The sequence below is a fragment of the Corvus hawaiiensis genome, chromosome 5 (assembly GCF_020740725.1).
Source record: "Corvus hawaiiensis isolate bCorHaw1 chromosome 5, bCorHaw1.pri.cur, whole genome shotgun sequence".
Lineage (NCBI taxonomy): Eukaryota > Metazoa > Chordata > Aves > Passeriformes > Corvidae > Corvus > Corvus hawaiiensis.
This window is the reverse complement of record NC_063217.1, coordinates 10,709,902-10,781,990: the sequence shown is the minus strand read 5'-3', so window position 1 is coordinate 10,781,990 and position 72,089 is coordinate 10,709,902.

The following is a 72,089-nucleotide window of genomic DNA, read 5'->3' as shown; positions in this document are numbered from 1 at the left end:
TGGAGTTGAATATACTTATTATAAATCATTTTAATGATGCATTAACTTTTAATTAGATCTGCACTTCAAAGTAAATATACAGTGTGGTGAATATAACTGGAATGAGAAGGGAAACTTGGGCAAGGTTTCCCCACATTCATTTTATCTCTTCTGAACTGTGACATTAACATGCATTTTACTGAACACCTTCCTTATTATGTTATACCCTGGGAGTTGCAATGAAAAATATCAGGGAGGAATATGGCTTTCAAGTGCTACCAGGATTATGGTTTTCAAAGTTTTCCCTGTGTAGGTCTCCAGGCAAGTAAAGTGAGTTCTGCAAATTTTGTAAAATATGACTTGAAGAATTCATTGCCATAAGATTTAAGATATGGCCACTATATCTTCTCTCTAATTCTTAATACTAAAGGAAGATATTTATTAGCAGTACAAAGTGAAGAAAAAAATAATCTTAACTTGCTTCACTGAATTAAGAAGTGTGTCTGTGAGTGAAATGCTATTCTCTGTGAGCAAAGATGGTTGGACTGCGAGGACTGTGAGGACTGTAACAACTCTTATCCTCCAACGAAGAAGCTAATGAATAAAATACTACCTTCCACTACAAAGTCAGAAAATGTGACTGCCCTTAAACTGTTTTCTTGTAAGACACAAGTGAAACATTGTCCTTTCGTCTCGTTTCTGCATATTCTGGTGTCTGCAAATGAACTATTAAAAACAAAATAAATGACACGTCAATAAGCCAGAATTACTTTTATGACTGAATAATAGTAGAGAACATTGTATAAGTATTTTTTTCACTATTTATAATGAGTTGGATAATGCCCTGCCAGGCATGACACTGAAATTTTTCCATTATATGTCCTTAATACTCTACTCTTTCATTATTCAGTATGTCTGAATATTCTAATCTGCTCTTAAAGGGGAAAAAAAAGTACAACAATATCAGAGCCAGGACAATTATGTCACATTTTTATTAAATTAACTATGGGTTGTAAGTTTACCTTAACAACCACAAACATTTCTAAATAAAACCAAGATTACTCCTTGCTTGATTTTTTCCAGATGAAAGGTTTGTGGATTTTTTTTCAAAGGAAATTATTACTTTCATGCTGCTATATACTAGCGAAGTGGTGAGAAATGCTTCCTTTTATTGAGATGGCAATGGTGTAGCAGCTGTGATACAAACACCACGCTGGATGAGCAGCAAATCTTGCAGTGTAGAATTGTTCCAGTAAACCTTAAGTGATTTGAAAAGACCTGACAGGCGAGAACAGCAAGCCCTGGAGTCATGTAAAATGCAAGAGAAATACCACTTTATGGATGCTTTATGATGGCTTCAGAAACAGAAACAACAAACTAGCTATTAAAATATAATTTAGCAATAGTATTGCTCCCAGTTTGAAAACTATCTATGAGAAATAAATTCTTTTACATTCAAGAACAATCTAAAGTCTTAAGAGATGATCTTATTTCTTGTAGATGGCTACATTTGGCTGGACTGTATGGAAATAGCATTCAATTATATGCTACATTGGTACCAGTCAGAATAGCTTATAGCTGGGGAGGATCTCTTCCCTCCCTCTCTCCTTGGTGGCATATTTTTGAGTGTATTTTAATAAAAACCTTGGAAACAAACAAGGGAGATTACTCAACATCCACCAGAAAGTGTGAAGAATACGAACATACAGTAATAAGCCAAATAATCAATTAATTCAGCAATGCCTGCTAGCTGTACAAGGCAGTTAACCCAGAAGGCTCTGCAAAGCCTGGAGCCACAGAGGAGGAGACGTTTCTGGTGTAGCCATTTTGAAACAGCAATTCTAAATCTCATTCTGAGCTGAGAAGCGAGGAGTGTCTAACAGAAATACTAGGGGGATTTAAGGTAGACTAGGTAGAATTTATATCCTTTCTTGGTCTTCAGCCAGGGTACTAAAGTTGTCGCTCTGCTAGCAAAGAGCACCTGGGGATTCTTAATGACCAGACATGGTCATGACCTCTGTTTTGCAAGTAATCTGAAAAACAACACATCCTACAGAACACTGATCCTTACCACTAAGCAGAAACACTGAGGGAGGAAGGACTGACACGAGGAAAGCACTGCTAGCATGCAGCTTACGGGGGAAAAAATTCTTGTGCCTCAACCTTTCTGCATCACTGCCACAAGGTTCAGTGTTGCAAATTGTCAGTGCCATTGACCCCACTTCTGTGAAGCACTTAAGCGTGTGCTTAACTTGGAATTAATAAAGCGGTCAGGAAATGTCATAGCACTTGGCAAGCCTTCCATTCCTGCCATTTTATTATTCACCTAAGCAGCCACCAATTCAAGTTGAAGCTTTTGTTTTAAGGGGATGCAAAAAAAAAAAAGGTTTTGTGGTTGTGCTGTGTGTATTCCTGAAAAACAGCGCTTCCACCCAGTCAGGTCCATTCAGTAGAACAATCCACACACCACCAAGTAGGATATGAATGGATACTGGCCTACCTGTGCTGGTCAGGTAAATGACTGACATTTACCAGAGGCTTAACTCAACGGTTCTGGGCACCTGCAAATCTCTGGGCACCTGCATCTGATCCTTGATTGCAGTGTTCCTCTCCCATTTGTTGCACACATTTCCAATGTGAGGCTTTTGTAAGAAACACAGTAGCACCTGGTGTCCAGAGAACAAGGGCCCGAGGAGCCCTTTCTTCCCTTTCTACTTGGACACAAGAAGTTGCTGTGTTGGCCTCTGGAAATCTACTTGGTGATTGTCTGTCCCTGTTGCTTGAAGTCTGCATTTAATGAGTTTTTCTCCTAGGACTGTACTCGGATAGCAAAATTCAAAGAGCAAATGAGGCAATAGTGTATTTGATTCATAATACCTAACTCAAAAATCACCTGACATTTTTATGGTCTGCTCCAGTTTATATTCTTAGGGGGCTGATCACCTGAAAGTCCCTAGTAATTGAATCACAGGAGTATATTTTCATTCTTGTCTAGAAGACATACATTTTCTGAGTTAGAATAAATGGGTCTGTAGCTAGAGCAGCAGCAAGAAGAGCATTTAACTAAAGGATTTTCTTCTCTTCTTCCTGTAGCAGAGCCTAATCTGTTGCCTGTCAAGGCAGGGTGATCACTGACAGCCGTGATGGATGAACTGGGAAAGAAATATTTATGGATATTCATATTGTTTTTATTTCCATCTCTCCATTCATTGCTATCCTTCCTTCATCCATCCCACATAACATGCCTGTTGTCTTTTATACATTAATTCTGAATTCAAATTCTTCCTTCTTCTTTTTTTTCCTAGAATTTTATGGTCTTTGAAGATGACGACCACATCTGTTCTTTAGTTATCAAATATGTTTCTTATTTTAATGATTTCCTTTGTCTTTCTAAGTATCACCTTCAGCAGATCTAAAGTTTGGTTGCACTGATACTTTTCTCATCTCCCATTTACTCTATCCTGGAGAGCATTTTGCTCCTCCTGCTCTCAGGGGCTTTCACCTCTTTCTGTCAGTTGTCATAGCTGCAATTTGGGCAAAGCATTGTGCCTCTAAGCTTATCTGTTTCTGCTACCTTTGTCTTTTTTATTAGCTGAGAAGACAAATGGAATAAAAGTTCACTCTACCGTCACTCTACTGTCTGGATTTTAGTTTGGGATTTCATTTCTTTTTTTAAGCAACTGAGAAGTTGAAGATACTTAGAGACTGGTTTTGTCTTTAATAAAAAAAGATTGAATACACAAGAAATTTCAAGTAGTCTCATACCGCCTCAGGATCTCCTCAGAACAGAGGGGGTCACAGTCCATCTGGTATTTGAAATTTCTCCCTATTTCTTTTCTACTACATCACTGGTTTCTGAACAAAGCAAAGCTGTGAGATTTCCTATTATTTCATTTAAGCACTTCTTCTCTTCCCCTTCTCGCCTATGGCTACTCTCCTGTGTGATGCCAGGGCAAGTCACAATAGAAAACACCTCTCTTCTGCTTATACTGAGCTGGCTCCTGCCAAGTCAGCCCAGCCTGTGAGAAGGTGCCAGGCCAGGTTCTGCTCTGTGAGGGACCTGCATGCATAACGATCTAACTAGAGCTGAACAACTACTTCCAAGCATTGAAATCCCAAAGCTGCCCCTTTGGATCTCACTTTTCACATATGTATAACTGATCTAATCTAAAGTTCCTTGTGTGCACAGAAAGGGAACACATGACTTTTTTGAGATGCAGATCATACCCTACATTATGCTGGTGTGTGTTTTTATAGCTCTTAAAATAGAAACCACCAAATGCAATCATACAGACCTTGCATTTCCAGGATGTTATATAAACTCATCATGCTGCCTGGGCTGTTCTGCATGCATCTGTCAATTATAAGCAGAAACTAAGAAAATCCGTCAGCTTGTTTCTGAAACTCGAACCTAAATGTGTGCACTGCTCAGAGGACAATTGCTTGTCATCTGTTTTTTAAGGGTTCTTTTAACAGAGATTCAGTCAGCCAACACATTGTTCTGCCATGCAGAAGCTGATCTCCAGAAAAAATATTTGTGCATGTAAAAAAATTAGAATAAAGGGCTATACGTCCCTTCATTACTGTTTCATTTTGTATTCTCTGTAATAGCCCATATCATTATAAATTCATGAGGTAGTCCTGTGAATGTCATTGTTATTTAGCATTAGTTAAGCACTGGTTAATAGACTCTCCCCACATTGCTGTGCCACATGTAATGTACACAGTCATTGAATAGAGACTTACTCTGAGAATTTTGCTGATCTCTCAAAGGCCAGTTAACACTCAAAATGCTGTTAGCACTTTTATCATGTTGGTCAAATTTGACTAGTTCCAACTATTTTATCCTAAAATGAATGACAGTGGGATTTGCTCTTATTTTTTAAGCTAATAAGGATATGTATTGTTATTTTTTTTTTCCCTTCATTATTGCCCAAGTACCACCTTCCAAGACTTCTCCACATCAAACAACAAACTGCCAACCACAAGCCGAAGGAATAGAGTCCTCATGGGACTGCCAGAATAAGCGTCAGTTGTGTAATGCCACAGTTACGCCACCTTGTAGGAACTCTACTTGTCTCCTTTCGACAACAGTGATCAATCATTTCCCCCAGTTTTCTTTTCTACATCACTGGCACTGGTAAGATATTTTCCAGCAGTTTGTTCCCTGGTCTCTCCCAGCTGCCACTCTCCCCCGGGCAGAAGTGGGAGACAATCAGGAGTGACTGACTGAGGCTCTCAGACAAGCTCTTAATATTCCAAGGTTTCTGCCCAAACACTGAAGTTCAGGAACCTCTGTTTCTGTCCACACAGCAGAAAGACATATTTCTTTTCAAAGAAAGCCAAGATGTTTCATCATCAAGAGGTACAAGCAATTATCGAACCCATGGTTCCATCCAGCATATTACTTGCCAGGAAAATAGCTCACTTGACATTGCTTGTAGACAGTTCTTAGTATAACACAGTGAAAAATTCCTAAGAAAACACATTTGGCATTATTTTAGCCTGTTTCTGCTTAGTTCAGGAAATCCCTCATTCTTTTTCATCATGACTCCATTTAATTTCATTTCTATGTCAGTATTTGGTATATGGAAGTTTTTAGCTAACAGAAAAGTAAAATTACAAAAAAAAGAGCACATACATGGCCCTATTGAAATAACACTATTGTCTAAAATTAAAGCTTTTTTTCCTGATCATGGCTACATCCATGACTTTGTTACTATTCAGAGTATGTGACTTTTTGAAAAATTCTCCAGCCCAGCTCAGCAGAAGCCAAGGGTCCTGGTTCAACATCGTGGCTGCTGGGTGGGATTTTGGGGCCAGTGATTTCTGGGTAGTCAAGTTTTTATCACTGCAAATCTTTCCAGCTCTCCCAGCTGTGAAAATGCCCTTTGGAGGCATGCCTAAGGTGTGCCAGGTGCCTCCAATACATACCTTTTTTCTGCATTTGAAGGCCATGTTTGAACTGCTGTACACTGTTCTGCTCTGACCCACTTCTGAGCAGGTTTTTTTGATACCTTCTTCACCATTCAGCTAAGAATTCTGCTAGGAATTGGTTTTACTGACGCCTAGAGAAGCAGCGAAATTTGCTTTACTTTGGCAGCAGTGGGGCACATCTCTGCTGAACCCTTATGAACCTCACTAAAACACATCTTTGGTGTTCTGTCTTGATAGTGACCCCCAGCACAGCAGACAATGCAGCAAAAGTATATGACAGTCAAGATGGCATAGAAAAAGTTTCCTTGAGACCTATGTGCTTGGGTTCTGGAGGCCCTCTTTGCTACCACATAAAAGATATTTCGTATTTCTGTCACCCGTCCTCCCCACAGAGCTCAGCGGGTTCACAGTGCCACGGTGGCAGAAGCTGGCAGTGGAGAGCACAGGCTGAGAGCAAAAGGGAACATGCAGGACAAAACTACACTGTCCTTTACAAAGCAATGGCCCTATTTTCTGTTTTCTGATATGAAAACAAATGTCCCCTTTTTTATGTTGAATGTTAATGGCCTACACTGTCTTTACTTCATACGGTATCATTCTCTTACATCTCTGTTGTGTTATATGATGTTCTCACTCATTTGTACATCAGTCTATTACTACGTTTTCCTTTCAGGTCCACACCATCTTAAAAAATATTTGACTTACTAATGATCCTTCCTATTCATCAAGGCTTTATATTGTAGGAAGGAAATACGAGTCTTCTGCTCAGTAGTTCTGTTTTTCCTCCATGCCTTCTGCTGACTAGCATAAAAGTAGTCGAATTTTCAATTTTTACAGTCTTTACCTGTGAATGTTTCAAGTGACAGATCTAAAACTCACTGTGTTCTCCTCCATGCTACTCACAAAAGACCCATTTTTGTACCCATCCATACCTAACCATGTGTCCAGTCATTCCCCAAAATATTTCCCCAGTCTAATCTCATCTAACTGCCACAGAAAAGACATTTCTCCTTGGGGCAGAAACGTGGATTCTTTTGGTTCCTGGACCCAGGAAGAAGGTCAATTGCTTCAGAGCCTTCAGCCTAAAGAAATATTACTCCTATCTGCACTCAAAAATTATTAAAAAACAAATATATAATTAAAATTTAATAAATAAAATTTTGAATAAGAATATCAATTTTTAATTATTCGACTACTAAGCAACACAATAAAAAGTTAATATGATCATAACGTGTTATTAATGAGCAATTAATTGCTATAATTAGGAGGTAAAGCTGATAAGATGAGGAAGTGGTTTAGGGCAAATTATTAGGGCAAATTATTAAGGCAGAGTTTTGATCTTCCATATATAATGTCCAGTGGGTTTAAAACTGAATATGGACCAAACTGCATTTTCAAAGCTACACAGATATAAATCCACAGGAGACAACTGATTATATACTTCCCTGTAGTTAATATTTGATTATGCACTTTCTGGTAGCTAATGTTTGTGTATTTTTAGAGTGCTGTCTGGTGGTGGAAATGATTGTTAAATAATTTTATCAGAAGATATATAGTAGCCTTTATGTTATTTCCTCAGTGCAGCTGTGAAGGGATACAAAAGTCAAAATCCTAGAATAATTTAATTTTGACTTCTCATGATTTACTTTTTCAGCTCTTCAGTTTATATTTTTATTTATTGCAAGTAGTTTTTACTAGTTCATTCTGAGAATATGCAAATAGAGAACTTCAGATGAAGGAGCTCGCAGCTTTCTAACATTCAGCAGTGGAAACGTGAAGCCAGAAGGAAAGTCTGTGATAATCCTGTCCAGTCCTTTCCACAACACAAACTATGGCATCCTATCTACTGATCCATGCACTGAACCCAGGAACTCCTCAGAAAAGCATTGCCTCATTTTAAAAAAGACATTCAGTTTTGATGTAGAAATCTCTGTTAGTGAGGACTTCACTATGAGCCTGATAAAATTGTGCCAGTGATTATCAAAATGCGCCTTCAAAAAGCACAGCTTCATTTCCAATTGAATTCCAGAAGTACAAATCCACTGAGATCCCAGTACAAGAGAGAAGAATCTGAGTCCATTCAAATGGTGCCAGCCTCCTTCTCCTCTCCTTCTCACTACATAAGCCTTCACAAACCCATCCACAACATTGCCATCATTTCTGTAGAGACTTTCCTCTCATTTCCCACATTTCCCACTCATGCAACTTTCTGCATCTCCTCTCTGCTCAGCCTTGTCATTAAATTTCAAACAACCTGTAGAGATTCCAAAGACAACTCTCACAACAAGGATTTGTATGCTAATTTTCTTTCGCGGTTGCTGAGAAATAAGGAGCTTATTCAAAAATAGCTACATTTTCACTCCTTTCACCCCTAGAACTTCCCAAATAAAGAAAAAAAAGTCTTTTTATAAGCCACTTAAGAGGAAAGATGTTTCTTTTCTTACATACATTACCTTTTTTCTTTGCACTAAAACTGGTAAAGAGCTGCTAAAAGTTTTTGGTACTTTTGGAAACATACCATTCACCTCTTCAGATCCATTTTTTTATTGTGCCTGCCTAACTGCCTGTGTTAGCATTACACTATAACAGGTTATGGACACATTATTTGTTTTATATTCAGGACCATTTAGCACCCTTGAATCCCAGGAATCATCCTCCATCTCTAAGTGTGTAAATAACACAATTTCCTTCACCCAAGGCTTCACAGGGAGTTGAATTCCAATCACAAGCTGAGTGTTCAAGTACCAGAGCTGTGAGTATGACAACTATTTATATTAACCACAGTTTTAGGTCTCTGAATGTCACAAAATAAAAGCCTCCTTGCAAAAAATTCCAAGAAACTGAATGTCAATCTCAGTTTTCAATCCTTTCATTGAAACCTTTTCCAGAGCACGTTGCCCTTATATTTCTTATTAAGTTAGCCTTTAAATAATTATAAATTCTGGGTTTATAATTACTAAAATAACAGCTTTGTGTTATTGCTTTCATCTGTCCACTGTGGACATAAACATGGTATAATCATAGCCACATTTCTTTTTCTTTCTCCAACACTTCATTTTTATTCATGATCAGTCCCATGTAAAGGGAGAAATTTGTACTCAGTGTGAAAGCATGTGGCCCTTGGAAGAGAAAGAGAAGAGAAAGAAAACAGTGCAATGTGCATCCAATTCAGCTAGAAAAAATTATTCCATTATGATCAAGACTTGATAAAAAAACCCCCAACACTTCACATCTTAAGCAATGGTACATCATGTAAAACTTGTGGGATGCTTCAGCCTAGTTCCAATTTAAAGCCTGTATTAATAGTGCAGCTAGCCCTTTAAAAGCACAATAGTTTCCACAAACCTCCAAATCCTACGTAATTAGGTTTTTCAATCATGACAGTGTTCTTATTATAATGGCAGTTTTGGCAAATAGCAGGTACTCATAGCTCACTGAGGAGCTATACTCTCACTTGAGACCTGCCATCACCAGCCTAATTGCTTCCTAGTGAAACAATAGCATTTTTGTGCAACTATCATCTTTTGTTATTCTGCAGTTGGAACTGAATATTGTGAAATTTAACTTCTCTGCTCTAAGCTACAAAAGAGCTTTTCATGGCATGTTTATAAAATACTGGCATGTGCAGTTCTCTCTTGTGTTTACAAGAGAGAATGAGCATTTATTTATCACAAGAATATGAGCCTGGGCTTCCTTAAGTTGAAACCTTGTGAAAGTTTAAAAATACAACACATAAAGGTTGCTGGAGCCCTTACAGAGTAGATGAGAGGACTAATGAAAGAGCCACAGGACCTATTCTTGTATCAGTTACCAGCCAAGAGCTTTTATATCCACAGCTGGTTCCACCAGATCTTCTGTGCTTGCAGGCAGCCACGTCCATGTCCTAAAGAAATCAGGATTCTGTTACTCAGCTATAAGTTTTCATGTATTATTAGTATTTAGCAATCCCAGGTAAGATTGGCAATTTCAGGGCAGAAGTGTAAATCAAGTCTGAGAATCCCCGTTCTGCACAGAGCAGATGGGGCAGCAGCAGCCCTGCAAGAGGCCACTGGTAGCCACCCCAAGGTGGAGACACTGGTGCTCTGCTCTGTATCCTTAGTCTGCTGACATTTGTCACAAATTCCAAACATACAACCTGTGATTTACCTGTCATTGTGCAGCAACCCCACAATGGCCATCACAGTGGTGCAGACTCTATATGAAGCAAATAAAGCCAGTACTCACATTGCTTGGTGCTGGATGGTACATAAACACTTCTATGAAGCCAAGGCAGTTTCTTTATTTTCCCTTACGTGTTCTTTTTGTCTCTTTCCAAAAGCACCTATTTAGGAAGATTTATTCTAGTGTTTTTAATTCTGAGGAGACTCTTACAAAGTACCTTTGGCTGAATATACAAGTATTTTTGGTTTCTAGGCTGATTGACTTCTATTACTTTAGCAGAAAAGAAACTCTTCTATAAGTAAAAATGTCCCAAACTGCCTATGCATACTACTATGGAGACAAAATTTTGGTCAGGAGGGATTCTTGAAGTCATGAATCCTTCTGAGTTAGCACAACTTCACATGGGGATTTCTTAATCTGTCTGAACAGTGCTTTTCCCAAAGATCTTTCTAGTGCTGCAGTAGCCAAGCTTGAGATCAAAAATGCATAAATTACTGTGCTCAGGTCTGCACCTTGCTGAAGGGACCATGAGTGTTCCATGAAAACTGCAGATGGAAGAAGGCTTTTCCAGCACCTGTGGCAATGTGAATCTTGGGTGGCACAGAGCACTCTGGCTGGGTTTGATCCATCTGTTATTTTAACTATTTTCCCCCTGTACTTTTTGTTATCAGCTGACACAAGCATGCTCTATGTAAAGGAACCTAACACTGGGAATTGTTGTGACTCTCTCTGAGCTAAAAGAAAAGACACAAAGATTCATTTACAGTAATTGTTAAATTGCTTATTTCATCTTTCTGAAGGGCATAAAGATTATAATTTCTCCTAAATTTAGTTCTTTGAGGACATAGCCAGCCTCTTCTATTGTCTAAATGGATAGGTATTTAGCATATACTAATTCCCAAATGATCCCAAATGATGATTAGAAACAGCTTTGCAGACACATTCTGGTCAAATCCAGGATAATACACCACCACTGACTGTGTCTCACTGGTGTCGAGGGGACACCAGGTCACTCCTTCCTCGCTGTCAGGGGGATGCCCTTCCTCCATCTTCACCAAGGAAATCTTCTGTTTCCCAGGGGAGCTGATAAAAAATGGGGCCTCAGAGCCCTCTAAGGAAGTTTTTCCCATCTCAAGAGGGAGCAGGTTCAGCTGAGAAATTTCTGCCCATAGGAAGGATGAGAAGTTGATCCCAGGAGCTGTCTGAGGGGATTCTCTCTGTCTAAGTGGAGTAGCAATAGAACAAAAGACATGTTCCTGGAGCCAGCTGGGGTCCAGAGCTCCTCTGGTTCCTGCTACATGGGCCCCTGGAGTAGACATGCTCAGTTGATGTGGTCAGCCACTGCACACCGGCCGCCTATATGTCAGGATCGGGCCAAGTGTGAAGTTCAGGCTGCCCAACAATCCCCCTCTGTATGTCCAGGGTGTTTTTCTAATAAGAACAGACTTCAGGGAAGCCAAGGGCCCTGGCAGGCAGTCCAGCAGAGGTCCATGTGCCAGGGAATGTGGCAGCACTTCAGGATACAGGCGACTTGGGACAGCTTCCCCAGAGCAAGTGGAGAGAAAAACTGCATGGGGAGAAGGCAAATAGTGTAAGGACAGGTACCATGGGTGCCTCCATCAGGTGACAAGGAGGAAATGGTTCTGGGAAGGGGAACAGAAGCAGTAGGACATCAGCCATGGCTCTTTCTCTCCAGAGTATTTTCTTTTCACCAATTACTTGGGGATCCCAAAGGAAACTCCTGAGCCCACTATAGGACAGGAAAGTCTCCCCACCTAAATTTGGATAAACATTATTTAACTCATCTAATTCACTGTAAAGAATTGTCTCTTGTTGCACCAATATCAGAAGAATTAATTATTTGCCAACCATTCCATTTGCAATGATAGGGAGTGAAAAGGAAATAAGTTTGAAATGGATTATGCATTTTAAATTCACAAATGCTGCTCTTCTCTAGCCAGGCCAGATAAACTTTTTTAACTGATACTGCTGGAATGAAACCTGGCCCCTGCATTTTATGGAGTTGTTCATAAGTTACACCTTGCTTGGCTCATTTGGATAAAATGGCCTAGGACTCCAGCTCTGTAACAGCATCATACTCTCTGGATTTAATTTAACTTCAAAAAGTAAATAGCCTGTTTTGTTTTGACGTCAAAATAGTTCTGATGCTAGAGAGCTTGATATCCGAGGGACTCGGCCATCAAAGCCCAGTTGCTGTCAACATGCCTGTTATTAAAGCCAAGTTTTTAAACTATTTTCCAGAAATATATGACAAACTATCCTCCTTCACATACGCATAATTTTTAACATTCACACTGCTGGTACAGAGCCAGAGCTGCTGTGTTAGATGTACTCATTAGGATCCCAAATGGCTCTGTTAAAACTAATGGGAGCTGTTTTGTTCTGCCTGTTGTAGCAACAGAAAGCTGGGGTGAAGTGGCTGCACTAAGCTGTACAGTGAACATACCTTTACCTGGACATATGTTCCAAAGATTGCTCTGGGGACCAATACAAAACAAGAGTATGTGACTGTGGTGCTCTAGCAAGCTGTCCTGTGTTCTTCTGTTACAGCTTCTCTACACTGAGAATAAAAACCTACCCTTCCAGCCAGCAATGTTAATGGCTCAACTGAAGCCATAAAGGAGGACAGATAGGTGTGGAACCACCCCGGTCCTGTGTTGATGACAGTGGCACATTGCACATATCTAAGAAAGGACTCACAACTGCTGAAGTCTCACTCCAAAGCATTGCTCCATGCTGCCTAATCTCTCCCTTCCATGGAGGTGTTTCTCTCACACAACTTCCTTCAGAACTGTCTCCTTCCAGTGAAGCAGGCTGTCATGGAAGTGCTGATAGTTCAGCTGGTTGTACAGCACTGTTTTCAGTGAAAACTCTGATAAAATAGGAATTTTCAGGCCTTGAATGTGATGTGGAGAATCTCCATTGGTTAGATTTGATTAGATTGATTCTAATTTTTATTAGATTGGAAATTGTCTGCAACTGATTTTTAAGTATAAAAAGAGTTTTGCTTAAAAAAATGTGATGAAAAGGACAAAACTTATGAAACATATTTTCTTTTATTTTCTTCCTCATTCTGCCCGCAATGGCTGACAATCCAGTTTTACAAAAATGATTTAATTATGGTGATAATTTCTTCTCTTTTTGTTATGTAACCATAAGCAGGAGAAAGTGAGACTTCTTCTTCCTTCTTAGCCATACTTATCTGAGTTCTCCTTTTCAAAGAAGAGTTAGATGCTCCACAGAGATATGGAAACAGGACAGAGCTCAGTGAGGCTGCCCAAACATCTTATGCCCCTAAATGCCCCAAGAGTATCTGGGACACGCAACGTGCCAGCAGATGGGATGCAGACCTACAGGGTCCTGGACTCTGTTGGACTGGCAGCTGGAGGGGATGAAAAATACCTGAAGGCACTTCATCAGTAGCAGATGCCTTTGCTTTAGCAACTGAAGGAAGCCCCAGAGCCCTGTGATCAGCCTCTGCATTGTGCTGTTTGCCTCACCTTTCACCATCACTACAGCTGAGCTTATAAAATTTTGGCTTTAATATAGTTCCAGAAATCTGAATTTGCTCCTGGCCAATGGTTCAGTGCATAGCAAAGAGCAAATGTAAATATTTTTAATATCTTGATATATCTTTTCTTTAAAGAGGAAACAGAAAATGACATGCCAGCTATTTTACTGGGTCATTGCAAAATCCATATCTCCCCCATGCAGCAATCATTAATGCAATGGGAGCCATAAGGTAACATTCAGTTCAAGATCTTTAGCATGATATCATATGCTGTGAGATTTACTTTGTCAGGGAGGAGGAGACTTGACAAACTCAATGAGCTGAAAACACAAGCAGGGCAGAGAGAGGGAAACTGAGATGAGTAAAACAAAACCTTTCTTTTCAAGCACCTTTACCTCCTGGAGCATAAAGGTAGACATGTAAATAAAGGAGGTGTGTGAATTGTCCCAAAGAGCCCATTTAAGTGTTTTTTGTCTTGATCATCAGAGGAATGAGGAAGCAGTGGGACTTGGGTCAGGATCAAGAGTGTGTTTTAAGTGCTTTTTCCCCCTCAGGAATCATTCTGGGAAAGGCAGATGAGAGAGGAGAAAAACTAGACTGAGCCTCGACAGGGCATTTGTAAGTGCTCCTTTTTCCTTTTGCTTTTAAATTTCATATTTAACTTGTTTCATATGGAGGGAGAAGAGACTGAGGTTGTGGAATTCACAGAAAAGCACTCATGGAGAGCTCTTTGACATTTCTGTCTTTTTCCTTGTCATTGCAAGAGATGGTGTGAGACTGAACAAGGAATTGGTGTGAGACTGAAAGAAAAAGCCCAGACTTATGAAAACACTCTATGTGTAGTCCCTGAGCAGATTCCAGGCCAAACCCTGATATCATTACAAAATGAACTATATTTTTCCACACCAGCTACTCCCAGGAATTTAAATAGGGATGAACTGTTTCCCTAAGAATAACAAAATCAAGCTACCTGGCAAGTTCACAACATTTATATGTGTCTGTAGACCCTCTCTGCATCGGTCATCTTGGCAAAGGCATAGAAATGCCACATATTGAAAGGCACTTTGAGAGAAGAGACATTTGAGAACTTAGATTTGAAGACTCTAGACAATATTTAGACTTCTATTACTGTTGCTTGAATGGAAACTCAGGTAGGTAATGGTAATTTTCAAAAGCCCCAGAAAAAAAAAATTAAGTTCACAGAAAAAAAATTTTATTACTTTTTAAATAAGATGGAATTTTATCCTTAGGGAGGTATGTCACAAATGTCCTATTCCTCTGATAAAACCAAACTTTCATTTGTGATCTTTCTGCAGACCTCCCCAAGCTAAAACACAGAACAAGAGACACACAAAAGACAAAAGAAAAAAACTTCTCATGAACTTCTTATTCTGAAGCATACTTTCAAACAAAGAGGTCATATTCTTTGGTACCAAGGGTGATATAAAGTTCATAGTTATCACCACCACAAATTATCCCTTAAATCAAATTGAAAACTCTCATTTTCATCTGAGTAGCTGTTCCCTCCTTCAGTTTCAACAAGCCCTCTTTTCCCCGTGATAGTAAATAGACTAATGAAAATGTGATCTTTCCTTAAGTAACTTTTCTTATTTATATCCTTAGACAACTATGGCTAAAACATGTCATCACAATATGAACCCTGATAGAGATACCACCAAAATCATGTGATCATGTTTGGTTTTGTGACCACTAAATATATACTCGGACAAGAATTACTCTGTCCACTTGGCACTGCTTAACCAGGTCTTAAAGACAGTTTGAGTAAATTTGAAATTTCTTCCCACAGAAGAAAGAGAGTCTTTCTTTGTTATCTGCATGTTCAATGTTTTCAATAGTCATAAAATTTTCTTTCTTTTCCAGTGTCAGCAAAAAGTTTTAATTGTTTTCTAAAGCTTTCATTTTTTCAAGGACAAATCTTTAGAAGTACAAAAAATACTGAAAGGCAGGAGCATAGTCCATGTCTGTGTAAAGGGGAACATGAAGGTTGCACAATCTAGCCAAAGTACTCCTAGCGTAATAAAGATAAATAAAATTCAAAATAAATCACCACATTGTTTTTTTGGGTGGCTTCACCACTCTGATTTTTTTGGAAGGATTCTTTAATGTGTTTGAGTTGTCATTTCACTGATAAGGACTGGAAACCAAAGTGGTGACCTACTCACATGCCTCAAAGTAACCTAAATGGTTCTATAAATTACATCCTTACATACCTGCCCATGGAGCACTGCTAAAGTCCCTCAAAGGTGATCTCCAGTCTGAAAAATATTGATAGAGGCAATTCTCTCTAACAAGAGAATTCTACTTGGTTAAGCTGAAACACCCCTTGAAGCTGCATTAACCCCAGCAGAGGTTTATCTGAAGGCAGAAAGGGGAAGAAATTTCATTTTTCAGTATCCTTAGAAGGAAACAGTTCTGGCTGTCATCATAGGGATGAAACATATGAATGATACTGCATCCCAATGCCTTTCCTGTATAACTGAGAATGAGTGAATAATCTGAATGTTTAGTTTTTTGTCAAAATAAAGCATTTCAATTTAGAGTAAAAGAATTATTTTGTTTACACTGAAAATGTTGACATTTTTGAGTTCTGTTTGTAATCCACATGAAGACAAATGTCAAAATTGCCCAATGCCCTGTGAAATGGAACTTGTGCCCCTTTTGTCCTTGCTTGAAGCAATGAGATATTAAGTGTGAGAGGATGAATTAGTGTTCACGTCCGTTCAGTCCTAGCTATCTACGTTCAAGAACAGTTTCAGTTACTTCCAGTCATGATGACAACTTATGATTAGTTCCAGCTGCAGTGTTGACATCTGTCTACTACAAACTGAAGAGACTGTCAGTTCACCCATTAGCAGCAATTCATCTGGGCTTGAGTTCAGCATGGCAACTTAAGGAGAATAGAGTGTATGGGCTTTTGTAACTGGTTTTGAAACACTCGTTTGGGTTTAAGATGCCAGTACAGTGAAGGACTGTCCTTGATATTTTGGAATGAAGCTTGGTCTTCAGTTCTTTGCTGAAATGAGGCAATTGCAAAGTTTCTTTCCTCTATTTCTTTTCAAATGGAAAATGTCTGCTCTGAACTCTCATTAGCTTTCCATATTTTTACCCTACTGTTAGCTCTTAGAGAATTTGAAAGTAGAAAGGAATACAAACTACTTACCTTGCATTCACTTGGATTTTTCTTGACTTTCGCACCTTTTAAAAATATCTTTGGACTTAGGATATTTTTGGCAAGGCTTCTGAGGACCTGTCTGCCAGAAAAGAAAACAAAAATTACTGATGTGGTGAGAAGCAGATGGATTATAAAATGTACCTGGCACAGAATAGATGTGAAAATGAAGAGCAGAGAATGGATCTCTGGTTGCAGTCTTTCAGGAAAGTGTTCCATTGACCATGAGGATTACCAGAAAAAGGGTCCTCCATTTCTTACATATGCAGTAAATATTAATAGTTTCAGGAAATCAGGGATGACTTCTGCCTGTGGAAGTGCGTATATGGTTTCATACTACTGCACAATGAAGTTTCTGCCCTCTCCTGGTTGGAGAAAATTATTTCCCAGTTCTTCCATGCCTCCTGGTTCTTGTGACATCTCCAAGGCTGAATTCACACCACTGTCACACTCCCTGATCCCTCACATTGCCTTCATGCTGGCTAGCCCCTGGATCAGGGCAGGAGTAAGTCCGCTACACAAAGACACTTGGGAGTAGGGAGGGGAACCCAAATGCCACCAACAGAGTGGATGGACACATCTGGACCAAGCCACACAGTGCAAATGTGAGCTCATGCTCTCATGTGACCTGGGGGAACACTATAGACAGAGATCACTATAAACAGAACCTCTATTTTCTTTCCTGTGTGGACTCACCCTTGGACAAGCACTGAGATAATAGCCCAATGAGCAACTTCCTTCCACAGAAATAAGCACAGCACTATATACCTGACATGATCTAAGGAAAACTCATCAACCTACAAAAAAGGGTAATGCAGCGTTCCTTTTGAAGAACTGTTTCTGTATATCCCTACTGAAATTCATCATTCTCTTGAATTTTTCTAGAAGAAATCATATATTGTTCAATAAGTTTGATAGTATATCTGGCTAAAAATATGTAAAAACACTCAAGAATGCCTTCTCTTCCTTATTTTCTAGCCAATGCCCTGCTTTGACTCTGTCAACATGCCACACTGTTCTTGTGAGAACTTGCATTTCCAATTCATGCTCGGTTTGTACGTACACAGTTGTGCCACACCCATGCAACTGGTGCCATACACTGTTGATATGTTTGGTTCCCAGGAATGGCTTTCATGTGGGCATTGTCATCATCAGAGGTTTTGCTGCAGATTTCAAAGCTGATTCTTTTTACAGCCATGCAGCATACAAAAGCCTCCTGTCCTGAGCTCAGAACTCCTGGATGGCCAGGACCGAGGCTGTAAGACTGAAGCCTTAAATGAAGTCATTTTGATGGGTGGACACAAGACACTTTAAGACACTCCTCTGAACCTGAGCTGTCTTAGCGCTGTTGCAAAGTAACTGGAAGGTAGTTACTAAAAATTTTCTTCTTGAGCTGTGCTTGGGAAAGATAGGCTGATCTTAAATGTAGAGATCATAAATCAAATCTAGCTTCACTCCTTATGTGGGTATTGTAACAGATGTGTACTGCATACAAATAGAACCTCCTACACCATAAAGGTATCTATTCTAAATGCAATTCTCATATTCTATTTTTGGCATTTAGGATCCTGACTCTGATCTTACATGAACTGGTTTTATACCAGTGTGGTTTCTTTGCATCAATGGACTTAGTCACCGATTTTCGGGTGTGTGGGCACACTTCATTGAAACATGGCACAGAGTAGCAGGAATAATTGAAAAGTTCCTTAGGCATTGAATACAAGTGCCAACAGAGCCACGCTTTCCCTTTGCATGGTGACCATGGCTATTTTACAGAGAGTCAGAGCTGAGGCAAGAGCATCACTGAGTAAAGGGCAGATGCTGAAACATTAAAGGCAGAAGTATGCAGCTGGTACAAGGCATGAACAGAGATGCTGTGCTGTACAGGAGACTCAGGAGAGCAGACTACTGACAGGGACACCTCTGTTATTAAGGATAAACCAGTCCTCAGTACTGGGCTGGCCCTCTGGAAGCATACAACCACCCTTCGAGGGTTTCTTCTCCATAAACAAAAGACTGTTCTGGGAAATTACTTCATCACAGAGGGATTTTTGCTTTTCTGTCTTTCCCCCAATTTTACCTAACACCAGGAACTGTGCAAATACAGCGCCATTGTACTGGCTAGAGGTTATAGGGGTATAGGAGAGGAAAAGTCATACCTGCCTCCTACCAGCCCTATTCCACTGTAGCACAATCAATGTCCACAAAGGCAGACCCTGAAAGACAGGAATTATCTTTTACTTCAGACTTACTTTAGCCATTTAAAGCTCCTGTCAACCTTTCAGAACAGGGATAATTCTTCTCTTTTTTTTTTCTAAAGCATAGAAATTCATGACTTGGATGTGAGATGGAGTGAGATGATGAGCTGTTCTTGCTTGATGGGTGTCATCAGAGCATCATGCACTGTGCTAATTTCTCAGCTTGTGAATAGACATATTTATACTGACAGTTGAAAGTGGGCTGCAGATTCCACTTAAAACATGTTTTCTGTGCTGAGTAATGAGGGCTAAACACAAACCAATTCTGGCAGTTAAACTACGCACTTAAACCTTTCATAGTGTTGTCAAACACTATAATCCTTCAAAAATCTGAGTTTGAATAGCCTCAATATTTTATTTAATGAATTTTAAATCCTATAATTACCATAATTAAGACACTCCTTTTGGATCATGTCAGTGTGCTGCTCAAAGAGAGAGAAAGCTGTAGGCAATTTTCACTAAAGATTTTCCTGAATGCAAATTATACATACAGCTCATTTTGAATTCATTATGATGTCATTTGGTCAAGCATTTTTTTTAGAATTTGTTTGGAAAGTCTATAACACCATCCAAGGAAAGACTTAGATGGAAAGGGCCTTATTATCTCCAAATGTGGATCTTCCTCTTCTGGCTGTGCACCTAATATGGATGTTTCCACCCTTCATTTGGTGAAACAGGATATCTGGAAAGAACTAAAAGATTTTTTGGTGTTGTGAGACACTTTGAGGACTGAAAATGAATGCTAGACTGAGGTATGCATTGACCACTGAGAAACAAGATGCAACTTATTCTCTAATCCCATCCTCCTTGTCCAAGGGAAAGTCTTCCCTCCAGCATGTCTTTACCCTGTTCCCCTGGGTCAGGCATTCCTAAGGGCTGGTCTTGGTAGTGAAGACAGATGAAAAAAGGCATTCAGTAACTCTGCCTTCTCTGCATCCTCATTTACCAGGGTCACCCCTCCATTAAGTGATGGGCCTACATTATACTTGGCTTTTTCATTTTTTTCTAGATGTATTTGAAGATCTCGTTGTCCTTGACATCCTTGGCCAGATTTAATTCCAGATGGGCCTTGGCTTTCCTTGACTCATTTCTACTTACTCTGACAACATCTCTATATTCATTCCAAGTGGCCTCCCCCTGTTTCCATCTCCTGCATATTTCCTGATTACACTTTGAATAATAACAGAAATATATTATTTATCCCAAAGGTCTCTTGTCCCCTTTGCCTGATTTCTTGTTCAATGGGATGCATCACTCTTGAGCCTGGAGAAGATGATCACTGAATATCAACCAACACTCTTGGACCTCTCTTCCCTGTAGGGCCTCTTCCCATGGGATTCTTCCGAGAAGATCGCTGAAGAGGCTTGAGTTAGTTCTCCTGGAGTCCATATTACTTGCTACCCTGCTTCCTCCTCATCCAATACCAAACTCCACAATCTCACTGTCACTACAGCCAAGGCTATCCTCAGCCTCCACATCTCAAACAAGGCCTTGCCTGTTTATTAGTAGAGGGCTGAGGTGTATACCATTCCTTGTGGGATCCTCCACTATCTATGACTCAGGAAGTTGTTATCAATGCTTTCCAGAAACCTCCTGGACTGTTTGCTGCACTGCTTCTCAGAGTAGTTAAAAGAACCATGCCCTGTGACTTTGAGGCTGCTTCCATCTGCCTGTAGAAGGTCTCATCCACTTCCTCCTCCTGATCACACAGCCTGTAGCAAACACCCAGAACAGTGTCACCCCAACTAGTCTGCCCTTTTATCCTGACCCATAAGCTCTTGACACGCTCATCATGTGTCCCAAGAGATAGTACAATACATCCCAAGTGCTGCCTCACATAGAGGGCAACTGTGCCACTACACCTTCCTGATCTGTCTCTCCTAAAGTGGAAGCAGCCCTTCATGACAATATTCAAGTCATGTGAGCTATCCCACTGCACCTGTAATTGCAGGGAGATCAAAGGCCTGCCTACAGATCTCTAGATTCTCCTCTTTTTTCCTCATATTGAGTGTTTTGGTGTACAGGTACTTCATGGAAGAATTTGATTATGTCAATATCGCAGTAGGGGAGCAAAGGGATGCCCCATGGTCCTACATTATGATTATGCCTTTGGCTGCTTGTGCTTGATCAAGGTATTTCCTCTTAAGCCTCATTTTCCTACTAGAGTGGTCACTGTAGTTCTCCCATTCTGACGCCTTATCACTGTCAAGCCTGGCTATGTCCCCATCCCCCTTCAAACCTAATTGAAAGTTCTTTAATAAGTCCTGGTGACTCCTGAGCTAAGAGCCTTTTTCCCCTTTGAGACAGGAGGATCCCATTTGTTACCAGCAGTCTTGGTGTCATTTAAGCCAACCCATGACCAAAACAACCAAAATTCTGCTGGTAATACCAGTCTCGATGCCAGGTGTTCATCTGCATGATTTTTCTATTTCCTGCAATCTGCAGCACATAAAAGACCACATCTTGTGCTCCACATCCCTTTGACCAGTTGTCCCAACGCCCTGAGGCCTGTTAATTGTCCCTTATTGGTACCTCATTGTTGCCTACCTGGAAAATCAGTAGTGGATAATAACTAGTGAGCCATACCAGGCTGGGAAGTTTCTTGGTGATATATCTCACCTGGGCCTCAGGGAGGCAACACACCTCCTTATGGGCATGGTCTAGTCAGCATATCAGGCACTCCATTCATCTCCAAAGGGAGTCACCAATTACCTTTCACCACGTTTTTATTTAGTTGAGGATGCCATGATGCAGCAGATAGGTTGCCCTGCCCTAGCCAACTTTTCCATCCCAAAATCCATGTTCTCTTTCCCTCATCCTCATTTCCTTGGACCTTGGATACCAGGGCCTCATACCTACTGTATAAGGGAATCTGTGGAGGTAGGGTAGGTTGAGAGGAGATTCTCCTGCCACCCCAAGCAGAACCCCTTTCCACTCCCCTCAATTTCTAAGGTTCCCCTTTTCTGCCTGGTGGTGAGAGTCCCTAATACTTCTTAGCCTTTCTCCTTCATCTCCCAGCTCCGGCACTGGACTGAGCGGATTGTTGACCTGATCACACTGCCCAGAGCTGTTCTCCCTGCTGCCATCTGAGAGCTGCACCAGGCTCTGGCACTCCCTGCAGCCTGAGAACTGAAGCCCTGAATGCTTTTGTGGCACCCCCCCTGCGTGGCCACATAATTTCTGCTGTGCGCAGAGGAAGAAACTTTTCTCCAAGTGGACACCATACCTATACGTTCTCAATGAGGGTAATGACCACAAACTGTGGCAGACTTTAAGTTCATAGGAGCAGGTATGACAATATCAACAGGTAGAAAATTAAGGTTACTAATGGCTCCGTGACTATGAGCACTTTTTATTTAGCAATTTAAAAGGTTTCACAGCAAACAAATTAATATCTCTGAGAGAAAATCCTACTTCAGACCTGCAATTTCCAGCCCTGCCAAAGGCATCTCCAAGGACAGCACATGCAGCATGATGCTCATTTGTACTAATAGCTATAACCAGTTATACCCCCCATGTAAATTAACACCAATCAAAGTATAATAGTTATTGGCCAATTTAATTTAAATGGCTACAAACTATGAAACAAGAACTTATACAGGAAGAAAAGATTTTTTTTTTTTCTAGGCATAATGGGAAATAAATTAGTAGTTGAAGGCAGCAGAGTAAAGGTTCTTTAGCAACATGTGATATTGAAACTTTAAACCGGTATTCCTTCATCTGTATTCTGCAGGTGAGATGGGTTGTGATTTCAACCAGCTGGTGATTTCTTAATTAAGCATAACATTATTTAATACTTCTTCTCTGCAGTGAAGATTTTCAGTGAAGCCTGGATGAGTAAGTGGTCAAATATCACAAGAGTCTTCAGGACTTCAGTGCCCATTTAAGTCCTAAAGCATAGTTAAAGCTTTGTGCCCTAAATATATATTCTCAGCCCCTAACTGTTGAACTGCATGTTTTTTATTTTGAATTAAATTGGTAAACAACATCGAAATGAAAAATGCTAAGTGAGTACTTCTGTTGATAAATATGCTTTTTATCAAAGGATAGCATTAAGACCAAATTTTTCAAAGGTATTCAGGAAGATTAAGATACAGATACCAAGTAAGTAGGATAGAGATAGTTCTTAAGGAAAGGTAGTTGTCTTAGGCCTGTGGAGAAGGGTTTGTTAATGTTCTTTTAGGACTCAAAGATTGTGGTCATCTTGAACAATCAGCCTTCAGCAATCTGGAACTTAAACTGAGACATGCAGATCTACATTCTTGAGTTGAGTTTTAAATCTAACTGAAGATTTTGTATTTTCATGTAAGCTAATTTAAAACACAGAATCAAAAAGAGATAAATTTTCATAGAATCCTAGAATGGTGTGGGTTGGAAGGGACCTTAAAGATCACCTAGTTCCAAACCCCTGCCATGGGCAGGGACACCTTCCAATAGAGCAGGTTGCTCAAAGCCCCATCCAAACTGACCTTGAAGACTTCCAGGCTTGCAGTATCCACATCTTCTTCTCTGGACAACCTGTTCCAATGTCTCATGACCCTCATAACCCAATTTCTGTTACCAGTTTGGCTCCTTTTCTACGTGAAACCAAATTCAATCAATGAAAAAGACAATCAAGGTTATCATTGATGAAAACCAGCAGTCTTACTGATTTAAGTGAAGTTAAGCTGAGTTTCAACCAAATACACCTCTGTCATGAAAAGGACAAAAGATGTTTTCATTTATTCCAAAGTAGGATCCTAAAAACATTGAACCATTTCATTCACCTTTATTTTCATCTGGGACCTTTTTTTTTTTTTTTGTCTATGATTAAAATCCTATACTTCAGGGATATTTTCCTACAACAGATCCTATATCTCAGGTGCTGGAGGCAAACCCTGGGGAGTATTATTCCTTACTTAGTGTGTGCCAGACCACATTTGACACAGTCCATTACACTGACACAAGATTTATCCTTCTGATAAAAGAAGCAAAATCTTCAGCTGGGCAAACAGACTTTGATAGCTGTTCAGAATGAAGAATATCTGGTTTTTAAAACTCTGCTAGTATTCACAAGCCCAGAGGTTGTGTTTGTGGTGCCTGTGCTAGCAATAAGATATCATTTAAAAGCCCAAAGAAAGGCAAATTATTGTATTAGCTCTATCTCCAGGCCAGTTACGGAGGTACAGATTACTTGCCATATCTTCTACAGACAACAGGAACTTCACCCTGCAAATCAGACACTAATATAAGAAGGGTCTGTCTCTCTGCTTAAGAGATTACACAGCTGAAAGAAATTGTTATTACTATTAGAGAAACTATTTTATCTTAAAGCAATATAACCCAAAAGAATTTGGGTGCAAAGCTTGAAGTGCCCAACTATAAATGAAATAACATTGGCATCAATAACATTATCAATAGTAATGTCAACTAATAGAAGAGTTAGAAAGTTGATGTTAAGAATAAACACTGAAATAGGATTTTTCACAAACATTCCCAAAGTGGTTTCAATTTCACTGAAAATGTAAAATAATATTTTTCTAAATTATCTTCCTAATGTAGTATCTTTTATAATTTAAGTGCAGGTCTACTGTCACATTCAAATAAAACAGCACCATTGCTCTAGGACTCAGAGCAGAGGTCAAAGACAATAAAAAGACACATTTTGGACCATGTGTGACCAACAAACCACTTGATTCACTGCAATTGTTTGCATTTAGCTACCTGATTTGCAATTAGTTACCCAATTATTTGCATTTGATTAAAGAACAGAGCATTTTCAGACACACCTCCACTTGATTACTCGGAGCCGTGGATTCCATCTTTTTGCCACAGTCATTGTTTTCAATTATCAGTTTACAACATGGCTTGTTTTCCTTTAGTGTTAAAAAGCATTCCTTAGTTCTTTTGATTTCTCTGCTTCTGATCTTGTTACCAAATAAGAAAATCTCTTAGCAAACAGCATCAATTCATGACATTTCTTGTAAATTGCAGACAAATCCCAAATTTTAGTTTTGACAATACCTTGTAAGCCTTTCATTGTAGCACAACCTTTTCAGTTTTAGAATAATTTTTATGTTCATTTTTTTAAAAAAGAATTGTACCCAAATTTTTCAGTATTTTCTTTAAAGTGAGGATCCTGGAGCAAGATGTGGTATTCCAATAGAACTAGTCACATTGCTCACCATTTTTGGATCTTACCTCTTGATTCAGATTAACTTTGCCCTCTAATCTCAATAGTTGTGCTTTTCTAGGACACAATCTCCTGTCCTGTCTTTTGTATTCCAGTTCTGCTGGCTTTATTTGGAGGGCTTTTGTATGAAACATTTTGCCAAGTAATGCAGGGCAAATTACCAGGCTACATTTCTCTGCCCTAATTAATGTATTTTCCATTTTGTCGATCCTTTCATGATCCACAGAACTTTTCAACAATCATTCTATATCTATATTTACCCTGACAAAATGTCAAACCAAGTAAAAGTTTATTCCACCTTTAGAGCCTTGGTCTTCTTGTTTCTCCTTTTCAATTGACTTTTTTGTTGTTCACAGACCATTTAGTTCATACTTCATAATTCCTACAGAAAATTGGTCTTTAACCAGACCAGCAAATACCTTTAAAAATTAAAGTATACCCATTTTAACAGAGGTTGATCCCACATATATAAACAGTATATTTCTCAGGACTTATTTCCACAAAAGTGTTTACTCATATTCATTACACTTCTTTCTTTTATTCATTCATTGATAGCATTTTACATCAGCATTTTTGCTGTTTTCCCCAAGACTAATGCTGAGCTAAACACCCAGAAGTGATCAAGATTCCCCACATAATTTGTTTTGGGGCAGGGGATATACTTGGGAAGATTGCAAGATGTCTCTACCTTTTCAAAAGCTGGAGTAACTGTTCGGGTTGAGTTATAAAATGAAGCAGCAGTGAGATGTGGAGAGGAAATCTCCTGTGAGGTTTGCACATGAAAATGACTTGTTTTGGTTCTTATCCTCTGTTTATTCCATTTTAACATGCCTAACATCTTGATTAACAGCTTTACATGCTGTTTCATTTATGAAAGAGCTCTAGGCAATCACAAAAAAAGGTTATTCTGTGTAGTTCATAGTAACACTGTACACCCAACCCTTAGCTAATTCAGCTTTGTGAGGGGAAAATACAAATTAGAACACAGTAGTTATGAGCATTCACTATTGGTTTTGATGCTCTGAGTTTAGCTCCCCAAAATGGCTCCTACCCCTTTGTGGTACACGCCACTGTGGGTGTACAGCTGAGCAGGACTTCATGGGACTTTATGGTATGGATGGTTCATCACTGTCTGTTTAGAGGCTTCATTTGCCTCCTTCTGGTATAGGAGATCCCCTTTATGACCCCCCAAATATGTTCAAATTGTGAAATCCCACCTGTTACAGGCCTTTTGTCCCAACCTTGCCATTATCAGGTTTTTTTAACATAATAACGAAAACAAGTAATTCTTCCAATATCAGGTACATAAGGCAGCCTTGTGGCAGCTCTCAGATAAGGTCAGCATTAAAAACAGCTGATCCCTTCCAAAGGATGCCCGTGCCTTTCTATTGCTCTTGCTCAAAGGGGCTTCCAGGACATACATGATCACTGTTGTGTAACTCCCATGCAATGAGACCTGAAGGATTATTCAAGCAGAGCCAGGCAGTAGGTGACTGACTGTTCATGACTCCATCTCCCTCCTCACTGACCTCACTAACCTCCTGTTGCTCTTCATTGTATTTTTTAGTAATTTTTTCCTTTCTGTCTCTGTAGTTCTTCCTGCCTGACCACTTCAGCACCTATCAACTCTGTCTAAGGCTGTCCTGGCCAGTGAATGTTTGCTTCATTCTGAGGACTTTCTCTATTGTGTTTAATACCTAGCAGAAAGGGGAAGCTGTCCTTTTTAAAAGTAGAATTGAAGCACTGACCAAACACAGCTCTTAGGCACAACCCAAACCATAAGCAAATCAATAGGACTTCTCATTTGTTCACATGATTACAATTAAGCATATCCCTTAATGCTTCCCTGGATGGGAGCCAAAAGACCGCAGTAAATTGAGTTGAGATCCCAGAAATTACATTCCTTTTACTGAGGCAAAATCACCCTTTGTATTAGCAGATGACACACTCTCTAGTGCAGAGAAAGACACATAATCAAGCCACTTACAATGGGGAGTCTTTTATTTCCATTTCTGCAAGTATGGTCCTTCGCCCTGCAATTAAATAAAGAAAGAGAAATCCAAAAGAAGCAATGCCTTGGCACCTTTGCTGCAAAAAATTCCTTACTGCTGAACATGGTGGCTGAGCTCTCAGGTTACATTACATCAAACAAAAGCTCTCTAAAGAAACAGCTCAGCTGCATGAAGATCTTAACAATTAGAACAGAAAAGGAGAGACAACAGATTCTGAGAAAAAAAAAAAAGAGAGACAAACTGAGCTCTCATAAAAAGCCAAAATAAGAGTTAATAAGTAAGGATGTGATGCAGTCCTAAGAAACAGCAATTCTGCTTTCTTCCTTTCTTCTTTGCTGCAGTATACAAGCACCTTCTAGGAGCATATGAGATAGTGAACTAAGCCTTTTATGAGTGCTTCAGCTGCCTCCTCATTCTGTCCTCAAGGAAAAACATGCATGCTTTAATGTTCAATTTGTTAAACTGTGGAAATATGCTGCCTCATATTTCCAGCAGAAAGAAAAGAGTGACTAGGTGGTGGTGCCTGGTCATCCTGCACAGTGACAGAACTCTGCTAGGGTGCTGCAGGTCTCAGTCCTGTGTTTTGCCACGATAATGCCAGCCCTTTCCAACCTAAGCCGCCTTCATGGAGGTGACACAGCAGCATGGCTGCTGTGACAGGGATTTCCACCACCCCAGCCTGATCTAGACTTATAAAATACCTTCTCAGGTGGGACTTGTCTGCTTTAAGCAGAAAAGGAGCACGTTCCCGGGCAGAACTAAGTGGTTCTGTATTTGTATTAGAGAAAATCAGATCAAGAAGGTGGCCTGGGGATAGATCTGAAAGTGATGCAGTATGTAATATTCTTTGATGTCAAGGGCAATGTCAGTTTCGGTCAGTCAAGAGAAGTTGTTCTATGAGGAAATGCCATAACCTTCAGCCAAACTTTTCCTATTATATAATCTAAAGCTTTATTTAAATTATTTATTTTCCAGGACTGGAGTCTAGACAAAGAACACTGCATTCTACCTTTAAAAGTCTCAGAAACAGCTTCAATTTTCTTACTCCCTCAACAGCTAAGATGTCTTTCTTAGAGATATCTCTCCAAAATGCATACAACTTTTATCTCATAAGCAACATGTTAATGCACTCGTCCTCTCATTTAATTCACTGCTTTTCCTCCACTAAGAGATGATTTGCATTTATCTTCGCAAAAATGTTTTACAGATTTTGATTATTTTTTCCTTTAAGCCAGCCTTCCAATTCTCTATGATACTGACATTTCCTTCCTGAAACAGTTTTTCTGTTCTTGCTGTTATCTTCCTTCACTACAACTTGCAATCTTTATCATCTCACAGTTTCTCCCTTCTCATCAGCCTTTTCTCTGTTCCTCACATATCTCTGGTTACCTTATCAAAATATTGACAAAATGCTTTCGAAGAACCTGGCAGATGTTCAGTGCATCCTGACACATTATTCTCCTGGCAGACACCTACACAGTTGAAATCCCTTCTTCCTACCTTCTTCCTACTTGGGATGAATTTGAGAGATATTTTTTCTAAGGAGCCCCATCCCCCTCACCTCTTTGTTTGGTGTCTTATCATGAATCCTAATAAGAGAGGTCACACCTACTTACCCTCTCTCTCTATCTCTGACTATACAACTGGCCCCAAGTGCATATGTGCATTTATGTTGACAGAAAGTAATGTACAAGGCAGTATCTTTTATCCATATTTCCTTGCCAAATATCTCAAGACAAGGTACATCACTTTACATATCATTCCACAGATACAGATTATCTTAGCTCATCTGTTATTCTGACACTGCAGGACTTCATGTTCGAATTCCTTGATTTTTTTAATGTTTTTTGTGCTCTTAATCTCATTTTTCAGAAATTGTGAAATAACATGGAGGGAGATGTTGTTCAAGAAAGAATCTATTTTGACATTTTTTTATATGTCGTTGGGTAGAAATTATTTGTATTCTAGAATTTTATTTTATATTTCACTTTCATAATAAGTGAAAAATACTTTTCTGTGCGTTGTGGAGAAAAGAAGAGAATACATTCATGTGGTTATACATGTATCTAAGAGTGTGGACTGAGCATTTTGCCTGTACACAGTAACACTTGAATGCCTCTATACTTCTCTGGGGCTGGCAAGTAAATCCATGTGTATCAGTGTGTTACACACGGAATCGCTGACAGCAGTGTCTGACCAGAGGCATTCAGCAACTCGAGACTCTCACTCACTGCTTTCCCTACTCCCTCCCACAGATGCCAAATGATGGGCCAGACCCTCAGCTGGACTCAGCACATGAGCCTCAGGTCCAGCATTTTAAAGGATGACAGAAACACTTTAAGTCAGATGAGCCCTCTAAACAAAACCTTTTATTTTCCTTTTTTTCTGGTTTTGGTTTTTTTTGTTTGCTTTGCTTTGCTTTTTTGGGGTTTTTTTGCTTACAGCAGCCAATGTCACACATACAAATGCTTTATATGATGGAGTCCTCTGTGGTCCAAATACGAATAGACTCATCTTTGAAAAAATCAGTAAAAATGTTTTTATCCCCATGTCCCTATTTTTGTAAATAATTTACATGCAACTTACTATCTTTTGCAGCATAATAACACTAAACTCTTTAAATAAGAGTGCATCTTGGAACCAAACCTGAAAGAATCAAAAACTGATTGAAACTTTAGGTCAGGACTACAGGTGATCATAGCAATCAGTTTCAGAACTGGAGATGAATATAAAATCATCAAAAGAGGAGCCACAATGGAAAAATTTTCTTCTGACCAGAGTACCAAGAGCAGAGTCCTCTTGTCAGTTACCTTAAAGAATGAGGAAAGCCCTTCTATTTAGCAAGTGGAAGAGCATGTCTGAAGAGCAGCAAGCCGGCAGGGCAGAACAGAGAATATGCCCAGACAGAATTTGGGAGAGGAGCCTGGTTAGCTTGTCCTGGAGTCAGAGTGGTTCCTGGACTGTTCCACCTCTTACAACAACCATGGTGACCAGCACCCAGTGCAGCCTGGCTCAAGTGAAATAAACTCTTGGCAAGAAAGGCAGACCTAGAGGTAAGCAAAGTCTGTCTAATCTGTAACTACAGAGAACTCCATCTGAGCCTGCATCCCCAAGCAGAGCCCTGAGGTGCCCCCACAGTGCCACACTGTTTGCTTGGCCACTGCTTCCAACCCAACCCATTCTCTCTCTTAGATCATTGCCCAGGAAAAAAAAAAAAACAACAGAACGAAGGTTATATGGAGTATCTTCTCCCTGCACAGGTCTTTGTCCCTGTATACAGCTCTGGTATTTCTCTTCCACTCTGCTGTGCTGGATGATCTCTCTTCCCTGCATCAGTCCAGCTGTTGCAGGGCTGAGACCTGCCCAGGTTCTCCCTTCATAAGAGTGCTTGAGGTGGGTTCTCCTGATGTCACCTGGTGCAACCTGGAAATTTTAACATTCAAATGTATTCAGATTCTTCAAATACATTTAGAATCAATTATTTAGGTTAAGTAAGCTGAAGGAAAATTCTTTAGATATGTCTGGACTGAATTTGTAGTGGAGAAACTCAGAGCTTTAGGCACAGCTGGTATCCCTGTACAGTAAATCATTGGAAGGAGAAAATGTGTTTCTTTCTGTGTACAGGCTGATGATGTTAAAGTAAAAATTAACAAGGGTGCCTACATGGTTAGAAGTGCTGTTCAGGTTTTGGTGGAGCTCTGTGGTTTTGAACTGCCTAGCTCAAAAGGATCATTTTTCCATTTGGAGCTCTAAAAACCTAAAAACACAATACAAATGCTTTTATGGTTAGTCTATCATCATTGTAACAATAAAGAGGAGTTTCAGATATATAATATATACAAAAGCACTTGAATTTTCCTGTTCCAGTCCCTCTTGTCCTGCCCAAATAAACCTGATGACTGCATTTTAACCTTAAAAGGTACATGTACAATATAAAATCCTTCATAAAAAATCATTTAAATTCCAAATCAACACAGAATTGAATAGTTCCAGAAAACAGAGCCAAGCATGTGCTTCATTGATAGATTGGGTTTCTAATGAAGAACAGTTGTTTATATTATCCTATCATAAAATGCCAGTTTCTGTTATTAATAAATAAATATCCCCTGAAAAGCTTCCAAATTGCACTTGGGTAGTAGTTATTTCACAAATGCACCCAACTCATACTTAAGCAAATTTACGAAGACACATTCATGTTTTCACTTGACAGCAAATAATATTTACATACCATGTCAAGATAACTTTCTACAAACATTCTTGTTTACTAGTCAAACCTGCAGGTAAAAACTTTGTTAAGTGGTTGGTCTGGCAACATAATTTGGCACTCTATATCTATTAACTTCTGTTTCTGCTTTTGCACAAACAATATTTGCCACAGATCACTGGTTCAAACAAGGAGCCTAAATGAAGTATCTCAAATTAAGTTTGAATTGATTTACATCGTGAACCAATGAACCAGCAAATTTTCTTGTGTGCGTTTCCGTGTGCAGAACTAAAATACTTACAGGAGATACTGTCATACTGGCAATTAGGGTCACTGGATGAGGAAGACCAATTTCCTCATTTGTTTTTCCTTCTCATTTTGTAGGAGGAAGAATCACCTTACATCCCTCCCTCTTTACTTTCTGCTAAACTCATCGAGGTTAAAAACATTCAACCTTACAAAATCTCTGAATAAAATTACTATATGAGGAATACAAAAATCTATACCAAGGAAAGGACATAAATGTATTAACGTCTAGTTTCAGTATAATAAATGCATGACTATGGTGTTTTTTGGGAAAGGCATGCTTCTGCTTACTTTTTTAATGGAGTAATCAGTCTATTTTCAGTTCTGTCACTGGAAGGAGTTAATTTAGCAGAAAAAATATGTTGAAACATAGAAAGAATTATGTAAACTGGAAATGCTGATGTGATGCTTTGAAGCCTTCTGTGTTATTTTGAGAGTATCTGTACATGCCACAGTCCGAAGATCCCACTAGCATTACATAGAAATGTTTGAACTCTTTGCTTAATAAAGAAAAGCAGAGACAGTCTGTTGTTGAGGGTTTGTGCTGAGGAGAGCACGTACTTGTATGTAAGCACATGTGTGTTTGCATGTGTGTTTCTTTCTTCCGTGGAGATTACGAGCTGTGTAGGAACAGAGTGCTTAATTGAAAAGATAACAAATGATGAAGCAGCTGTTAAGTATGGCACAAAAATTGCTCCGAGCAGTTAAGGCTGATCATCACGATGGAAATAGCTTTTTGACAAGCTTAGCATTCCTGTGACAATAATTAAGAATCAGGTTTCCACCAAAAGGCTTTATAGCCAGAAGCGGTTGTAAATCAATGGGCAACATTTTTATCTTGGAATTAAAATTAATTATTCAGTGTAGAACATGCTTTCTCACACTTAACTGCCTGTAATGCCCCCTTTATTCTCCATCTTAATTCAATTAATATACCATTGTTAAAGGGGTGTTTGTCAGTAGTGATTCACTTTTGTTAAAAATTACCATAAGGAAATATGACAAAATTGAATGGTTCTTAAATTAAGACGTAGTTCAGATTTTTTTGGCAGAGGGTTGTTAGCTGTTAAGTACTCTTTGACAAGGGTGTGGATATGAGCATTTTGTATTGCACCCTTTGAGCTTGCATAAGCACATAAAGGGATTGAATAATACATGAAAAAGAACTGTAGGATTTTCCAAAGTGCTCTACATGGCCCTAACTTCTTCCTCCCTTTTAAGCTAGTCAGAAAACATATTGAATTTTAATTGGATCAGTTTCAGAACACCAAAGACTTTTGAAAATCTTATTCTTACTGAGAAGAAATAAAAAGTGTTCTTGCCTTTTTGACTATTATATGGAAATGAAGGCATCTATCAAAGCTGTCATGACACTTACAGGGAAATGATGAGACTTTGGGGAATTATTCAGACTGTTTTTGACAGGCTCTACAATCTGAAAATGGGCCTTGAAATGTCCTCTTGGCAAGAAATATTAGACAACATAAGTCTCCACAAGGGCAGCTTTTGTCTAACTATTGCCATTGGTGTTTTCATCTTCACCAGTAACAGAGATGATAGACGAAAAAAAGTACTGGAATTAGTGTTTAATTTCATTCAGCACTCCAACATTTTTCCATTATTCCCCATTTCTTCTGCGGCCCTGAGAAGTGCATCCTGATTTTCTGCTAAATCTTTCTTTAAATAAGCTAATACTTTGTAAAACACGAGAAGTGTGAGAGTAAAAGTTCTTTGACTAAAGCAGTACCGTAATTTTTTATCTCTCAGTGTAAGTTCATTATGGTACCCTCTGAAGCAGCTATGATCTCCTGGCAGATTAGGAGAATTTCTTAGAAGCCAAGAGGTGCAACTCTTTCAGTTCTGTTTTGTTATCTCATGGGTGTTTCTGCTGCAGCCAAGCACTACTAAAAGAAGCACTGGTGAGTCACAAAAGAATACCCTCTCTACATATTAGAGAATTAATTGCCTTATAAAACCTCTTAACATTACATCAGCTTGAGCTAATGCTGACTCTACTCACAACACATGAAGTCATGGAGGACAAGCAGAGCCCTGGATGCTTGTTCTTGCCCCAGAAATTCTCCTGCCTTGCTGCCCCCTCAAATTTCTCTTTCATGAGAAGATTGTTCACTGACCTAGCACAGGAGGGAGAGGTCCACATCCCTTCTCATTTCTTCTCATGGTAAGCCTAGCGCCAACATCAGCCTCTGAGTTACTCCTCTTTGCAATCAGGAGACTGCAACTGATTCATGCTTTTAAAAGTCAAGGGATTATGTGGTATTCCATGGCAAACTGATATTGTGGAAGCAGAGCAAGGGTGCCATGACGTTCTGAAAAGGCTCCAGTTGAAATAAATTCCAAAATTGTTTGGTTTTCCATAAACTAGGAAGTAGATTTAACCACCCTAGGAAATCTCATGTGTTTCTCCTGTCTTTAATCTGACTTATGTTATTTGCACATCAATATAGGTATCTTTGATATGCAGAGCTATCACTTATACTTCAAGATATCACAAGTAATCAAAGACAAACACACCCACAATTCTCACTTCATCTGTGAACACCTTATGAGGTAGGGATCACAGTGATGTAGGAAGAGGCTTCTGTGCTAGATTTCTTTTTTTTTTTTTAAGAAACATATGGTACAATGGAAATAATAATGCCAGCTATCAACCCGAGAAGGTGTCTTTCTATACTGCCTAAATTTTGAATTTAAAAATCCTTTTGTCCTTTCCTATCCTGTTTTCCACCCCATTGAACACCAGCATTTCTTCTACATTGACTATTCTAAACAATTAGCTGAGAAGCATTCCTTGCAAATACCTCACCAGCCCAACACCTTTTCTCAATTAGGATATTGCTTCCTCTTCAGTCAACATAACTTGTTTCTGTAGGACTACCCAAAAGGAAGATGCCTTCCAAGAAAACTGAGACTACTGGGAGCTGGCCCTGAGATAATCCTCCTTTGTTCATCAGGTGCTTCACCCATTTTGAGGAGACAGAAGTGGGGAAGGAAGCAAGGAGAGCATGTATGTAGATCAACACCTTTTAAAACATAGAAATGACAGGATTTGACTTTATGTTTTAAGTTGATAAAAATCTTTAACTTCTTTGCCACTTTGTGAGCTTGTGAGTACAGATTAATGGCTGCTGCACTGACTCGTGGTTTTATTCTCAGTGTCAGGCCAGAAAATGAAAGAGAAATAAACCACCCAGAAAAGATCAGATAATTTCTGGTAGACAAAAAAAGCCACAAACAAACATGTGAAATTCAAAGAAAATGCATCTATTGTTAGTCCAGGATATTAGTGCCTGCTGCTGTTCAGTCCAGTTGGAGGGAGCAGAAGATTCACATGAATCACATTAGGACAATATGTTTAATACAGAGCCAGAGCAGAATGTTTCTGGCATTTTTTAATGGATACAATAATGTTGCATCACAAATCTGTCCTTGAGTTTTTCTTTCAAGGGAACTGCCCTGGAGTTAGTTGCAAAAAAATCAGTGGTCTGGAAATTATGTAATTTAAACATGTTTACCTCAGTGTGTGCCAGTATTTGCAGCTGTCGAAGTGAGCAGAGCCTTGTCCTACTGAGGCTAATTCCTCAGTAGTTAAAATTAATTAATAAAAGTAATTAAAATAAAAGTAATTAAAAACTGCTTTTGGTCTATGCACCCCCACACATTTAGCCTTTGCCGACCAAACGTGGGAATTTAGAACATTTTAAAAATAAAGAGAGGCAAAAATGTTCAGTGGAAGAGTTCTTTACTAAAAATAAGTGTTTTCATTTGACATTATTTTCAGGAATATAATCCAATTTTGAACAGGGAAAAGTGGAAGCATTTCATTGTCTTTCAGATTTACAATGCATCAAAATTAATAAGTTACTCAAAATAAATATTTCAAAATAATTTAAATTAAACTTGTGGGCTGCAAAACTTAAATGCAGCATTTAAGTACCTTCACTCGTTCTCTTGATATTTAACAAGACCTTATGGTTATTGAAATTTTCTTAATTTGGCTGGTTTAATAGCTCAAAATTTTAAAACTAAATCACATCAGAAATTCCAGATTTTCAACTCTTTTCAGTGACTCAGGAGATAAGTTGGTAGATTTAAAATATAATTTCCTATACTTCAGACTGATTCTGTAACAATGTGGGAAATAGACTAATCTTGGTCCATATTTTACAGAAAGTCAAAGCATTCATGTCTGTTTTTTAATCATTATTGATACCAAAGGATTTTTTTCTTATGCTACTTTCATGCAGTACATGAAATTAGGGGCACCATGTACTAACTATAGAAACTGATTGTGATATTTACATAAAACCACTGTATGTCACCTGTTCCTGTTCACAATTTACAATGAAAATTCACCTGCAGAGATAAACCACCATTAGTGTTAATGTATCACCAAGCACAAAGGTGCTAATGCACAAAAAATTATGAACTACTGTGTGCACAAGCACTAAATGCAATCCAATAATATATTGGTGGTGTGAAATAGGACAATGGAAAGTTCACCTGGACAGTGCTTGAAGCTACATTTTGTACTGCACTGACTCAACTCCTTGCTGATTTTATTTCTGCAAGGTCCAGCAGAGAGAGTCTCATGATCTGGGCCTCTTTAAAATGAGAAAAAACTCCAGATGTCTAAGAGTAGAAAATAAACTGATATCCTTGCAGTAGAAATTTATGAAGAGACCATGTTGAGCTGAAAAAAATGAAAAGGGATTCAAAAAAGATTTTTCACTCCTGCTGATGACACAGAAATCCATAAACTCGGCTTTTCCATGTGACAAAGTGATATGCAATATTCACTGTGGTTTCACACAGTTGGGTCAATAAACTTCCATTAAGTATGGACAAGCTGTCAAAGTGACCCCCTGCCCTCATTTCTGCAGTATGACTTGGCCTTAGCTGTCTATATTAATATGAATTTTAACCCTTTGGTTTGGCATTTTAATTCCTCATCCATTAGTCTCACATTTCTGTATTATCAGTTAGTACTATTGATTTTAAAGAATACATACAGTCAATTTGCACACATGTATTTGCAAAGGTCAGTAGAGGACACAAATGTGATTTCTGCAAGAGGTCCAGACATTGCTTCCTGATGATTTTTATTATCTCTCCTTCTGGCCAAGGTAATTTTTTGCAAGTGGAAGTAGTACTTATCATAACTGAAGGATCACTAGATGCCCTTGCAGTCTGAATTCTTAAGGATTCATTTGTGGGGTTTTTTTACAAGATGTGTCTAGAGGCACTGCAAGTCCAGAAATATCTTTCTCCAGGTTGAGCTTCTCATGAGGTGATTGCCTGACATCTCAGCTGCCTGTGCTTTGTTGGAACACAGAACACTGTTAATTGGCACACAGAAGTAAGTGGAAGCAAAGCAATAGCCTATGTCAGCCCTCACAGACCTGCACATATTTTATGTTTAAAGCATACAGATAAAACAACAAAAATTGAAGCTTTTGCATGACTAAGATAAAACCCTGCCCACCCTTTTTTCTTTTTTCCTTTTTTTTTTTTTTCAGTCAGAAGGAAACCAGGCAGTAGAGGTGGATTTTACATTTGACTGAAATACCAATGCTATAGTTGCACTGTTCCCAGGAGGGAAATTTCAAAGCCAAATTCTCTGATGTTAAGAAACCTTCAGCTTCCTTTTCCTTGTTTTTTTAACCTTTTGGTAGAAAATGCTGTTGTTTATTGTTCCTGCTATACAGCCTTTCTGTTTAAGATCTTACAAATGGGGAGAGAAGAAATTTCTCCCAGTATTTAATATCTCAGCTTCTAGAGACCTCTGCCACTTGGAGGGAGTCTATGGTGTTACATTTTCTGTGGTGTTACCTGGGACAAATTTGCTACTTGGAGACTCCAGAGAAATCTCCTTAAGGAGTGCCTACTACTGGTTTCTTCCTCCTAATTTTTTTTCAGTGCTCATTTCCTCCTTGTTGTAGAGTTTCTGCTGTACTACCCCAGGACACACAGTTCCTCAATCACTAGCAGGGGCACTTGTTATTTACAGATGGGAGGGACTTTCCTGGGGATCAGCCACCCAAGGACAAGGGGCTATTCCCACTTCCTAGTCTTCTAATCTACCTGAGCACCTTGTATCCGTGGTCCAGTTTCATCTGCAGGTTGATGGGAAAATGTTTCCTTAAATTTCCTGCAGTTCTATCTCTATTCCTTTTAAAAGCAGCAGGAAGCTGTCATTGAGTGGAAGATCAGTCTTCTCTGAATCTGTTGATATTCCAGACACTGCCATATTCAGAGTGTTCTGCTCTTTATGATACTGCCAAAGTCAGTAGTGGCACTTGGTGGCACAATGCCACAATATCATGTATTTCTGAAGTGCCCCAGGAACAAAACAGAGACTCTCAAATGTGCCTTTTCTCCATTCATACATAATCCACACCAGACTTCTGAAGCTAACCAGATAGAGCTGTTCTCCTGCTTTGTGCCTGCTTGGAGATCTAACAGTTTGTTCTTAGGGAAAAAAAAGTAAAAAATTTAATTTCACCACATTTCAAAACATAAGAGTAGCACAGCACCATTCCAAATAATGCTTGAATTTCATTTGTGATGTGGAATATCCAAAGTTTCTGTGTCCTTGTTGAAGCTTCTAGCACAAACATATCCTTGGCTATGTTGTGATATTTACACTACAAACTTCTCTCTCATCCACCACTTCTTGCAGGAAAACAGCAACTATGTCTTCTCTATATAGGAAGCAGAATTTTTACTTAAATGGAAAATGAATGTGCATTGTACTTCAGAAAGTATAAGGGCCAAATTATTCATTGAGGATGAGCGAAAACCTCAGTGGAGCTAAATCAATTTATACACAGTAGCAACTTATACCAAAACTTCAAAGTGGAAACCAGCCCAACTTGTTTTCCCTTGAGCAGCCCTTTTGCAGGCTTTTGCAACATAAAGGTTGGACAGGAAGAAATAGAATAAGTACATAGCTTCATTCTGGGGCCAGTCTTAAAAACATTTTTTCATGTGCCTAGATCTCCACACGTGGGTTTCATACACTCAGGTCTCTGGAGCTATTGGTATGCATAAGTTAAGCTCATACAGATGTATTTGCAAGAAGCAGTTTCTCAAGAACAAATCACCTTTTCTGCATCAGTAGGAAAGCGACTGATAGCTCTCCAGTGTGCTTTAGATTTCATACTCCGATTGTAACAAGAGCTCCATAACACTCCCCACTACAACACAACAACAACACAATCATTTAGTTCGGCAATCTGAGAGGGACAATGGCTATTTCAGCATTCCCAAGGGGGCTTCAAATGACTTATTGATCAATTGATTAATAAATGACAGTGGTCAGAGGAGAGAGCAGCTCTGCTGAAAAAAATAGCTGTCAGAAGAGCTCATAAGTGCATGAGCTATTAGGAGTGAAAAAATTAATCTGACAGAGAAATAGGGCAGTGATTGTTTTACATTAAATGTGAGAGAATGCACAAGATGTGTTTCCAAAACTTGTCAGATACAATAATAAGAAATAGAAACTTCATTTTGGGATAAAGATGGTCATGCTCATATTTTGATGGACCACATATGAAAGTTTGGAATTGATTAACTTTTCATAAAATAGCTGCTTTGAGTTATTTCTACTAAAAGTTAGCAACTGATGTTCTAATCATGCTTAAGAATTGCTTTGTTTCTAATGAATAAGAATTAATGCTTTTTCTAATTGACTTTTAAACTGTTGTTTTTGGCACAGGTAAGGGTAAATCTAGTCTGTGTGCTTTTCCATGTTTTACTGTTGGTAAAATTTTCTCCTAAAGTTTTGTTGAAATGAAGTTGTAGTGTGGAACGTGCATTCCTGAAATACTCGCTATTTATTATTAGTTTTCATTTCCAGATAAGGGGCTTCATTATGGTGTTTAAGATTCATTTGACAGGAGGCATTCACGTGTCCTGGAAGGGTTGTCTTTATATCATTATTGTGGTGAGGGTATAACTGAGGGACTGGGAGGCAGATGGTTATCTATATGAAAAATCCTTACTCACCTGAGCTGCTTAACTATAGAAAACTGAGCTATAAAATTAAGTGAATCTATACTTTTCCATTATTTTCAGCAGTGTGTGTCTGTGCAATGATTGCTCACCTGAATTTGTCATATTTTTCTCATGAATACCTAAAAGATTAACCTTCCATTAATCTCATGCTTTGGGATTTCATTTGGAGGCCCCAGACATGAGGATGCCCTTCATTCCCTTCCTACCCAGGAATCCACACTCTCAGTAGGTCTGATGGACATACACAGCATGATGAGAGGTATTACTGACTTATAGAACTCGTGGGGGGCCATACCTGATTAAATGATTAATTCAGAGTCACAAAGGAAAGCTGTCAATCACAATTTGAACCAATCCTCCCCAGCTACCAGTCACCTCATGAGACAAAAATCATCCCACTGCTGTCACATCAGCTGTGTCAGAGTAAAGTATCTATTCCACCTGTGGAAAAGGTGCAACCATTAACACATTTGAACCAGCACCACAGCAAAAACCAGACCTTTGATAATTTCCTAGACAACTTACAAGTTACAATTAACTAAAATCCTAATTACAGTCAAGGTAAGAAAAGTACATTTTTTTTATTATGCAGACTGAATGAAGTATAATGACTTGATTTTGTATTTATTTATTTAATTAAATAATTTCATTCTTCATCTGGCTTCACTAGTTAAGAGCACATATACACAAAAAATGATAAAGGAATTTTGGGACAACCTTGGTTTAAATACTTTGGTATCTCTGAAATCTAGGCAGAATGTCCCACATGCCAACTAAGCAACCTGGTGCTTTGTTGGATTTACATAATATGAACAGTTTTCCTCTGTGTCGTACACTAGTTCATGGATTTTAATAGAATAATAATCATTTTAGTAATAATTTAATAATAATACATAACACAATAGGAGTAAATATATTACAATGACTTTTAAAATTTATATTATTTAAAGATGTACAAAGAATAAAATAAACTTTTTTTTTCTACATTGAGCAAGAGTTTATGATAAGCATTTTGCTTACTGCCCAGCATCAAAATGTGCTTCACGAATCACTTCATAACTTGATTTTTACACGTGTGTCTGTGAGAGGATCAAAAATCTATTCCTGATCTACAAGGCAAAAAGCAAAAACTGAAATTAAAACATGCTTAATGCCATTCTCTTTAAAATATATATAAAACAATGCTACATTATCTGTGGTAACAACTTTTTGAGATGAAAAACCATATTCTAGGTCCTCCAGTAGGTAGATAAGCACAGCACCAGGGAAACAATCAGTTCATACAAGTGAGTATCCACATCTAAGCAGATGGCAAAGCATTTCTGGGATTTCAAAAGTCAAACCCCTTATTTAACAACAGAGCTGATCAAACAGTTCAGCTCTTCACAAGTTTTAAATATTGTCTAAAGTATCTCCTAAGACATTTACAAAAGAGTTTCCATGCAAAATCTGAACTTTACAGATTATATGTTTGGAAGTAAAGGTCTGCTCCATTTGCCCTACCTTTTCATGCTTTGGACAGCTAACCTGCCCCAGATGTTCCAGTATCCATAGCTAGGATTGTCCAGGAGACATGTGCTATTATTGCTGCTTCATGAATAAATTTTAGAATAGGAAGATAATGAATAATAAAGTATTAAGAACTGCGTGTTTTCAAACGAAGGCTGCATTATTTGTACACTTCAGAGAAAGAATGGTCTCTATATTTCATTCTTCCCAGTTCACTTTCTGAGTTTAGTCACTGGGAAATCGATAGCAGTTTTCTTATATGCTCTGCTTGCTTATGAGGTCTTACATGAACTTTGAAGTTTGTACAACACCACGTTTTGCCAACATTTTTGCAAATTCCTGGCCACAGTCCAGACATAACCAATGAATATATTGATCTGGAAAAAAATATCTGAGCAAGCCAAAATATTCTTTTTTTTTCATTTGCTCTTTTAAAAGTAAATCCTCAATATGCTTTATTATTTAAATATAGCTATTTCTAAAAAAATCTGTCATCCAGTGAGCTCTCAATCTTTTGTAATCTTCTCAGGAGTTTTAGCATATAAAGTTGTTTAAAAACTTTCCAATTCTGAAACAAATCTGCACACATTCCTGTAGTTAGTGTGTTTCACTTTATGTGAACACTATTCAAGGATTCTTGGTATTTTTGTATAAAGAATATCTCTAAAAATATCATCAAACAGTTGTAAACATAGCTAAGTGCATTAAAGGAAGGATTTGGGAATACCATATATGATTAATGTCACCTACTCCAAGACTTGATTTCCTTACAGCTTGAACAGGTTTTAATGCCAAAAGCAAGTATTTCCCATGTCAGATGTCAAAAGAAACATGAAAATTTTGAGGGAAAAAAAATAACCAAGGAAGTTCAGACATCTGTAAGAAGGCAACTAAGGGAAAAGAGGTATCAGCAAAATGAGTATTGTCCTTCTTCAATACATTTGAATGACCTCTTCTTTGAAGAGGTCTAACATTTGTTTTGGAGCACGATAATTCGATATGGAGGCTGGATGCGTATGTGCTAAAGTTACCTTTTTCCAAATATCAGAATTTGACCCTGCTGTCAAATGGCAAGATGTGAAATAATTAGAATTATGTCAGACTGAAATAATACTCAAATGGGAACAGCTCATATACTCTTAGTGTAAAGGGAATACTAAACAAAAACACCCTGCACCATGAATTTCATCCCTGCTGCTAAAGGAAATTGCACAGTACAGATAATAGATGCAAGAAGTTCTACACTGAAATGAATCAGTCTTGGCTGCAGGCTCTTCTCCTGGAGAGCAACACTACAGCACAGCCCTCCAGGCCTTAGAAACCTTCTCCTATTTCCAGACAGAACTTGCTCACAGCCATTTTATCCCTATTTCTTCTCATGCCAAGGCTGTTCTTCAGTTGTTCCTCTGCCCCTCTCTGTCTGTCTTTGCTCAGAACGAGAACATCCTCTATCAGTCTTTGTTCCACAATGAGAAATAAGCCATGGGTCTCTCCCATGAACACCTTGGTGGCCCCTCTGTGAACATGATGTGAATGAAAAGAAGGAAGAGGTAACTGCATAATAAGACAGATGAAGTATTCAAACAAATTTGCAATGATATTGTAAAGTGATCGTTTCTGCCAGAAACAACTTCCCTGAGATCATGTTTGCCTTTTCCTTAGCCTGCCACATTGCTTGTTGGTAGGTGACTCTCTAATCAGCTAATGGAGAAAAATCTTCCTCCATGTCTGCCATTTTCAGCTGATAAATGCCTGTCTGATAGAGAAATAAATTTCATAAACCCTTAAGACTACATGATTTGTACTATTATATTTAATCTCATTTTTATTTCTACAGTTCTTATTCCATTGATTCTGTTCTCCTTCAGTTTTGGCAAGAACCCCAAAAATTATGATTACAAGCAATTTTCATTCTGTTAATTAAACTAGTTTAATTAAATAAACTAAACTAAATGACTGTTTGAATACCATTATTTAAGGAAAACTATGGCCTAAATAGAGCTATCTGTAAACAGCTGTTTTAACAAGTTTGGGGGTTTTCCAATTAATTTCTTTTCCTTTGGGGTGAGTTTGCCTCCAATTTGCATCGTTTTGCGCATAATCATTGTATTAATCTAAGTAGATAGATCTAATCTTGTCTAAAAATGAAGTTGCCTGTCAATTTACACAACTAATCTTCTTGCAAACTCATGCTGCATCTCAATCACCTGCCATTTGGCCTCCCACTTCTTCTGCAGTTCTTCAAAATGCCCAACAAAATCACAATAAAATTGCCTTTAACTTTTTTTGAGCAATCCAGTTATCCCATTTAGTAGATTCATTTAGTGTCCCTATTACTGGACCTGCTATTTAATATTCTGATACCTTCTATATTCCGAAATGGAAATTTGTACTAGTTTGAAAACAAACTAGTGGGAAACACCAAGTCAGAATAACAATTTAATAGGGAAATAAAAAGAGGGGGAAAGAAAAAAAAAACAATAAAAGCGGATAACATTGGGTTAAACTGACAGAGTTAGGATACAACCTGGCACCCTGTTAGTCAGGGTGGTGGTGGCAGTCTGGTAGAATGGTGGCTGCAGTCCTCCCGAAGTGGTGATCCTGTAGAAACAAAGGGTCTGCTCCTCCTCAGAAGGTCCAGTGGTAGCTGTGTAGCTCCTGTCCTCTGGAAATCCAGTGGAAAGGCGTTGCCTCTGGTGGTCAGAGTCCCAGATTATATCCACGATGGGATGCTTGGTTCCTCCCTCTGGGTGGAGCATCTCACAATGGGGTAATGAGTCATGAGGCCAAGTGTTGATGAGGCTCATTAACAGAAGATAGTCCGGAGGGAGTTATCTCTGAGTCAGGCGGCAGGACAATGATGGGCAATTAACAAAAAGATAGTCTGGGGGGAGGAGGCAAGGAAACACTGCCCCACCTGATTTCAACAGCTCATGAGGATGGTGATAGAATACACTGCAACCCAGGACAAAATTGTTTCCTGTCCTGTATTTACTGACATATATACTGAGATTGTTTTCATAGCTGAAATAAAAGAATTTCCACATCTATTCTTCCATTCTAGTTATCCATCAAATTCTCCCTACTGCCCAGCATTATCTTTGCTAAATTCTAAGAGTATTTGTCTAATTTTCAAAACAACTTTGACAGAAATTTTACTGATACCCATATGAAAATTTGGACGACAATCAGTTAAATTCTAAAAGAAGTTAATCTGACTTATTATTGTACATTAAAGCCATGTAAAAATATTTCAGTTTTCAGAGCTTTCCTAGTGAAATTAGAGAATTTTAACTGAGAAATATATTTGGGACTTTTATTTGAGTCCGAAAGTCCAAAACAGAGCTTAAGAAACAACAGAGGAAGTTGAAAAGAAAGAGAACTAGCATCAGGTTGATCTGGATGTCATCAGTTTGTTTTAGCATTAGGTTTATTAACCACATCCAAAACCATCAAGATTTGAAAGCATTATTCAATACAGACTGGTGGAGCATGTGTTCCCCAGTTAAGTTCTATCACTTTCAGCCAAGATCCTCTTGATCTCTGCTTGCCCCATCACCACTTCTGGCCTTGAATGAAAATGCTTCAGCCACAGTCCTGTTGGTTCTCCAGGTAATTGTGAACTGACCATTCCCTTCACTTTGTGAATGGTACAGGTGCATGTCCTTGTGCCTTACAGGCTCACTGCTGGCATCACAAGGGACTCTCAAATCACCCTTAATTTTGAGGTATCTAGTCATTCTATGACAAGATACCAATTTAAGAAGAGCTGATAAGTACAGGTGCCTACAGAAAGAAAAAAATCCCTATCTACTACTCTGAATCAAAGCTAAAGGACCTGGAGCTGGATCTGCAGGGTAAGCCAGCAGTCCCAAATGGATATAGAAAATGCTGATGAGAAACTTGAGCCTCTCTCCTACACCTCAGCATCTACCTGTAGCCAGGGCTGAAAGCCACAGGAATCAGCCTAATTAAAAATATATACTTATGTACCAATGCACTGACACTGAGAGCATGTACCCAAGAAGTGGAATGGACCATTTTAACAACTCACTAACCAAAATGTGCACTCTGTTGCCCAGATGCCCACCCCAGGGCATGCCTAAATTTACTAGCATTTGTTAAATACAGCCAAGGCAAAGGAGCACTAACTTATAATTCATAAGTTTACTAATGTTAAAATCTACATAATGCTTCAAAAGCATGAACCTCTTTTACAGGGTATCTGAGGGAAGATTTTCCCCTTATTCAGCTTATTATAACAGAGATTTTATCTCCCCAGGTTCTTATTCCCCTAGAAAAACACCTCTTGACCCTACCACCAAAACTACTCATGTTTTCATAAAACAGACCCCGTAGCTCAGAGATCCAGGAGAGACTGATTGTCATCACAGGGTGCAGCTGAGCTGAGGCACCTCTGTGTCCCATGGCAGCATTATCAGGGATACAAGTTATTCAGCAATGCCATGTTAGCAGTACCCACTGGTCATGCTGGGTGTGAGAAAAGAGACAACTCTTAAATAAAAAATTTAAGTAACTTATTCAAAACAGAAAAATTGAAAAATTACAGAAATTAGAAAAATATAAAAATCTGGGATCCTATGGCTCAGTAGATGGTATGCCCCAGGAGCGCAGGGATTTGAGATCTTCTGGCTTAGACAGCACTGGACCTTAGGGAGAGAAAAAGCACTTGCAGTGCTGAGCTGACTTTTAGCTGGTCCAAAAGTCACGAAAAAAATTATTAAAGGCTCCTTAATAGGAGTAAGGCTTTTAATGCCCAGCACTGATGTCCACCACAGCTAACCTGCAGACAACTCTCTCTCCCTTCTCTCCTCTCTCACTGAACTTTTTGAGACCTGTCTCATTGTTTTATAGTGCTTTTGCTCCGCCCCAGCCCGCCCACAGCCTGCCCCCTTTGGTTTAAAATGATTGGTGCTTTCCCTTTGACAGATCATATCTGTCCACCAATGGCTCATTGTTGTCAGAGGGGTGGTATCAGTTGAGATAAGGGTGCTAAAATGCCTTCATTAAAATTTAGGTTGCCGCGGAGCTTGCCTACAGGGTAAGGGCTATGGGGCTAAAAATAGCTGCTGGCTGTCAGAACTGGGGTTTTTGGAGTTAGCCCTTGGACCAAAGTGCAAGTAAAAACACCTAAAAAAATATTAAAATACATCCAACACATCTTAAAACACTTGTAAAAGTATACAGTAAACACAGGAAAGATAACTCTTATGGTGTACAGGTGGTTTGAAGTTTGAAAAGGGAGCATAAGTTGGGGAATTTTTAACTGGGAATGGTGCAACTCTCTTAATAAACTACTTTGAACAATTGAAAACACTGATAATGGAACTTGATTTTTGTACCTGGGCTGATAGGTTAATTTTAACAATCAATTTAAAAATATGTAACTCAGAATTAATTAATTAAAGCACTTAATATGCAAAGACCAAGCACAATTAGGGATTTCATGTATGACACTGGGCCTCTGTGTACACCACTGGGAAGAAATTCCTACCTCCCCAGTCCTTATGGAGAAACATTTCCACAAAGGTGTGAAAACTTGGAGGGTGGGAGAAAACCCTCCCAAGCTGATTTAGTCTGGGTCACTTTATATGTTCTGTCACACAGGTTGTTGCAAACTGTTAGCAGGCCATGTGCAGTCCAGCCACAACCTCTTTCCCCGATGTCATTAATCAGAAAAATTGTAAGTTATTACTTGTGTCAGCAATAACAACATAAGACCGACAAGTCTTCAATAATACATAGCAATCATTCATAATTTAAATTAGGCTATCTACAAAATAATACTGGTAAGTCCTGTATACAGTTGAACTGTTAAAGGAAGAGATCATAGTAATTCATTAAAAATCTGCCAGGAATCCCTGGATAAGTGACCAGCATGAACATTCACTAAATTATCCAAAAAGCATGGTTGGTTGTAACCCATCCTTTTGTTTGAGAGGAGAGTTGCTAGCACCCTAGAACAGCCTTCACACCTTGAGAAAGCTATAAAGTTTCTCATATTTCAGCCATATATATATATATATAAAAGCAGAATTGCCTTAGTCTCAGCTTGTAAGAACAGACATATTTAAATAATCAGAGAGCTAAGCTGAGTGCTAAAACACATTGATTTTGTATTTCTGCTCTAAGAACATGAGTATCTTCAGTGTGCAAAGCAAAGCACAAGTGACAAAAGAGACCACTGAGACCACCATGAAAGATCATGGGAAGAAACGGTCCCAGCATATCAGTCACCTAATCAATGTCAGTTTTTCTCCTGTATGCAGTGAACTGAAAACATGTAAACACTGAAAACAAGTGTTTAAGGAAGTTTGGTATGAAGGACAGTAACTGGGCAATACTTACTGAAGGAGCCTTGAATCCCAAAGTTCAATTTCAAGGGTGTTTGCAATCAGAGTTGCAAGATACTTTCAGGAAATTAGAAACATACGCCACAGAAGAAAGGGAACTGGGAGTGGGGAAAGACTTTGGGGATGAGGACGTCTTACAAATTGTCAGCTCAGACTAAAGGGCTTAGAGACTATAACATGGGAATCTGAAAGAACTATGTGCCCATTAAAAAAGTATACAAAGATGTTAGCTATAGCAAGACATTTAGAAATGTGGAGTACCTCTTCTGAGGAAAGGTATAAACAGGTTCCTCATAGATTTCTTCCCCCTTACTGAGTTCCCTGCAGAGGACTCATTTGCTAAACACATTCTTTCAAGTATTAATTTCTGATTAAAATCTTACACAGATTATGCAGAAGAAAAGGAGTTATTTCTAATTCTGAAAGTATTTGAAGTATCTGAAGTTTTTGTAAAGGTGCAACAGAAGTCTGCAAGCAGCACATCATCATTTGTGACTATTCAGCAAATTCAGATGGCACATAAATTGACAAGAAATGTCATCAATGTAAATTAACTTTTTCAAGCCATAAGAAAAGAGCACCAGCTTCATGTTACAACTGAAAGAATGGCTCCATTTTGGAAAGTCATTCACTCACATGCTATAGACAATGACCCCTGTCAAAAGATTTAACAAAGTTCACAGGTCAATGCAGTGGGAGGATCTCTGCTGTCCTGACTCTTAGTAATAGTCTAATCATGCAGAAAAAGTTTTAAGTGTTGATAATTTAGTGAATGAAATTCATGCCTTTTGACCCTGAATGAAGAGACAAGCGAGATTCATCTTGTCTTCAATTAAGTCTATTTTTAAGCACCTTATCTGAGCCAAGAGTCACAGGATCCCAGTATTTTTATGCCTTTTTCAAGCTGTATCATAAATTAAATCTGTAGATACTGGGTGTTGGGAAAACTTTTTCACACAACAGCCGTGAAATCTTCATTCTGCTGAAGTCAGTGGGAGCGCTGCCATTTCTTCAACAGGGCCTGGACTTCAGCCATGTTGTTTAAAGTCTCTGAGTGCTGTCTTGGCTATGCTACCCACATGCTGTTCCCAATGGGTTCACTGGCAGGAAAAAAGACAACGCTATGTAAATGCTGAATATTACAGCTGAAGAAGAGGCAATATCACAATCTGAAGAATATGTCTGAATTCAGTTATGAAATTTCTAAGATGCAGAAACCATTTCATTAGTTAAGCAGTAAGTGGCCCGTAATCCATCAGCACTGAAGCCATTGTCAGCTTATATTAAGATGCTACATGAGGGTTTGATAGCACTCTAAATGTAAAGAGGCCCGGTGTGACTGCATACCAGAAAACTACAAGGCTCATTCACACTATGGGCTACATAGATCTGAATCAGACACACAAATTTCCACCCTAAAAATCTGTGATAAAGATAAACTGAACTCAGAGAGTGGCTATGTCAATTTTCAGAAAAGGCTATATAGCTAAAATTGTCTATACATTCTTTTCTTTGTGTAGTGAGATGAAGGGACCATCTGTGTGTATACAAAGCTAAGATTTCAGACTCCAGACTGCTATGCTGTATGGTCAGAACTGTGAGGAGCAGTGCTGAAATGCCATAGTCAGGGCCATAGCAAGGGGGCAAAAGAAGTGGATAAAATCCCCATCTTGCTGCTTTTAAAGCCTCAAGCAAAAGGACCCAACAATGGGCACCAGAATACCTAAGAGTTTCCCTGTAGCTTAGATGAACTTTTGCCAGCAATAGTTGCTTTTGTGACTGAGCTGGTTTGGCTTTCAGGGGTGCATTTACTCTACTGGCATTTTGATGCTAAATGCTTTATTCCACCACAGCTGCATCAGCAGAAAAGGAGCATTACCTGCCCATGATTTTGTGTTCCTGTACAGCAGGGCATTCTTAGTGTAGTCAGTGTCTTAGTTGCTCATTTTAAACACCTCCCCAAATTCAGTGGAACTATATATCTATGCAAAATTAAATACTTTTGTCAAGTGTTTGCAGAACAGAGCCCAAAGGTAGAAGAAAATCTTGTACTGGAAATAGCTGTAGCATAAATTGTTTATATTTTGCCTTTGGCTAGATTAGTGCATCTCTATTATCATTACTTTTTCATTTTAACATTATACTACTGAAGACTTAGAGTAGCACCCATAATAATTATATTTGAAGACTTAGGGTAGCATACCTATTAATTATATCACTATAATTAGTGTTTCTGAGTATGGCTCATGTTTGCCCTGCTGGGGGAGTCACAGTCCTCCATCTGCCGTCGACCTTCCAGCCATCACACACACAGAACACCAGCAGTCTGCCTGTCCTGCCCACCATCACCCGCTGTGTCACCAGGCCCAGTGAGCCTCCTGCCTCCAGACATGGAAGGATGACGAGGCCTAGCTTATACTATTCCTTCCCCAAGACCAGCAAGCATCCCTGGGCCAAAGCCAGCCACATGTTAGCTGTTAGCTCAGGCTGCTTATAAATAACTTGTTAATGGCTGTACAGTTTTTCCCGGGCAAGGCGTTCTGCTTCCTGCTTTGATAAGAGCATGTTTTTGTTTGGGGAGGGTTCCTCAAGTACATGTTGGGATCTACTGGTTGAGCCAAACTAAATCAAGCCTGAGACATATGCCGGTGTGTGTGTGTGTTTCTGTGAGCAACAGGCGGCAGCAGTTGAAAGCTCCAGTCTGGCACACCCAACTCAGAACATTTTCTCCCTGAAGTCACCCTCCTCTTTGTATCCTGTCCTCTTTATTTCTTGCACAGTAAAAAAAAAAAAGTATTCCTGACTTGATTTCCTACAGGGGAAATTAATTAAAAATATCTGTTGGGTCCCCTCTGAAGAATACGTAACATGAAGGAAATTCTGAATGTGACATTAAAGACCAAAAAGGCCAGAATTTCAAAGGGCTTTTGATGCCTCAGTTTTTAAGAGTATTAACACAGGCACATCCAATATTGCCCCATAAAAACTAGAGGTTCTGCTCTAGAAGGGTCCAAACTCTCAAACAGCCATGGCACATCTGTAGTGCAGGTGTAGTGCAGCCTGCAACAGTGTCCTGAGTGCAGCTGGAGGAGCACAGATGGGATCCACACCTTCCACTCCTTTCCCAAGTGATGTCTTCAGCACAGTGGGGTGGAGCTTTGAGCATCAACCTTGCTTGTGAGGGAGTCACCACCTTCAGGCAATGTGGGGCTGACCTGGGTGACAGTACACATCAAATTAAAGACATCCACGGGATCATTTCCAAAACCTTTTCCAGCACAGACCTGTCTGAGGACACAAATGCATTAGCTAATAACAGACCTGCATCAAACACCTCATGCATTAGACCCTGTAAATTTACAGAGGTGTAACTTCTTCACTGAGGTTTCCCAGTGGGCTGCATCATCCTGGGGCAGTACACTGGTGGTCAGGGCAGTTGCCCCTCTGTCCTGCTTTGGGAGGAGAGAATTTGGATACAGCCATTCCTCAGACACAGCCTGAGTGCCAAGAGCTGCCAGTAGGAAGCCATGGTCAGAAGCTCTCCTCTTGATGTTGTCTGCAACACAATCAGGAGTCAGCACTGCTGTGGGAATGTAGCTTTAGGATGACTTTTTAGGGCTGAGCAAGCCAAGCAGACCACTATGTGTGTACTGTGAGCAGTGAGAGCTCCCAGCTCATTAGGGTTAAGATTCTTAAGAGATAATGCTGCCTCCTAACCCCTCTGGGGAGCACCCTGCCTACCCCACAGTCCTATGGGCCGTCTGACCTGTCCCATGTCCAAGAGTATTCTGGTTTTGGACCAGAACCACTGTCCTGGCAGCCACAGTGCCATGCAAGGGCAGAAAGGCACCCCCAGGGCCAAAAGCATTGGGAGGGTAGATGGACTTGCCTGGGAGCTGATGTCACTCAGAAATGAGTCACTGGCCACCAGTTGCCAGCACTGGAGAGAACAGAAGCAGCACCCCCTACACCCTCTTTGCGAAAATAACCTCTCTCTTACAGGCACAGCACTCCTCTTTCTTAATGGCCTTTCTTAGGCTCCCAGCAAAAAGCTCCTCAGCAAAAGTTAAGAACCAAATTCTGGCCTTGAGGCTCCTCCTTCGGCTTTGTCATTAGCCTGTGACAAGCAACTCATTAAGAAGCATCCTGCATTTTTTCTGTATGTTTCTGTCTTTGCACTTGCAAGATTACAGCATGTGACAGAGCGGATGGGTGTTAGCCTTTTCAGCCTGACAGATACGCATACAGATTGCTGCTTGAGCCACGGGGCATCTTCCGAGAGAAATCATCCTCCCGGAGCGTGATAGATGGACAGAAACTTGAAACATCTGCGAAGGCTGTAAAAATCTTGTGATAGGAGCCCATTCAGAGTGACGAAACACGGTGTCTGTACAGTGATCTATAGGGGCTGCCCTCTGCATGCTGGTCTACCACAGCAAGTCGGGGTTCAGCTGTCCCTCTCCTTGTTCCTTTTCATTAGTATGACTGAGACAAACTGGAAACTACAAGTGGAAGTTTATCCTGTCCTTTGCTGTAACCCAGGCAAATCCAAAATGCCAACTGATTTCAAAGGAAATTTTTCTCTTAGGGACTGGGCTTCCGTATATTATTTTTATTATTATTTAAAAAAAAAAAAATGGTCACAGCTGTGGGTGCTTAATAGATGTCTCCCATGTAGATTTCTACTGCCCTTCCATATTTTTAGCACTTTAAAATATGTTTGCCATCTGTTCCTGCCACAGCATTAAAAACAATCACAGTGACTCTTTATGCAGAGGCCTTAGGATGGAAGTTGAATGGAGCCCACTAGATCACAAGTGACATGATGCCAAGAACAGTGAATTTAATGAGTGTGTAGCCAGATTTTTAAAGAGCGTTCTTCATAACCCCCTTCCCTCCAGTGCTAAGGGTCATTTATATACATGTGTCAGTACAAAAATGTGTCTCTAAGAACCAGTCTCAGAATCCAAATAGTTGAAGCAACTGGTGAAAAGGCCTGAAGTTCAATGCCATGTTTTATGCTATTACACACATCTCAATTTCTAGTCAGTAGGAGAAAGGATAGAAAACAGATCAGAAACAGAGGACTTATATTATGGCGATGTAGAAATGAATTTTTATCCTGAGAGGAATGTCTCCTTTCCCCCAGCTCAACAGAGGATAACAGCTGATAACTTGTTAGGTCTTTGCCAAACGCACTTCACTGAGCTAATATTGATGAAGTGGCTTTTTGTCTCCACCAAGCTAAATACCACACTCTGGGCCAAAATATTTCTTATTGTTCAAAGACAAGGTTCTCAATTTCCTTTGATTTTTAATATGCAGGCAATCATCTGCTTCCATTTTTTAATTGCCCTCATTTCTCATTTTGTTGGAAAACTGGCTCTTGGCCAGATCCTTAAAGATCCCTCAATGATTACAAACAAGTAATAGTGAAGTGAAAGCAGATGACCTCTTTCCATGTCCTAAACAGTATTAGATGGCAGAGGAATGATATTTTTTGGTGTTTTCTTTTTTAATGGTTAGTGCAATTACATTTTCAGGTAGGTCAACATGAAACCAATTTGCTTAATTCAGAGGGTACCTTTAGTCTTCACCCCCATTTTCTTCCCAGAGTTACGTGCTATCATTTCCATCAATTTTATTTGCTCATATTTTATAAAGTGCCACTCCCTTTTGTAGTCTGGATGATGAAGCATGCAATCATGCTGTTCAATTCTGGGCACACCACAAAAATTCCTCCCTAATTTGACATTAATGTCAATGTGGAGTGATTATAATCATAGCACTGAAGTTTTGTTGTGGGAACTAGACAAAGATGAATATAAGACTCAGAATAAAGGAATGTAAGGACAAAAACTACCCTCCCCCATTGTTTTTTCTGTTCCAAGAGGTGATAAACTTCTAAAAGTTCAGGGTCTGTGCTGCATTGTCCCTCACACTGTCCACAAATGTTTTACACAAACATACAGGAACCCTAGGAAACAGAGACTTGCTATTTGTCTGTCACATTTGATATCTGCTCACACACATCTCATACAGCAGAAACATAGAAATACCACATCCTACCACAACAGTGTAACTACCACGATAAATGAAGCACTGTTGGCCCAATTCTTTCTCTGTTAAGACCAATGTAAAATCCAGTGTAAACACGGCCATTAAGTTTTGCTACCAAGGACTAGGAGACTTGGCCCTGACTCCAAGCCAAGACCCTCAGCTGATAGTGACAGAATTATGGAATATTACAGAATAGCTCTAGATTTTAACAGAGATACATCATTTATAGCACTTTTTTTTCCTCTAGTCCTAATTCTGCCAGGTGCCTTTTTTGGACAACAGCTATTACAGTCAAATAGACAATATATCTACTTTAGTCATGATTATTTGACATTTTATTACACTGTGGAAAACACTCCCAAGGACTGTTCCCTGTGTTTGAAGCCTTGCAAATGCCTATCCCTTGCCTGGAGATGTCTTGAATTTGGCTCCACATTTTAAACATCCCCTTCTGGACTTTCAGCTACTGTGACACTACACTGGAGGGTATCTGGAAAGTTCCTTGACGAGAAGTTCTTGATCTCAATCATCTCTTTAGATATGAGGTTTGAGGAATGCAAAAGTACTGAGCAAATCTGCTGCTTAAAGCTGCGGACCAAGGCATGCATTTGTCCTCCAAAATCCTCTGGCACGGAGGCACATTTCACCATCCCTGACCAAAAACTACACTCTGTTCTATCACAGGGTCCTAGCAACCTAGAAGTGCATACAACTCATTTCACAGGTAGCTTTCCCATGTATTGCCTGTATTTTTAAAATTTTTCAAGTTATTAATGAGCTACTTCCTAATGTGTGTCTTAACAGTTCCACATTTTTAAAATAAAAGTTTGGTAATGTTATCTTTCATGTTTGCCAGCAGTCACAAAGTCCTTTAACAGACAGCCACGTATTGTGGAAGTTGGCAGGTGAGCATAGACACTTTGTTTTCCTCTTTCACTTGCAGCACCGAGGTTTCAGTTCTTACTCTTGTCCCATGACACTGCTCCTTGCTTATCGTGGATAAGCCAACCAGTGCACCCTTCTTAGGATAAAACTGAGCAATTCTGCTGCAATGTCACAGAATCATTAGGGGTTGGAAAAGACCTCCAAGATCATCAGGTCCATCCTTTGACTGATCACCCCCTTGTCAACTAGACCATAGCACTAAGTGCCACATCCAGTCATTTCTTCAGCACTTCCAGGGATGGTGATTCTAAGCCAAAGACTTATATTCAGCAAAGGAGCAATATTTGTGGGATGGCTTAGAGCCTATTTGTTTTTTTAAGATATCTTTCCTGACATATTCAATGCCTGTCTTTCGCTGAATGAACCTGCCCTAGAAGTGGGGCAGCCATTTGTTTTTAATGCTTTTTAGAGCAGTCTTTTCCTGGTGTTCAGCAGAGGGGAAGTGTTAGCAATCCAAGTGGTGAACAATCATATCACTATTTCAGTACTACCCTACATATGGGAACTGTGATTGTGAAGGATTTTATTAGGGAAATGTGGACTTCTTGATTCAGGAAGAGACAAGGGAAAAAAAGGGAAGACATTTATATTTCTGCAATGAATGAAGCTTTATTGAAATCAGTTATATCAAAATAGGTGCTTGATTGTCATTAGATATTCCTCAATAAATTTTGTCTGTTTGCAGGGAATAGTCTTTTGAAAATCTTTCCTATGCATTTTTGTTCTTTACTGAATGATGCAGCACACTTATGGAAATAATCAATCTTTTCATTAGCATTTGAAGTTCTGTTTCCTGGGTTTGTCATTATTGTATTAGAGGTTATTAAAGTGCATACTGGTAGCAATGACTTATTGATGCAAAGTTGCTCTTCTACCATCCAAACCCCTTTAAAGAGCAGCAATGAAAACAAATCTGCTGTTATCCAGATACAGCTTTTACCCAAACAGCTCATCCAGCTGAGTGCTGCCTGCACTAAATTTCATTTCACGGGCCAGGTGTCTGATAATTAATAAATCAAATCTTCACTGAATCTTTCAGTTGATTTTTCATCTTCTTCTGAAAATTAAGCTGTTTAAGTCTGAAGTTCATTCAGGCCATTAAAATTGAGATCTAGCCATTTCTACTCTGTACTCCAGTGGGTTTTTAATCAGCCATGCATGGCAGCAAGAAGCCAGGGCTGGGAGCAGACTTTCTGCACAACAGCTAAGGTTCATTTTTGGATGGGGTCTTCTACAGATGCTCCAGAAGAGACTCCCCAGAGTCACATTAGAGGCAGCAGACTTACAGACATGGTTACCCTCTCACATCTGCCAAACACATGGAGGCAACAGGCACCTTCCACTTCTGCTCTCATCCCAGGGACAGAGCACTGCAGCTTGCAACGTGCATGCAGGTACATCAGCACTACAAGAGGGTATGGTTTAAAATTCAAAGAGGAGAGGTTGAGATAGCATGTCAGAAAGAAATTCTGTACTCAGAGGGTGGTGAGACACTCAAAACAGGTTGCCCAGAAAAGTTGTGGGTGCTCCATCCCTGGAAGTGTTCAAGTCCGGGTTGGATGGGGCCTTGAGCAAAGTGGTCTAGAGGGTGGCATCCTGTCCCTGGCAGGGGGGTTGAGACTGGACAATCTTTAAGGTCCTTTCTAACCCAAGCCTTTCTATGGTTCCATGCTATGATTCTATGAATAAAATGCTAGTACCCCAAAGTGTATTCCTTTCACTGATTTGGAAGGATGAGGCTGTTAATATTCTGAAGTACTTGAGAGCATCCACTTGTTCCTGATCCTATTGGGAATTGTTTCTGCTTTCCCCAGGTTTTGTAAAGTAGCTCTCACAGTAGCACCTTCCAAGTCTTTGCTGGCTCAGAAACTCACCCCCAGTGTCAATTATAGAACTCCTGTGTATGATTACATGGAAGCTGTCATTCCAAGATTTCATGACAGATTCATCTGGGTATTTTGTAACTTTAAACAGATACTAATGGATCAAACATGTTTTCTCTTGGTGTGGGTGATGGTCTGCTTTTTAGAAGATAAATGCATCTATTCACAGGTCTAAAACTGATTTTGTGCTTAAATGCTTTGCTGAGCCATGTTCTGATTAACCCTTGCAGAAGTTTGTCCTAAATGGCAGCAGGCAGAAATAATAAATTTAATTAACAAATTTTCATTGATATTACATTTTTTTTCTTTTTGAACTATTTCTAATAAAACCAGTTGATTTCATCTTTTTAGGCTCAACCCAGAAAACAGTTTACATTTTAACCTGGTATGTTGAAGTGCAAAATCCATGTTTGCTGAAAATATCCCATGCTTCAGTAATCTTTTCCTTTACCACTGACACGTATTTCCATGGCCAGAACTCATCTAATTACTTGTCAGTTAGGCTGGCTTTGAGCACCTACTCATACCAAGATGCAGGCAGACAGGTCTGTGACCATGCTGCCAGCTCTGAAGCAGGAGCTGAACACAACCAGAGCAAAAATACAGAGCTAAACTAAGAGGGATCTCCTCCATAAAAACATTCTCCAATAATGCAAAATGTACAGCTACTGATAATAATAGCAACCAAGCACAAACAGATACATCTGGAGACATTAATAAAATCATAGATTTAAACACATTTCTCCACTGCAGAGGTTGGGAAATTAACCAATATAGCAACAGATGAAATTATGAAAAGATAACTGCAATGTATAATATGCAACACAATTTCAATCATTTCAAAGAGAGATCATTCAAACAGAGTCTTTGAAAGCTTCTGTGGAAGGAAGGGGGTGGGAAAGCAAGCACCTGGAGACTGCAGATCGGAAATCTGACGCTTAACTTTAAAACTGAACAGTGTCTGGTGTCTATAATAGCTACAAATGAAGGCAATCAATATTATATACAAAATACCACTGTAATGCTCTCTAGTCTTAGCTATTGCTAAATGAATACAGATGGCAAGAAGTACTTTGATCAGATGGAATATAACATAGATTTTTTTCTCTAACAAAGCTTGACTCAAGACACAAAACGGAATGGGCCAGAAGGTCGTGTTAACCTTGTGGTTTTATAGCAAAGTGCAGCGGGAGACAAAAATGGCCCAATGTTTAGAAGTTTTGCACATGGGTAGAGCCAGCAAGTCTGGCTGCTATCTGTTATCCTCGCATTAGCAGGCAAGGGAAGAAGCGTTAATGGGGATTTAAGGCAAAGATTGGTAACCCAATATTAGTGAACCAGTATGTCTGCCACTTTCGTGTTCATTAGTTTGCTCAAGCTGTCAAAACTTCAGGAGACTGAATGATGGAAATAGATCTAGCTATTCCCATTATATAGCCAGCACTATTTCTATCTGTGTACAGTCTGCTTCAGCATTCTCCACCAGTGTGGGACCATAGCAGTGTCAGATGTTGCAGCACTTCACATACAGGCCATGACAGGCTGTTGAATTCTTTGAAAACAGCAGAAAAAGACTGATCAGTAAGTTACACGTTGTGTAGAGAAAATACTGAGAACTCAGATTCATCTTCTGAAAATATCAGTACATTTCATAGAAGCATTTCCCTTCAAGGCAAACTGTATCTGCTTCAATTCAATATCATTTTACAAACACCACTGGATGTGCTTTCCCAGCAGCCTTTTGAGATAAATCAGAGACATAATCTTGGCTCTTTGGCAAACAGAAGCAGAAGGATTCATTTTTCCAAAGGCAGCCGCCTGCATTTGACCTTATGGCACACCCCATTTTTGTACAGTCAGAGAGCGGAGTGCCTGGCAAAGCCATCCGTCAGCTTGCAGGCACAAGGCTGAGACTCTGGAGACTACTCAGTTCCTAACGTTCATTTCCAAATCAGGATACTCTACAAATGAAAATAATTCTTCCAAGTGGGAGGCCAGCCTTCACCAGAGGATATCTGTACCATCACCTATGGCCTTGATGCTGGGGACTGCCATGTGCTTGAGACACCATTCCTATCCTTAAGTGTCATCAAGTAAGGGATTTCTCTAGAAATACCATCATTAATCTCTTACAAAAATCAATCCCTTGCCTGTCATACCTTCATGACTTTTGAAAATACTTTTTCCCTATTTTGTGTGGAAACCCATAGATGACAAAAAGCATTGCTGCTTCCACAGTGTCATTATCACCACTATAACAAACAGCCTTTATTGCCTCAAGCTAAATGTAATATTTCAGAGTTAAAGAGCCCAAATCAATATTTTCATTATCTGCACTATAAATTATCCATTAATGGAAACTCATTAGGAAAGGAACCATCTTTCTCTCCCTGCACCTCCAAGCGTTGCTCTGGGCTCACAGCTGGCATTGCAGGCTGTGCAGCTTTATGGAGAGTGTTTCCCTTGGAAATCTTGGGGAAGCCTGCTGGTTCAGGGCTTCAGAAAGTGAGAAGGTAAGAAAATAAGGCACAGCCAGAGCTCTTTTCATCTTTCCTTTAGGCACAACAGGAAGATAAGAAATAGGTCATGAATACTTACCTGCTTTGCAAGCTTCAAGCAGGAATGAAGCTGATGGGAAGGATTCTCTTTGAAAGGTGAGAGTACATCAGGACCACATTCTTCCCCCTGGTTCAGACAAGATGTACTTAACTCAGTTGCCTCCAAGAAGCAGAATAGGGAACTTGAAATCCACACAGTGGTCACCACAGCTAGATTAAAATACCAGAGGATACTTAATTCTGCTGATTTCACTGAATCCTTTGTCAGATCTCTGAGGTGCCCACTAATTCCACCAGAAAAGTAAATAATAGCCAAAGTTGGCAGATTCAAGTATCAGATGACTTTTTTTGCACATTGAGCTAATTAAGGTAAAAGGGGAAGTAGCTTACTTTAATCAGCTATTCTCTTAATATGAAGAACCCAAATATTTCACCCACATTAATAAAGTATCTGGATTTTTAATTTTTTTAAGTTTAAATTAAATTTAATGGATTTAAACTATTTTGTTTAGAAAAGAAAGACAAATCCAGTATATAGGGATGTTAGTTCAAACCATAGTATTGAAGGGAGCCATTGCTTCCTGAAGCCCTCTCTGCTGGTACCAACTGGCAGAGCAGTTTGAGTTCAAACCCTTCATAGCTCTGATGCATTCAAGAAAACTGGAAACTGGTAATATCATGCAACCATGTAATTGGGTGTTTTGCATTGCCTTTGCTTTTGCTTGAACTCATCATGCCCGACCATATACTAGGTAAACCAAGAAGAAACCCACATGTAAAAGGAAAAACTAGCAGACAACACAGAGCTGGGGAAGTAACAGGAAACTTCAGCAAGTTATGTTGCCTGGTTAAGACACAATGACAAAATACGGGAGCAGGTCTCGATTTTTTGCCATTCACGTGCTGACCACACCGCTCACAAATGTACAAGTCCATGCTCTGTAAAAATGTTCCCAACGGGCATTTGTATTTCTTTTTGGTTTTTTTCCAACTTGTTCTCCATGAATGTGTTTTAACATATTCCTGCTGAAGGAGAAACCAGAGAAAGTAGCTGCAATACAGTGAGAAAGGCTTCTTTAAACCCAGAACATCCCAAAGAACAGGTTTGTAGGACTGTTGAAAGAAGCAGCACAGCAATGGACATTCCTTTGGAGCAGAGGTCCTGGCTCCTTCAGTGCTGGTGCAGGCTCCAGCATGTTTGTTTCAGCTGCTCTTCTTGGAACACGGGGTGTGAGGGGTACTCCCACCACCACATCCCATTGGAGAGCTGCCTCAAGGACAGGCAGAGCAGGCAGCTGCACAAGTATTCATACTCTTTTCTCCTTTATGCCAAAAATAATTGCTGAAGGATCAACTTCTTTATTTTTTTCTTCGGATATTAACAAAATGTTTTACTTTCTTAAACTTTACTTTCTTAAACTGACTCAGCCTTTTTAAGAGCATCCTAATTCTCATCAAACCCCTTAGCCCAGACTTGATGCCAAATGACCCAACTGTACCTGTAAGTAGATTTCCTAACTATGATATGACAAATCCATAATTCATTTCATTTATATTGTCAAAGACCTTACAGCTATGCCTCTTGTGCCATGTAAAGGAAGAAGCCTAGGTGCAACAGATTTTAATTTGGATGTGGAAAATACAGCTAAGTCACCTTCTGAGTTTCTAAGACAAACTTTTCTTGTTTATGTCAGTGACTCACCAAACTGTTGATCTCAATCGTTTTGACCAAAACATTTCTCAGGGGAAAAAAAATGTGCTATTTTATTTAAATTTTCTTTCTGTAGACATCCAGGTTGAATGGAAAAATACTTTTCTTGTTCTCATTCAACCTAAACTTCCTCATTTTACTTGGATCAAAAATAAAAAGAAATTACACATCTCTCTCCTCATATTTATAGTGCAGAAAATCCACTTTTTAGAGGGGAAAACACAAGGAATAGCAGTTTCAAATTGTCTAATATTCCCTCTTGGAAAGCACGATATCATTGAAAAGAATCTATCTTCTGCATTCAACATTGTGACCTCACTTTCTAACCTCCAGGTTGCCCACATGTGTTCCTGCCTTTTCTTTCTCCCATGCTGCTCCATAACTACACACCATATCCTGGATCTGTTTGTGTGGGTGGCCATAGAGACACAGCTGGGGTGAACTGTTACCTCACCCTACACTCAAGGACAAACAGTCTGCTGTTGCTGCAAGCAACCAAAATATGTGACATTTGCTCTATCTTAGCTGTTCAAAGCTGCCTTTTTGGTTCCTCTCTCTAATCTGTTTGCCATCATAGCCTCCAATTTAAATTTAGATTAAAGGCAATTTGAAGGAAACACATTTACTTTGTGGCACGTTTGTACAATTGCAGTCCAGCTATAATGCATATAAGGGATCCAGGCATTCAGACTGAAGTCAGGAGGGTAGGATGTGCAGCGGTCCAAACTGTTTAAAAAGCCTGTCCTCAGTGTCTGAGCGGTACTTCAGACGACTGCCATGGGGAGCCTTTTCACCCGTGGACAGGCAGGTGAGGAGCTGAGCAACTCATCCTCTTTCCCCACAGAAGGCAGAGAGTCAGCAGCAAAAGCTGATCTTGCCTCCAGACATCTCTCATCTCTGACATCTGCCAAGTCATACTTTTCTTCCTAGTAGCACAGAAAGCCTTCAAAGTATTCTGTGTTTGTATTTACCATAGATAAAAAAATCAACTGGAAGGAAAACCCCTTACATTCAAACTTGCTATTTCTTCTGCTGTCTATACCTCTACTACAGACCTGGCAATGAGTTGAGTATGGGCATTACAGGAACCTGAGACAGTGAAGCTGTAAATACTCCTGGGACAGTTTGAGTAAATCAATAAAAGCTAAATGTGCTTGGCACCTTGTCGGGAGTCTCAGCATGCTGCCAAATTTAGAATTCTCATTTTTAATTTCCACCCTCAGATATTTCAAATTATTCGTAGTAGCATCCATGCTTCACACCACAGCTTTACAGTTATTTGCAGAATGCTTCATATTCTGGGTAAGAGTGTGTTGATCTGTTAGCTTCCTTTCTTCTTGATTTTATATTTCCTTTCCTTGGTGGTGGCATCTCAGCATTTTTTCTGCTGCTGTTTCCTTTGGTTCTGAACAAGTCTAAAGCCCAGAGTATGATCAAAAGGTTTTCATCTAGTTACCATCTCTCCAGCAGTAATGTTTCCCCTGCAGCTGACCATCCAAGCTGGATGTTCATTGCTGTTCTGTGACTCCAGTCACTGCACTGATTCACTTGTACTGTAGGAAATTCATATTTGTTCGTATCCTGATACTTCAGAATTGATCCATAACTTCAGGTTTCATAAGCAGAGACACCCTGGAAAAACAAATGCTGAGACTCACCATGAGTGCTTGCAGGAGCCAAGTTCACTATTTGCATTCATAAATCTTCACTGGCATACACAGCCATGGGCTCAATAATACATTATTTACCTGAGCAATTACCACTGATCAACAACTCCCATGGAGAATTCTTGTGTGCATGTGGACTGAACACAATGCATGAACTGAAAACCTCCAAGCATTTTTTATTTAGATGGGAATAACTGATTTCTCACGATGAACATTGGGGCAATCACAGTCTCTTTCCAGACATTCCTCTTATAGAAAAGAGATGGCAAACTCTCATGAGTTATTTGTGAGTTGCTCTCTGCTACAGCTGGAAGTACATAAAGAAGACATTGTGATAAATGTACATTACTACTCCACCCCGTAATTCAAACCTGCAGAAATAGTCAGATGGGAAAAATTTTCTATCATGTACTGCTAAATAGCATTAACTCGGTAATCACAATAAAAGGGAACATTATAAAAGGAAAGGCAAAAATGGCAGCTACAACTTGCATCAACGCACAATCCTTGTCTATTTTAGCACTTCCTTAGAATAACAGAAGAAGAAATACAAATTTCATTCACTTCTGCTATTGCCATTACGGTCAGCACTACAGATAGGAGGTCTGTCATTGAGAGAAGCTGATGAAGGCTGTAAAACATCAGTTCTGGCTGGCAAACATGAGAAAAAAATAGCACTAGGAAAAGCTGCTAGAAAATGATAGTATGAGATATAACTTCTGAGTAATGGATAAATTGTTTCACATTTCCTCATGCTCTTATCTGCTCCCTGACATGAAGTGTGACATAGTGAGATGTCACAACAATGTCAGCTTGTCATGGAGTACATGAGCCCTCACAGCCTCTCAGTTTTCTGGTGAATAATGCATCACAGAAAAAGGGAGATAAGACTGGATGGGAATCCAAATTAAGAGACTATTCCTGCAGTCATGAAAAGCAAAAAGTCACCTACCAGTGACAATCATAAGGATGAGGGTGGGCTGGAGATTAAGACACAACTTGTTATTCACTGGGCTTGTTTCATCTCCTAGTTTTGGTAGAAATTTTCTTTGTTTCTCATCCCTTTACAGATTAAGGAAAACACACTATTTGTCTCACTTTTTTAGATCAACAGTGATGAACAGTAAAATCTGTTTTAGACTGCCACCAAGTTACCACTTCATTGATATTGTCACAGATGACAAATTAGTCAAACAAAACACACTTTATTGCGGCAGGTCGAGTTTTGAATCAATTTTCCAGTTGAAACACTTGCATGGAAGCAACTACTAGCCTGTCTCAGAGCTCACAGTCCAGCTCACGCAGAGGGGGGGTGAGCTCAAGACAGGACTAGCAAGGCTGCACTGAATAGTCTGAGAGCAAGATCAGGGAATCCTGCAAACTGCACTCTGCTCCCAGCATAGGAATAGAATAGAACTCTTTCCAGAAAGCTTGTTTGGGAGCATCCAATGGCTTTAAGGCATGAGTGGAGAAACATAAAACCAAAAACTTAGCAGATAAATGTGTGAACTAGATCAGATAGAAAGAAAAAGAAGGGGAAATAAACATCTAAGTCATAGAAAGATCTCTAGGGAGTCTGCACAACCTCTGGAGCATCACAGATTTTCCAGATTGCATGCAAACTGAGATTTTCAGGATTTTTCTAATTAACTCCCACCAAGATACGACCATTAAAATAAGGCCAGAAAAGATTCCAAGACTGATTATGCTATGCAGAGGAGTATGGCAAAATGGTGCAAAAGGGTCTCGATGCTAGGCAAAAATAAACATTATCTTAATGGAAACTTTTTAGTATTTGCTCCCAACCTTTATGATTTAAGATGGAAAGGAAAAAATATGCATAGAGTGTCTCTGATATCTTTTATAAGGCAACAGGGGTTTAAGTGGTGAATGGACAACACTGATGTGGCATCACGTTTCTCATTCAGCTTTAACATAAGACACATGCAAGTTATTTTTGTTTGTATTGGGCTGGCAGATGCATCCTATTCAAAAAATGTGCAATGGGAAGCTTGCTAGACAGTGACGCAACGCAATGTGCAGTGCCAAAGCAAACTTTGTGTCTGTTTCTTTTCACAATGACATTAAATGAATTGGAAATAAATCCACTGAAGTGACTGGAATTATGCACATCTAGAAACCAAGCTCGAGTGAGAGTCCCACATTGCACAAGCAAGGAAGCCAAGAAGTCCTTGTTCTGCAGATCTCCTTTTACCCTGCTCCATTAGGGTGTTTGGCCAGTACTGCGCCACTAAGAATGGCCAAAGCTTTTCTTCAAACGAAATTTCATCTCCTCTCCTGCCTTTGAATACCCTGAATTTCATAGAAAGGAGATGACAGGATTCCTTACTCTCTTAGAATGGTTTTACTCAAAGCCATGTACAGTAAAACAATATAGAACACAGTTCACAAATTTTCCAGGTTTGATGCAAGAAACCTAAAGAAGTAAAGCACCTTTAGACTCCTTAATTTGTCACAAACTTTCTCTCTTTAGCTATTCCCATGTAGCAACATCAATTTAGCTATTCCCAACTACCAACATCATCCTCCACCTGAAAGATGGGAAGACCTCATACTATAAGTCACCCTAAAAACGGTCTCCATCAGCAAGCTTCCCATCATCCAGGACCTGGTTTGCTTACCTTCAAAAACAAGGAGGCTGTGCAGTCCTGTGCTTCCAACCTAGGGAGTTTCCCTACAGAGGCTCCCTTGTCAGCAAAGACCTTTACATGTTCTTAAAAAACATATAACAGCCTTTCCCCCTCTCTAAATCTTGTAACCAGTGTTTTTATTCTATGGCTTCTACAAACAAAACTCAGTTCCTGAACAGATACTTTATGTAGATATATAACCAAACTGAGGGGCCTTGCCTTTTGAGCTGGCATTTAGCCTATATGGTCATTGCTCCTTTTGGGAAGCATGCTTACAGGATCCATATGGATCTTTATCTTGTGCAGTTTGGGCTTTTTCCTGCTATTGCCACTCAGAACACTGACCCAGAGCTAAAGAAACATGGCGAGAGATGAGCTTTTTTGTAGGGTAATGGTTGGATCTATTCATGCACTCTTTGAATCTCTTGGATGAATCTTCTTCAGGATGAATTTCATTTATAAAATATGTAAAAATATTATTGTAGACTTTTCCAAGCCAGTTTCAGGCTTTAAATCTAAACCCACTTATTTGTATATTTAATTTGATACACATGACCAGTTCTATTGATTTCTCTTTATACTGAGTTCAGTGGAGCTACTCACATATGTCAGGGTAAGCAAAAGTGTAAGTGTTTGTGGGACAGTGATTTAATTGCTCTGAACTCTTTTTTTTTAGCTATTCCTCATGAAGGATTGACTGCTAGAGGAAAACACCAAAGGGGATAGTAAAATTTCAATCTCTGGTATTTTCAAATTAAGTTTTCAAACATCTCCTGGGGAATATGCATCACCAGTCCAAGGCAACTTAACTGAGAGTTAACTGAGTGAAATATAACAGCCTGAAACAGTCAGAAAATCAGAATCACAGAGTTCTCTTTTTCATCTTAAATATAGTGATCCTCTGGAAAAAGTCTTCAACACAAATTATTTGACTCTAGCATCCTTTTCAATCTGTCTAGTATATTTATGTTTTTACACTTGTATGTGTACATATATGCAGTATATAGTAAAACATATGATGTGATAACACACATATTTCTATGTATTGTATTCCTATGAATGTACACAACATATTTCTGTGTTACATACCTACTACATACCTTTTCTTTGGACTGAAGGTAGGAGACAGAATATTACACATAATGTAGAATAAACCATCAAACACTTATGCCTTTGATTTTATTTTCCTGTTTCAAAGCAATTGCATATTTGTTGTCCCAAAATATTTATAATCCAGCACAAAGTTCTACCTTGTTCTCATTCCTTTTTAACATTTAAGACCACTGTTGGCTTTTCCTGCCCACTCAGTAGCTGGAACATTAAGAGAAAAGACTGAACACTGAACCTATTTCTCAGTGTACACCAGCCTACCCTCGTGCTCACCATGTTCAAGAAACTGCTCTAGGAATTTTCTTTTTCCTGCTGAGGAGAGGATGAAGGACGAAAGAATGACCAATTATAAACTCTGTTGTCTTTAGATGAAAGAACCTTTTTGTGGTGTTCTTCAATCTCTTGTTTGGCCTGTCAACAGCAATTTGATAAAGAATGTTCCTATGTCTGACCTGTTTTTTCAAGATAGTAACCTATATTGTGTATCTTCTAAAGCCAGGGGATAAGCATCCATTATACTCTGTACCGCTGTTCCTGCAAGCTGAGCACAGCCTTTAAAACCCACATAAGTTGATTGATAGTTGTGTTGAGAAAGCTGCTACTAACGATATTTTAGTTAAAGGGGGAAAAATTAAAGTTTCTTTAATCTGATTCTCCCCCACCCCCAACACCACACTTCAGAGGCCAAAGCTCATGATAACTGTTTTGTGGTGAATGGTCAATTGTTACAAAATTCTAATTGGTTCTGGGTCAGTCCCTTTGAAATGGCTGCTGTGCTCTAGTAATTTTTTCAATTAATTCTTAACAACTGACAAAACTTTGGATCTTGTCAAAAATCATTCAGATTTTTATAGTAGGCAAGAACATGGAACAAGATTAGCCTGGATTAAGAAAGATTCCTACATACATTATCACCAAGGTTATAATTATAGTTTAGCTCTCCTTTTTCTTTGCTCTCAAAATAATGATTAACTAGCTCAGCGGGGTTTTCTTCCCTGTGAGTACTTACTGAATACTTTTATAAGGATAGATTGTAGAAATGCATATGTGGATTCCTTGGTTGATTTACTAATAAATTGGGCAAATGTAATGTTCAGCTAGGAATCTTATTAGACATATTTTCACAGAACTAGATTTTTGGACATGTCCTGTACAGAACAGGACCTGTGTTAGTCAATCTTATGCCCTCACGAAGTCAAGAAGTGACCAAAGACCAGTTCTCCAACACCGTTACTTAAAGAAGCCTCAAGATTGTTTTTCTATTGAGTTCAGACTTCAAAGAGGTGGAGCATGTTGAAAGGCAAAGTCAGACCACATCTTCTTTCACCAGAAGGACTTCAGACAGACAATGAAACTACCTTTAAGGTCTCTTTTCTACAGAAGAAAAAAAATATTTCTGAGTATAGTGGCTGATTATATCAATTGTTTGTCTGAAAGACAACATGTAAGTGTGAACAACTGTATGAATTTTTACTGGTCCCTCCGTCAGCAGAAATCTTAAAAATACTCAGCCAGGCGTGTCAGATCACAAGAGATGTTAAATCAAGAGTTCATTAGTAAATCAGATTAGATTTTAGACACTAAATTATCTATAACTAGTGTCACAAATGTTCTAATCACTTAAGCTTAATCATTTACATAGGATCTAGTTCATAGCTCTGCCATTTGTTCATGAAGCCTGAAGAAATGAAGTTTGAATCCTCTGTAACTCCAGGCTCTGGTGTGAACCCTTCTGTCATAACTCAGGAACAGACACATTGATTAACTGAAGTTACCACAGCTTTAAATCCTTGCACCTGATCACAAATGGCCATCCACTACACTGAGATCAACTTTAATCCACATCACGCATTTTCAGCCAGTTTGACTTGCTCTATATTTTCTATACAAGACTCTATTTTGATGGTTGTTTAATGAACTCATTTTGATCACATTAATTTAAAACCAGAATATCACCATTGGTAATATCCAATACATAAGTTATAACGTAAATTAAACACATTGTAATCTAACAGGAAAGAAATGTCACTAGTAGTTATATAGACTGGTAACTTTTGCTGAATCTTTCTCCAAATGTTTAACTATGTGCTGTTCCCTTCTCCTCCTTTGAGTTCTCTTTCCATTTATACAGAGCCAATTAAAACTGTGAATTACTGACTTCTTTTTCAGGAGTCATTTATTCAGTTCCTGGCATAAAAACTACTTTACTATTGATAGTGACTTTTCATGCCATTGGTACTTCTTACCTTGCTTTACAGGCAAGTGGGGTCCCAATCCTGGAAGATTTTTCTCAGAATTACTCCAACAGAAGTTTTTTCCATCTGGAGAGCTTGCAGAATTGAGCCCTTAACTATTAAAGGAATATGGTTTCCAATGACAATGGTTTGTCCTCTCTGGATCTACAATTTGAATTTTAATGACACTAAATCTGATATTTATAGATTTTAAAATATTTTGAAACAGGTTTCTGTCTCCTCCCCAGGAGTGTGAAAACTGCTGCTCTGTTCAGTTTCTGCATTCCAGGTTCTCAAGAGCTTACATTATCTCAACCGTTCATAAAAAATGTGAGTATGTGCCACTTCTTCAGCAGGGTTGCTTAAGCCATGGAGAAAGGGCACGATTTCTCACTCTCTTCAGGGAACCATAAGGTGAAAAGCATACACTCTTAGCAGAGTTGAAGTCACACTTAGGACCTTTATTTCATGCTCTGGAGAGTGGTCATGAAGGTATTTCAAAGCATACGAAGCTGGGCTATGCAGAGCGATTTCTTGCTCATCGTGTCAGACTCCATTCCTTACACTTGCACACTTAATGTTGAACTCTTCCTCAACTTTTTTCTTGTGAGCTAATCCAGGGGGTACTTCCAAAGCATAATTAAAATCAACACTGATTTCACCATACTGCCGTTGGAAATACTGCTTGAACAGTCGTCATGCATTTACTTATGCAGGAAAATGTGGCTGTGGAGTCTGGATTTTGTGGGTATCCAGATAACTTGGGTTAGGTTGGCCCCTAACATGACAAGAAGACAGCCTTAAATCCAAAAACCAAACACAGTTTTGAATGGTGAAACAAGAGAAAAGTGCTCAAATGCATCTGAATTTTGCTCCTCTTTAATCCCTATTGATCTTTTTGGTCTGTTAATGAAATCATTTTACGTGCTCACTAATATTGTAATTTTTAAAATATTCATCTTCCAAATAAAGCTGTCAAAAATGGAAAAATAATCACAAATATTTGAAAGTTAGTTTCTCTAATTTGTCAATATTTTGTTTCTACTTCAGACATTTGAAATTTCATTCAGGCGATCTGTAATTCTTTTTCCTCTTTTGGAAAAAAAAAGAAAAACATTGTTTCAAATCCTAAAATTAACACTTGTCATTTTGAAAATATTGCATCCAAAAATTCTGATGATTTTGCAGTGTTCAGAATGACCAAGAGCCAATTATTTCAGCCAAATGCTTCCTTTCCCATAATGGGTTTCAGATGAATCAGCATTCACATTTAAAGAAATATTTTCCTGAAAGAATTCTCACCAGATCTATAGCCAGTATTTCAGTCTGAGGAGAAATAATAAAAAGGAAACATCAACTTTGATACACTAGCCATTAAGATTGTCTTCCACCTGTCAGCATATCAAATTTCTGTAGGCCTGGAATCTCATCTTCACCCTGTCACAGATCTCCCACATAACCCTGAGCAGCTTGTCTGGTTATCCCTCTTCTTTAATACTCCCCTTTTCATCCCTGGTTAAATATTGCCTACTAAATGCATGACAAGACAGTATATATTATATAAGGCCAAATTAAGTCCTAAAGTGCCCTGACATCCTGACAGATCTGCTGGTCAGAAGCCGTAGTAATGGGAGAGCACCAGCACCAGCTCTGAGTGGTGAACACATGATACACTTTACATTTGACAGCCCTTTTCTCCCACAGCAGTGATAGAAGGAAATTAGCATAAATCTGAGTCTACACTACACCTCTGCTAAAGATCAGCCAGCCCTAATGGTATGTATGCTGCCTTCACATCTATCTTCCGCTTTCTTCCCTAAGGAATTATGCTACTCTTCCAGTCATTCTTGTCTGTTCACAGGTAATAGAGAAACACAGCAAAATGCTCAGAAGTGTATTACATGCAGATGTAATAAAGATTATATATGTAACCATGGAAATCTTCTTTGATAGAAGATGGTTCTGTGGGAAGAGATGGGATGGAGTTGAGTTGCAGGCTGTGGCATGTACCTGCAGAGGCACATGGCAGCACAGAGGAGCACATGGCAGCACAGAGAGAGGTTTGTCTCCACCGGCCCCTGGGGGAGGAGGTGTCACACGGCAGACCCCTATGGAGAGGAGCCTGCTGGAAGCTGACAGACAGGTGAACAGCGAGGGATCACCCCATAGAAGGAAGTGTGTTGCTGATGTGGCAACACAGGATAGGTCACATAGTAAGAATTACCATGTAAGGAAATACTGTGCCTTGGAAAAGCGTATAAAACCAGCTCATTCCTTTGAATAAAGGATTCAGATTCCCTGCCAGTCTGGGTCCAGGCCTCAATCACTGACAGGTTCTGGTTTGCATATCTGTATGTGGTGACATCAAGGACCTCCCTAACTGGGCATTGTTCTCCAGCATACACGGGGAGGAAACTGGAGTAGATTTCAGGTTACTTCGTGTTTTCTCAGCAGAGGATCTCTAACCACACCATCAGCATCATCGCTGATATGTGATACAATTGTGTTTGTAGCATTAAGATCATTGCCATGATGGATCCCATTTTGCTATGCTAAACACATAATAAACCATATTTCTTCTTTAGCATTTTCCCTTGGACATAATATTTAGAGCAGTGGGGTCACCGGCAGACACTCTTGAGAGAAATGCTGCTTACTTCAATTTAAGGGTAGGAGCCATAGATCTGCTTCTGTGAGCAAAATATGTGGTGATGTCGATACACTGTGGAGAGATTGCACATCAGGAGTGGGAGTGAGATAGATATATTGACAGGCAGACAAGAGATGGGTAGGTGAAGAGATAGGAGAATAGGTGGGTTGATAAGATACATTCTATAAACAAAAGTAAGCAACATATTAAAACACAGACCTTAAAAAAAAAACAGAATTATCATCACGTTGCAGTGTAATGTGTCACTGAAATATGAAGAAAATAGCAAGCTTTTTTAAACTTTGTACATCACCAGCTTAGGTACTACTTCACTGCAGTATGAGCATTTCTGTCTGTGCACTTGGGAAAACAAGGCAAAACACACACAATAAATACTTCAGGAAAGGGTTAAGAAAAGCTACATCAATGGCAGAAGGACTGGACGGGATCCCAGCTCATAAACCTGAGGATGGAAGACATTACACAAGTCCTGATGACACTGTAAACCTTTTCAAAGTGGGGGATTCTAAGAATGTGAAAGTGATCAAACCAAGAACTATAGCCTAAAACTAGGCGTCACACAATCCAAGCCGTTCATTGTGGGGAGGGAGGGAATCATATCCGACAAAGCAGTTAAGCATTGGGAGAGAGGTAATGGAGGTAATTGAGGCACCATCACCAGAACTACTCAATAATAGATTAGATAAGTAGTAGAAATAGTGTAGGGGAATATCCTGCATGGCACAGGGAGTTGAACTAAATCACCCAGGAGGAGAATAATTGTAATTATAGATCAGTTCCACCACCACTAGAAGAGTGGTGTCAGGTGCAAGTATTACTTTTACTAAAAACTAAGCTGGAATGTACACACTCTCAAACATAGTCAAAAGCCATATATAATCTTTTTAGGAATGAGACTCAATCCCATTTCACAGACCTATATATT